The sequence below is a fragment of the Vitis riparia genome, chromosome 8, assembly GCF_004353265.1.
Source record: "Vitis riparia cultivar Riparia Gloire de Montpellier isolate 1030 chromosome 8, EGFV_Vit.rip_1.0, whole genome shotgun sequence".
NCBI classification, from domain to species: Eukaryota; Viridiplantae; Streptophyta; class Magnoliopsida; order Vitales; family Vitaceae; genus Vitis; species Vitis riparia.
Window position 1 is genome coordinate 10,974,370 of NC_048438.1, and position 71,085 is coordinate 11,045,454.

The following is a 71,085-nucleotide window of genomic DNA, read 5'->3' on the forward strand; positions in this document are numbered from 1 at the left end:
CTTTTGCGAAAAGAAAAAAACAGAGAGGCAAGAAGAAAAAAAGAGAGCATGTTTCTAGAGAGAGGGTGCTGATTTTGCAGTTAGCAGGCTGCTAAGGAATATGAGGTTTTAGCTTAGGGAATGGGAGAGAAAGGAGATTCCGGAGAGTTGCAGAGAACTGAAGGAAAGAAAATGAGGGAGATTGCTTGAGAGATGTGTGTTTTTTAGGTGACTTGAGGAAAAAGATATCTAGAAGGGAAGGATGGTGAACCAGTGGAGCAGTTCATGGATTTTTTGGAAAATGTTGGGGCAAGAACAGCTAGAGATCCAACATAGCTTGTTGGATAAGATTGTTTTCAGCGCATTGTGGCTCATCGCCCAGGTACGCATTTCTTCCCATTCTGGTCTTTCTATATGCATGCTTTGATTCTCACATGTGCATGATCACTTTGAGTATCCATTGATTTACTTATCAATTGTCATGATTGTTTCATTTTATTAGTAGAGACCCAACTTTAGGGACTTAGAGGGGTGCTACGGTCTTTACCGTACCTTCCCGATAAGGAACCTGACTCCCGAACCCGATCCGATTTTTCACAGACCGCCTTTTCCAAAATAAGGAGTCACACTTAGGGTTTTTCTTTCTTATTTTGTTTACTCTTTAAAAATAAAACAAAAATAAGTGGCGACTCCAAGTCATTTTTCAAACAATAAATAAAGTCAATTTTTTCAAATAAAAATCGAGCTCGCCATTTAGTGGAAAACGCATGAGCCGAAATGCGGGGTCCACATGGGGCTATGCATAATGCATCCCATATGGGTCCGAAATTCATTTGAATATTTTGTTCATTTAGAATACAGGTGGGTGCATCGTCCCTCATAAGACAATTTGAGGAGCGTCCATCTGGGTCCGGTTTCTATTATGTTGATTGCTTCTGAAATATCTTGAAAACCATCCAAAAATCAACTAATTAACCTTTTTTTTCATATTAATAATTTTAAAAATAAGGATGTTTGAAATGTTGCTTTTGAAAACAGTTTTAGAAATCCAAAAAAAATTGTTCTCTAAAAGAATTATTTTAAAATTTTGTATTTTTATCTTATGAAAACTTTATGAATTTATATTAGGGATGATAACAGGATGAGTTAGCCTTGTCTCAATTCATCCCCACTCCTTTCCTTCCCCACTCCTTTCCTTTAACTTTTTTTTGAAAAATTTTAATTTTTTAAAATTATACCAATATGAAATTAGATTCAATTTAAATATTAAAAACAAAAATGAGAAAAAAGTTAATCTTTAAAAGAGAAAACACCCAAGAGGGGGAGGGGGTGGTGAATTGGGGTTAAAAATAAAAATAAAACACAACAAATGTGAATAAAGTTAGAGAAATCAAACTCAAATTTTATAATGATTCGACACTTCCTTGCCTACATTCACTCTCTTTAAGCTCCTAATCAAGTAAGAGTTCCACTAACTTGAAACTTCAACCAAACTTCCAATCACCTTTACAATTGGATTTCAGCTCCAATGAGCTCTTACACAATCTCTTCAAGTTTCAACTCACTTGACGGCTTTAACACTTAATTAACAAGAATGAATCTCTCAACCTAACTCAACAATAACTCAAATACAACTTTAAGGTTATGATGAATCACAAAGGTGCACTAAAGGATATGCAAATGAAGATTTAATGAAACAAGAAATGAATGAGAGCTTTTAAGGCAAGGAACAAGTGGGTAGACAAATAAATGCAAGTGTTCTTTTGCTCATAAATGAAGTAGAACTCTCTATTTATAGGTTTCTAATATCGGGAGCCAAGAAAACCAAAAAACAGTTTCAACCGGTCGAGCTAGGGGTTGACCGATTCACTAGTCATTGGAGTATTTAATGCTTAACAAGTGACCGTTACCCTCAACCGAGAAGAGGTAACCAGTCGACCGGTACCCTGACTGGTTGAGTTAGTTTGGACAGCACCTCGACCTATTCACCATTTTTGGCCCGAAAACCTATCTTTTTTTGTTCTTTTCTCTTCTAATACTTAGGCAAGGTCTTTAGGTAAATTAATATGTCAATTTTGAAACGATTTGCCTAAGGTTTATTTGATAAAACTCAGGTTTTGATGAAAATGTAACTTTAAACCATAAATGGGGCTTTTCAAAGATGCATGAAATGATATGTAAATCTTAAGTGCACTCATGCATTCATCTTATATATGTTTCCTATGATTAAAGGTCTTCCAAAGGTTTTGATCTTGCATCCATTAGGTCTTATGATGAATTTTCAAATTAATACCTGAAATTCTTTATAATTCAAACCAATTAGTAACTTAACCATAATTTGTTATCACCAAAACATGATTAGGATAACCCTTGCACTAACAAAAAAATAATAATTTTATAATCATTATTAAATTAAAGATAAATAGATCATAATAAAATATGAACACTAATATTATACTAAAAATCATAAATTATACTTTTTGTTGAATGGAATGACATTATTTTGTAGTTACTATTAAAATACGGATATTAATATTTTAATAAAACATGATTATATTTTTAAAAAATTCAAAGAATATAATTGTGCATCTATATTTCTTTTGATATGTTATTTTACATATTTATTGAATTTACCATTTTAAATTTTAAATTATTTTTAAAAATATAACACACTCGCCAAAGAAATCAGCACATCAACTGTTGTCTGATTTAAAGTTTATTTGTCTAATAGATTTTTTTATAAGAATTAAATTATAGGTAGCAAAGAAATAACATAGTCATTTTGAATTATTTTTTATTTATAAATTTTATATGTTACTTGGACTTATTTTAAAATTTTAATTATTCTTTAAAATTAGTAGTCCTATCAACAAATCTAGTATATCAAGTTTCACTTGATTTGAATCATTTGTATAAGAAGAGCATTAGAAAATTATGATTGTATAGGGGGAGAAACCATGGAGTTAATTGGGATTAGTTTTATTTCATAAATTTCTATTATAGTTTTGTTAACGAATCTAATAAATTAAATCTTATTTGATTTGAAGTTAATTTTCGTAATGAGAAAATTTAAAAAAAAATATGATTGTGTGTAAAGGTAAAACCGAGGTTATCATTCGAGATTACTTTGGTTCATTAATTCTTGGTATTAATTGGTTGGTTTTGAATTATTTTTAAAAATGAATAAATCTAGACATTGAGTTTTACTTGATTTGAAATTCACTTATTTAATAAATAAATAAAAAGTTTAGTGGAATGTCGTCAAGCATAAATAATTTTAAAAGATATCATATACAAAAATTTTAGGTAGGATGTAGAAAGAAAGAAAAATAAAATTATATTGTTATCTTATTTACTTTTTATACTTCCTTTTATGTTTTTCCTGAAAAAAATTTTGGCTTTTCTTTCTTAAATTATTATTTTTTTCATTTTGTTTTGAAAATATTTGAAACTTCATGCAGTCGAAGTTAAAAAATATTGAGAAGAATAAAAGCATGGAAGCATGGTCTATCAGCTCAGTTGGTTTATATTTTTTATAATATAACCCAACATAAAAAAATCAAATTTTAACCCTTATTATAAATATCTTCAATTACTAAAGAGATTTTCTCCAGCATCATTTGATTATTTCACTATTAAGATCCTCTCCAGATGATCAGCTACATCAAGGCCCCCAAGCCATGGGATGTAATGTTAAATTTATTCAACTAGTGGGTGAAAGAAAAAACCTGAATGAGAAGAAGTATCCATCATCTATGGACACAAATCACGTAACAATATATACATAAAAGGAAGAAGGCATCAAAACCCAGTGCATCATAAATAATCCATTGGGAGCTCCCAATCATCCTCCATTTCTCTCACTTTTGGACGAAATTTCTTATTCCTGAAATTTCTTCTTGTGCTTTGACTGTGATCAGATCGATCACGTTTGCTTGCAAAGTCAGAATATTCTCCCGGTTCATCTATGGAAGTCCCTCCTTTCCGACCGTCCCAGAAACCCTAGCATAATAAGCAAATAGGATGTTTTGTTGTCAATAATTAGAAGAAGAGGAAAATAACATCTTTTAACTAGAAACTAGAATTCTTATTGATGATAGTTTAAAAGCAAATTGTTTCAGCAAAAAATTGAAAAAACAAACACCCTCTTTGACTTTTTCTATTCAACTAAAAGTAATCTATTGATATCAATCAACATAACTAAAATGAACTTGTTATTTATAGGTTCACTTTAGTTATATTGATTGATATCAACCAGGTACTTTTAACTTAATAAAAAAAGTCAAATATTTTTACTTTTTATATTCAATCAAAAAACAAACACCACCTAAGTCATCAACTATTCAGCTTTTGTCCCTCCATCTTTATATGCCCACACAAGTGACCACCTTATACGTATGTATTTATAAGAAAAAGGAATCATAAAATGGAAAACATCAGTAGAAACCGGGTTTATTTAACATGCAAATAACCAAGCACAAACAAAAACCAACTACAGAACATGAGTAAGGTTAAGGTTTCATCATGCCCTTGAAGTCTGGCTCAAGTGGGGAGGGTTTGTGGGAGGTTTCAGATTAAGTCTCAATGGGAATCAAAAATCACCTATAAAAAAAAGAGAGTAATTGTTTCATCATGCAAATGTACCTTAGTCAGCCTCTGTATGCGTGAGGCAGCAACTTCATGCACGACAACTTTGTCAGATACAACTTCCAGAACATCCTCAACAAACAAAGCATATGTGCTTACCTGAAATTAAAACAAGCAAAATTTGTTCAAACCATGTAGAGAGACATAGACAACATGCCAGCATAAATCTTTTTTTTTTTTTAATTTTTTTAATAGAACCAAAAAGTGAACTACATCACAATCTCTGCTTAAAGTTGCCATTTTCCAAATTAAGAGTAAAAAAACCAGTCCACCTACCAAACTTGATGGAATGAGAGAAATTCCGAATGAATCAAGCTCAAGTGATTCCACTGCCCCAGAGTTGATATTAAAAGTGTATCCTCGCACCTAAAGTATAGGATGTAATCAATAAATATAATTTTGGGATATATGGAGACATGCTTAGGGCTGAGTTGATGAAACATACCCACCTTCCCAATGTTTCTTCGACCTGGCGTTATGACATTGTATCCTACCTAACAAATATAAAAGATTGAGATCTTTAAAATCAGACACAGATCACTGCCTTATAAGATGGTTAACTACCACCTCCATAACATGCCTAAATGCTCATAATGCAGTTTTATAAGTGGCTAATCATGATCCTCATAACATGCTGAGAATGCGACAAACTGATAGGAGCAAATCTATAGCATCAAGTCGGTGGCAAAAAAGTACCCTGAATAACAAGAATCAATGGTCAACAAGATTGGGATACATGAGATGATTCGAAGTAAAAAATGATGGATTGATCTTATGCACAAACTTAAAGGATGATAACGTTTATTTTGCAAGAGAACAAGTCAAGTAGAAGGCAGAAACTTGTACCAATGTTTCTAGTCCAAGCATTTTATATTCATTATCCATCACACTCTCATCTTGGACCAGCACAACATCGCCTACCTGTGAAAAAAAACACCACAAAGTGATGAATGAGGTGCACATTCATTAACAAGACAAATACTGGGGTTGAAAGAATTATTGCTCCACAAAGTAGCATGTTCCTTGATGTACAAGCTACTAACATTCACATACAGCTTGAGAACTCAGGATGGCATTATTATGTATCTAGGGTCAAGGCAAAGCTACAAAAATCAATGCCAGAATAATGCGATGGAGGTTTTCACTTGCTTACTTGGATGAACCTGGTACAGGCAGTGAAGATCCATCATCCCAGTATGCCTTAAAGTTAGTTGGTGTCCATTATTAAGTATTAGTTGTTTGCAAAACGATGGAAATTTGCAAGGGGTTGGGACCCTACTCGAGATAATTTCCACAATCTAGGTGAAAAGCCATGCAAACAGGTGTCCAAGTTGCTGCACTCTCTTATATGGCAAGAAAAGGAACTATGACATTCAAATGGAAGCATCTGCTAATAAATGACTACAGAAGACATATCTGTAGGAATGAAAAAAAAAATGATACCTAAAAGGAAACCATATTCACTGGGTCCTGAACCGCCAGCTCGTGCTAAAGGGTTCATAACATTTATTTGGCTTTCCATTTTGTGTATACCGTACCCTTATGTGCTGGTTAGGTTAAGATCATAACCTTGTTGAATTACCATAACCTTGTCTAATTAAACTCCTTATACATCCTATAAAAATTAAGCCCCTTATATACATTTCAGGAGAGAAAGAAAGCATGAAAAACAACAGAAGACAATTTACCCGGCTAACATCCTCAAGAAGAAACCTTTCTAGCTCACCAGAAAGTAAATTTGGCCTCACTTCTATAACCAGCACCATCCACTGAAAAAGGAAAAATTCAAAATGAACAGACCAAATCACTGATAATTAACAAGAACCTGATTGGTAATAAGAGAAAATAACAAAATTTCCAAATCACATTGTTGCGGATATAGGTTCCCACAGTGGAATTGTAGACTGCATGGCTACTTGGGCATCATTTAGTCCTTAGTGCTCCACTCTATTAAGACTCAGGGTCAGAGCCCCCCAATTAGGATTTTGAATTACTTTCTCCCCTTAATTTCCAATTTTGATTAGTATATCCACAAGTCCATTGTATATCATCAGCTGGAAAGAAAAGCGGTGACAATGATGATGAGAACACAACTGCCCACAAACGTCAGCGCTACAAATTTCACTGTTTGGGACCATACACATTATCCCTGATATTTCAAGATCATCGTATATAGTAAGCATGCATTTCCTTATTCATTAATACCACTGAATGAAGAATTAAAAATCCTTCACCATACCTTCTAAGTAACAACATTGACAACTTGGAAAATTCAAATCACATAATTCAAGGGGAGATAAACGCATTATTGATTACTCACGGAGGTGGTGTCCACCCAAAGCTGCGAAACGAAGCCCAAGCTGAGAGCCGATCGAATGCTGATAACTTGCTTTGCGAGCATGTTCGATCTCCGCATCACCTGCCTTCCACTCCTCAACCCCAACCTTTCGTCCACCTTCTCCGCCCCCTCCAGCTCCGAACCACCACCAACCCGAACCAAATCCTCATCTTCAGGATTCCCTGCACTCTTTTCACCTGTCCTCCTTTCCTGTTCCTCCAATTCAAGGAAATCAAAGGCTGAAGAAGCTGATGAATCCACTCCCTTCGTCTCGAACCCAAAATCTCTCTTTCCTTCGTCCTTAAACCCTAATTCGCCGCGATTTGGGATAGCTCTTACGCAAGTCGTTGAATTCAATGCATCAATTTCAGCACTAATCAACCGTGACCCGCCATTTCTGTGAAATATGAGGTGCGAATTGCAGAAAGTAGAGAGCTTTGCATGGTTTCTTGGGTTCCAATCACGAGTAGTGAACCCTAAATTTCGAATTCTGACGGTGGAATTCAGTAGAAGAGTTGAGGGAGCGCAGTCACACATTGTGAAACCCTGGAATTGTGGCTGGATAGGAACACTGAATCCCAACATGATAAGAAGGAATTTTTGCTTAAAAACCTTTAATTACCGAATTAATTAAATGATACGTAGGATGTTTTTTTTAAGCTATTTCTTCAATCATATGGACTGTTTTAAAAATCATTTGAAATTATTTTATTTTATTTTAAAAATATTATTAATACCGATTTATTTTATTTCCGTCATGTTTAACATATTTTGTAAATTTTTATTATTAATAGCAATAAGCACTAATATAAGTTATTAATTAATCCATTATCTAAATATATTTTTTTTTCTCTAAATATGGAAAAGACATCACTAATATCGCGTAAATATCTTCATGTCATATTGTCTCTACTTTGTCCCATTTATTCAATTTGAATCCTTATACCCTGATCTTATTTGTTTGGATCATCTTTCATCCATCTAAATTTTACTATATATGTTTAACGATTCAAATTTGACATTCAGCACATATCACTTCATAGATTTATATATATATATATATATATAAATATAATTAAAATATATATAATTTTTTCTCAAATATTAAGACTATAAACTTGATATTTGATGAGTGGAGGTGGTATAATCTCGGTATTACTTAACTTGTTATTAAAAGCTTATTATTTAAGCATATTTTCTGTTTTTTATTTTTAAAGATATGAAATTTAGGAATTTAACACAAAAGAAATATAAAAATGGTAAAAAAAAACAAAAATAAAAATTAATATCTTAATGTTAAAAAGAATAAAACAAAAAAGTACCCAAAATAGCTTAGGTTTATTTGATAAAACAATTATAAAATTAACTTTTAAAAATTGTTTTTATAATGTTTTGTAGAATAAAAGTCTGTTTGGAAAACTAAAATATTTTTAACTTGTTTTTAATATTTTTAAAAATAATTTTTATGCCTATTTTTTATTTTAAATCATTTTACGTGTATAATTATTTTTTAAAAATAGTCATTGGAAAACAAATGAAAACAACATAAAATCACTAAAAAAATGTTCTCTTAAAACACATGTTTTCTATTCTTAATAACAATTTTTAATTGTCAAATGTGTTTTCCAAATACACCCTATTAAATTTGAAAGAGCTTAGGATGTGAAGCCTAAAGTTTTAGACAATGAAAATACAAAACTATTTTCAATTTAAAAATATAATATTTATTATTTATTATTTTACATTAAGTTTAACTTTAAGTAACATTATTAACTTATTTTATTAAATAAGTCTAGCATATTTAATAACATAATTTTAAGTATTTAAATATATTTATTAGCTATTTATCTATTAAAAGAACCTTAAGGTTTAAAAAATCATGGGATAGAATTAAACAAAAAGTCATTTGTTTGTATTTTTCCACTTCAATAAGACAATAAGAGTATGATTGCTTATTTTAGCTTTTTCTTATATTCTATGTGAGAATAATGCAAACATGCACTATTTATAAAACATGGATGAAAATGAAAAAAAAAAAAAAATCATTTACATGGGGAATGCATTTTGAAGAAAATAATTTTCATTTTATATACTAGAACAATACCCATCTCATATTACCTAAAAATGTCACTTATATGTGTATTTAGACCCTTATCAATCTAATTCACATGAGAATAGTATATTATTTAATTAACAAAGCTATCTTAAACTCAAAATAGTGTTACTTTAAGACCAAAACAATGTTACTTTAAGATTAGAACACATGCAACTATGAGTTCCACTTTTCGTATCCATACCCTATCACGAGCCCTCTTACTCCATCAGGTACTTTCCATTATTTCTCACATCTCTATTCACCACATATAATTTTTACAGACTCATCTTCATCTCATAAATTTTTTTCAAATTATTTAGAAGGATATTTTTAACAACTTTCCTTATTATATAAGGAAGTATAATATTACAATAATATATCAACTTAAAAATGTTATATATAATATTCTTTACAAAAAAATAAATATGTACTAATTAGGAATTTGGGACGTAACAATTTTTTCCAAAATGCGCTCATTATGAAAATGACTTTTTTAGATTTCCTCTTCATTCATGTTTTGTAAATAGTGCATGTTAACATAATTTCTCCAAAATAACAAGCAATCTCATGGATTATAAATTTTTTTTCCTCCATTTGCAATCAAATGGACATGCAAAATAAATAATATTATACAAAAAGAGGCAAGGTAATATGGAATAAATAAAATCCACAAGCAAATTTTGACGTGAAAAAACATATAGATGCGAAAGGAAAAATCAACTGCATTTACCTTTCGCACACAAGACTTGGCCTCAACCATAGAAAGAGAATTGGATTTGTTTCCTCTAATTGTCGCCAAAGGACCCTTGGTAAGCTCTCATTTTTCCTTCACAAAAGGGGTTGTGAGAGCCCTCATCATCAAATATATGAGTGGAAATCAAATGAAATCTTAGGAACATGCCTCACATTCTTAAGTAACAATTTCTACGCAATGGTATATGACAAATTTGCATTCCACATTTTTTTCCATATTTACTCTACAAAAATGGCTAGTTGTGTAGGAGGAAAAATGTCATAACGTGAAATGACACGATAAGAAGCTCCCAAACCAACAAGGTGATGAGAGTTCCTAACATGTATCAAAAGAGTACAAACATTATCATTAGTTGGACTCGTAACAATATTAATTCCATCTTTATTTTATATTTTTTTTCTATTTATTTTGCTCCTTTTTAAACAATTTGAATTGAAAATTATTTTTTAATTTGGATTTTACATTTTAGACTTATCATTGTTATAGTTTAGGGATGATAATGAGACGAGTTTTTTCGGATACCCAATATTTAGAATTAAAATAAACGAGTTAAGGATGAGTTTAAGTATTATTTTGTTCTATCCCGTCTTTATTATATAATATAATTAAAGTTAGAAACAATTTAATTTTAATTTTTTTTTCATATTTAGCACATAAAATAATATAACCAAATCTACTTTCCAACAAAATAAGTTATAAAAAATGATAATGTTTATTTATAATATATATTTATTTATAATATACTTAAAAATTTTAAAAATTAAATGCCACAATATGGGTACAAAAAATTTTCATATCCATCCCCACTTATTAAATTTGTTATTGGGATGAGGATGAAAATTAATTTATAAACATGGGATGAGATAGGATTGTGGCAATCTATCCCAAACCCACCCCTTGGCCATCCTATCATAGTTTTCTAGATTTTTACTTTTGCTTCTATTCCGCCTTTGAGAGTATCTAACTCTTTCAATATTCCTTTCTTTTATCATATTTGAATACCATGGAAAAGGGTAAGGGAAAATAATTAATAAATAAATAAAAATCCAAAGTTCATATTTAGTTAATCGAATATAACATATCACTTATCATATTTTATATTCAATCAAACACGAAATAGAATAAACAGAGATGTATTATTCCAATAATATAACAAATATTAGAATCATATATTATGATCAAGTAAACAAAAATTATTTACTAAATTGTAAATTATTAATCATTTTCTAAATTATATTTAACACGAGGGATTATATATATTAATGGCAAATATTAGAGTTTAATATGATTTTTATTTTAAATAAAGTTTAACATTGAACAATAATATGTGAAAAATAATATGTTTTAAATTAATTTTTTATTTATTTATTTTACAAATCAAATATGAACATCACATAGCATGTCCCATATAGTATCATAGGATATTAAATATAAATTTTCATTGAAAATGTTATATTAAGATATGTATATGTTATCCATTGGACATAATATTTTAAGATATATATGTCATCTCTTATTTTATCACTCAAATATAGTTTAAAACAAAGAAAAATAATATTTAAGATATACATATATTATCTAATATCATATGACATCCTTTTATATACATTTTTTTTTTATTATATTCCATTGATCAAACATAACTTTAAAAAAAAAATTGAAAGTTTTAAAAATAATATTCTCTAGCATTCGAAGTTTAGATGACGATTCTACCTGTGCAAAGGAATGTCCGGATAAGTTTTTCATGGATAAATTTTGGGCATGCCTTTCCAAAGTTTAATGGGAGACGGCATCCAATAGTCATGATATCCCAAGTTAATATATTTAATGAGATATATTATTTTATGTTAAAGTTATATTTAGTTTGCAAAGAATAAATTTTTTTTTTCAATGTTCATATTTATTTAAAATAAAAATTATATTATATTCCAATATTTGCTAAAAAATATATATAAGATTTCTCTTATTAATTTAAAATTTAGTAAGGATTTATTTATTTTTTATTAATAACATTAATGATTAAAATATTTAAAATTTATAAATAAAAATTTAATATCATATTATTCAATATATAAAAAATTATATATATATATATATATATATATTATTATATATATATATATATTATTAGTATTAGTTTACAATATATTTTGTAAATATTTTTTTAACTACAAATTAAAATTTTAGTGAAATTTTATTATTTTACAAAATAAATAATATAAAACATAAAAAAATAATTAAAAAAATTATAATACATGAGATATGTAAATCCTCTATTTCAACTTAGTAGGTGTTTGGTAAACTAACTTTAATAACTTAAAGTGACTTAATAACCTAATTTAAGTCATTTAGTAAATTGAGTATATTTAGAAAAATAATTTAATGGTATGACTTAAAGTAAAAAATAATTAACTTATTTTAAAATCTACATATTTATCTTATCTTTATTAAATTAATTTTAATTTAATATTACTCCACGACCTCTATTGATATCCTTTGCCTTATTTATAATTTATTTGAATAAATATGTCAATTTAATAATTAGATAAATTTTAAGTTAATTTCTTTAAATTAACTTAATACTTAAAATATGAATTAAGTAATAAGTTTTAAATCAATAATTTAAGTATAATTTAACTTAAAATCAACTTAAATAATAAATATTAAATTTTATCAAACATCCTCTTAATATGTTGTACAAAAATACAAAAAAGAATATAAGTAATATATTTTATTTCACATTCATCGTTGATGACTAATAGTACGTTAAGTGATTTTAGAAAACATTTTTAACTTTTCTAATACTTGAAATTTTTTATTTTTAAATATTAGAAATATTAAAAACACTTCTTAAAATTATTATAAAATTATAAATATGATATAAAATATATTATCACATCTCACCTGAATTCTAAAAGAATATAGTGAGAAAATAAATGAGATCCATTTTTCTAGTCATTTTCCGTGTTTTCACACGTTGAAACATAATATAAACATGTCCATAACTCCCGAATCAAATTGATTCCGACCGATAACTACGTTGTTTACAAATCAAACAGGCTTTCAAAGTTACTCAATGTCTACATCTTTAATGAGTATTCCTAAAATGACCCTCATCTAAATTCATTAACTTCCAAAATTTCAATAGGGCCTGTACACGGCACGTCAACTAATTCTAATTCACTGAACCTAACCTAACATAGCATATGAGCATATCCTCATCTCCCCATATGTAATTTATTTGACAGAAAACCCCATTCACCAACCCTCATAATACCCCATGGTCGGAAGGGCATTCACGTAAATGCGTCCAACCAAAAAGGAGACGAGCCCACCCGGCGCCAACCCATATCCACAGAAAACGCATATGCCAAAAATCCGACTCAAAAAACGTTTCCCTCTATTTGTAACTTAATCATATCGTCCACTAGCGTAGCGCCACGTGTTCAACTTGGCATTAGATGATCTTACCGATCATAAATAAGCGGCGACGCGACCCTTAAGGAGAACGCTCTCATTCCTCTCCGTCGCCGTCTTCAACCTCTCTCGGGTAGATGTTCAACACGTTTTCTTTTCTTTGCTTTGATTTTTTTTTCTTTTTTCTTTTTTATTATTCGTTGTTTGCTTATTTACTGTTTTTTCTCGGCAACCAAACGGTTTTGTTCTAGGTTTGTTTGATTAGATCTGGAAATATAATGGTCTGAATTTGGAATGAGTTTGGGCGCCTTTGGATCTCCTTTGTGATTTCGTTGTAATTTCTTGTTTTTCAATTGGATGATTTTATTTTATTTTTGTTCAAAGATCGGATGTTCAGTTAATGGTCTAATCTCCTCGGGGATCTGATATTTATTTATTCTTTTAATTGTGTTTGTTGTTGTTCCGTTGTAATATTTATCTTGGATCCTGTATACATATTAAGAAGTTGATTGTAATGTTTATGAAATTTTGTTCGAACACGGATAAAGCTGATTTTGACATTTGAGATCCTTACAAATTTGATGGCTTTTCCTCACCCAAAATGTTCTGCCGTTTCAATGTGTATTTTAATGGAGATCAGTTTTTATTACAATCTATTCCCTTATATGTGTTTGGATGATCAATACCTTTCCTATCCCTTATTTTCCCTCTATATGTGAATGCGGATTATATTTTAGATCACAACACCACTAATTTTTCTTTGTCTCTAAAATATACAAATACAAATACAAATTTCAAGGATAGAAGTATTTAAAAAAGAAGAGTAAAGTAGACAAGGCATGCCTCTCCAACAAGGCAAACTAGGGAGTGGTGGCGTCTAGGGAGTGCATCTTTTAAAACTATGCCAAAAATATTACTTGAATTCACTGTTAGATAAGGTTGTTTCCTAATTTTCATTCCAAGGAAACTTCCATTCATAATTTTCTGTGCTTAAATGCCAAATAAATTTTTTTTGCTCTATTGTTTAGTTAAATATCTAGGAAAAGGAAGATACTAAAATAACCATATGGCCACACATGCTTTCTGATTAAGAAAGCTGGGTAGAAAGAAACAATATATTTGTAGTACATGAAATATACTAGAGCTCAGGATGCCAAGATGGAATCTACAATTACCAGAAGAAAAGATATATAAGCAATGAAAAGAATTGAAAAAAATCAAGGATAGGGTCTCCTAAAGACATGGAATGCGGTCCAAAATGATTTGATCTAGCTGAATGCTCTATAAGACAAGGGAAAAGCCAAAAGGAACATGGGGCAAGAAGGAGAGAAGGGATATGGTGGAAAAGATTCATGTTCCAAACCCAAATAATTAACAGTGGCAACCAAAAAGGAAAGAAGCATATATAGATGGAAAATAAGGGAAAAGGGAGGTCTTTATTATCAAGAATGAGTTTGGGCGCCTTTGGATCTCCTTTGTGATTTCGTTGTAATTTCTTGTTTTTCAATTGGATGATTTTATTTTATTTTTTTCAAAGATCGGATGTTCAATTAATGGTCTAATCTCCTCGGGGATCTGATATTTATTTATTCTTGTCTTATAGAGCATTAGCTAGATCAAATCATTTTGGACCGCATTCCATGTCTTTAGGAGGCCCTATCCTTGATTTTTTTCAATTCTTTTCATTGCTTATATATCTTTTCTTCTGGTAATTGTAGATTCCATCTTGGCATCATGAGCTCTAGTATATTTCATGTACTACAAATATATTGTTTCTTTCTATCCAGCTTTCTTAATCAGAAAGCATGTGTGGCCATATGGTTATTTTAGTATCTTCCTTTTCCTAGATATTTAACTAAACAATAGAGCAAAAATTTTTTATTTGGCATTTTAGCACAGAAAATTATGAATGGAAGTTTCCTTGGAATGAAAATTAGGAAACAACCTTATCTAACAGTGAATTCAAGTAATATTTTTGGCATAGTTTTAAAAGATGCACTCCCAAGATGCCACCACTCCCTAGTTTGTCTTGTTGGAGAGGCATGCCTTGTCTACTTTACTCTTCTTTTTTAAATACTTCTATCCTTGAAATTTGTATTTGTATATTGAAATTTATATAATTTCATTGCTCCTTTTTGTTGAATGCTTCTTTTATGTATTTCAAATCTTTTTTTTTTTTTATTGATTGTGTTAGATTTTGGATCATATTTTATAAAATTGATATACATCCCTGGTCATGTTTCACTTTGCTTTGCACATGCCTTGAGTTTTTCTTTTTTCTTTTTGTATAGGTGTTTGCGTATTGTGCCTAAGTTGCAGAAGACTTTTGTGTCATAAGTGTGCCTTGCGCTTTTTAAAACTATGATTTTTGGTGCTTAGCCATCAATATATCTATTGCTTTAGTGTGGTCCTACATTTTCCTCTCAGATTTTGTCTGAAGAAGCATTGGGTAATCTCACGAATGTATTTCAGAAAAATTAGCAGTATTGATCATGTCTTGTTTATGCTATATTTATCATCATTGTTTATGATATATTTATCAGCAAGCTGCACTGATCAGGCCTTTGTGTGTGAGTGGTGATAGGTGAATGTTTTAATTTACTGGATTTATAACATTTGAATGATAGAAAATGTTAGCAAGGTTTGAAATTTGTATCCCAAGTGTGTGGTCTAGCAGTGTATGATTTATTGCAGCAATTAATGTGTAAAGGATGAAGGCTCATTAACCAGCATAGGGGCACTGAAGACGATCTCATTTTTAAAATGCATCAATATTGTGCTTTCCAAATACCTGAACATGTACTCTTACAAGAGAACCTCTTATTTGGCTTACCTTTCTAATTTGTATGTATTATGTAACTAGAATATCTATATATCTGTTTTTCTTGTGCTAGTCTGTTTCATTTTGTCACCTAGTTTATATGTACTGATAATTTTTATTAGAGAACTTTTATATTATCTTTTCTTTTTGATTTTTTTTAAATGCTATTTGTTTTTAGTGTTATTATGCATTTTGAATATCGTGCTTGATTTTGCATTAGTAACTTATTTTCTTCTTGTATCTTTACCTTGGACTACAGATTTGACAACTTAATCTTCATGAGTTCAAAAACCACTGTAGCATCCGTCGTTTCCTGTAAATCGGGAAACAAGAACGACTTCCTCTGGATTTTGGTTTGCTTGCTGCCAAACTTTTTGGGAACTGCTATTGTATACGTGAACTTTCTCTTGATCAAGGCCATTGATAGGAGTCCTTCAGCTGAACGCAACTTGGAGTTGTTGTCTTGAAATTCATCCATAGCAGCAATCAATTTGTCCATCTGAAGCACACATCTCCCTTTCAATAGTCTTGGTAACATGGTTTTCTCTGATGTACCTGGTTTGACCAAAACCAGAATGTGCAAACCAATCCAGAACCAGCTACTTTTTCCTATGAACCCCACTGATATTGTCCCCTTGGATCATGTTGAGTTAGATTTTGCTGATGTATTTGGTCCTCTACCAGTCCAGACACCCAGTGAAATGAATCCTGGGGATTCAGGAGATTCAGTATCTGCAGCAGATACAAATGATCTCATTTATGGTGATCCAGTTGTTATTTATAGCCGGTCACATTCTTTGGTTGGCCCCTCAACTTGTCTTAGTCAATCATTGAAGCTCAGCAAGCTCGCTTTACATGAGATAGAGGATTCAGAGGAACTTGTGGAGTGTCTTCATGAAGAGGCTGTCAAAGAACTTCAGAGGACTTCCAGTGGTGATGATATTTCTGAGAAATCTTTTGAAGACATTGAATCTGATTCCACCACGGTTGAGACTGTGGGCCTTGAGGATTTTGAAGTTATGAAGCTTGTTGGGCAGGGTGCATTTGGAAAAGTATTCCAGGTGAGGAAGAGAAATACATCAGAAATATATGCAATGAAGGTCATGCGGAAGGATAAGATTATGGAGAAAGATCATGCTGAATATATGAAAGCTGAAAGGGATATTTTAACAAAAGTAGATCACCCCTTCATCGTCCAGCTCCGATACTCGTTTCAGGTACTTTCTACTTCCATCAAGAATAGACTCTTTGGACTTCCATTGTTCCCATGTTTTTTTACTTTTCCTTATTTTCTAGCTTCCTTTTTAAGCGAGCTCATTATTATTTCTGGAATAAAAACTTGTTCAACTTTAACGGGAGTAGTATTTATTAAAAGATTTTTTCCAGAGCAAGAGATCTCAATCTACTTCTGCCATAAGACAATAAGTTTGGCTATTTTTAACATGCAGACCAAATATCGACTGTACCTTGTGCTGGATTTTGTAAATGGAGGTCACCTTTTCTTTCAGCTTTACAACCACGGTCTTTTCAGGTACCTTTGGTTTTAATGCTTTGTATATATTCTGAGAATGATCAAGGCATGAATAAAATTGAGACTTAGATTTTCTTTCAGAGAGGATCTGGCACGTATATATGCTGCTGAGATTGTTTCTGCAGTCTCTCATCTTCACGCAAATGGAATAATGCATAGGGATCTTAAACCTGAAAATATCTTACTGGATGCAGATGGCCATGTATGCTCTCTCTTTCTCTCTTTTTCTTTTGTGTGTATGACTGTAATATCATTTACTCTCTCAACTTAACATGTTACTCATTCCTTAATTTAGGCCATGTTGACTGATTTTGGCCTGGCAAAGGAATTTGATGAGAATACGAGATCAAATTCAATGTGTGGAACTGTAGAATATATGTCACCTGAAATTTTTCTTGGGAAAGGTCATGATAAGGCTGCAGACTGGTGGAGTGTGGGAATCCTATTATTCGAGATGCTCACTGGGAAGGTTAGCTTTCTTCACTTACAGATTCCATGTGAATTCCTTATGATGAGTGTTTATTCAATGAAATGCTTGTTTTAAACCTCTTTTTTTCATACTGGGTTGTCTGTCATTTTTTCCCCTTTTTTCTTCATAAAAGCCAACTCATCCATGTCACATTTCATTTATGGCAACTACTGAAAATTAGTTGGCACTTGAAACCAATTTCTTAATTAGTGTGCTTGAAACCAGCTAAAACAAGGAGTCATATTTCAGTTGCCACCTTCAATTTTGTATTTTGATTTGTTTATAACATTTGTTGTATTGCCCTTATACTTGGGATGGTGTAACTACTTTCTTTCATTGATGCTTGCCTCTCTACCTAGTCAATTTTAGCAATTCGTTGAGTGGATTTGCTGCAGATTCCTTGGCTTTGTTGTATTATGCATATGGTATGTGAAATATATTGTAGCAATTCCATATCAATGTGTGCATAAGATGATGGCATATGCAACATCAGAAATTCACATGTCACTGTGGTAAAAGGCTTGAAACTAAATTCTGATTTTATAACATTGGAGAAATTTGGTGAAACTGAACAAACTTAAGTCTCTCAAAACCATTCCAAATTATGTAAAGGTTGTATTCATGATCTTCCACAACTTGAAAGAGGATCATCCCATCTTTCCTGAATAGCTTCTTAACATCCCAAAACACGTCTTGGAGCTTATTTGATTTCATGGATAAGCAGTTTGTGCCTAACTATTACTTTTTCTCATTAGCTTTTCCCTTGTGCAGCCTCCATTTATTGGTGGGAATCGGCAGAAAATCCAGCAAAAGATAATAAAAGATAAGATCAAGCTTCCAGCCTTTTTGTCAAGTGATGCGCATTCTGTGTTGAAAGGGGTAATTTTAGGCACCTATGATTTAATCATTCCTATCTTGAGTCTGTATAGTAGATGCTCATGCACCAATCAGGAGTTGATGCTAATGTGGATATCATAAACTTTTGCTCATAGCCATTTTTTAAAAGTCCTCTCTGACAATTGATTACAACCTGCGGATTCCAAAGTCTTCTTACACCTGATTGCAAATTGTGAATCAGTGGAAGATCCCATAACCTTGAAATAGTTTTAATTTAATTTAATTAATTAAGTAATTTTGCCTTTTTTAGCTGCTACAAAAGGACCCAAGCAAGCGCCTGGGAAGTGGACCGTTGGGGATCGATGAAATCAAGCACCATAAGTGGTTCAAACCAATCAACTGGAGGAAGCTGGAGGCTCGTGAGATTCAGCCAAGTTTTCGTCCAGACGTTGATGGAAAACTCTGCATTGCAAACTTTGAGAAGCGATGGACCGACATGCCATTGGCTGATTCTCCTGCTGCCAGCCCAAAAGCCAACGGAAATATCTTCACGGGCTTCACCTATGTAAGGCCTGCGGCCTCTTTTCTTCGAAGGAATAGCCCCTTGAATTAAGAAAACTATTATTTTACTGTAGTGCTGTCTTTCCCATGGATAATTGTGTCATATGGGATTATTTAGGAAAGCCCAGCAAAGTCTGTATGGAGACCAGTTCGAATTATGTATTATGTGGACACGATCTGTGCCCTTACCATCTACTTCAATCTGATAATTAGTCTGCGTTGTTCAAACTGCTATAAATAACATTGACTATTTTTATTTTATTTTTGTTATTTTTAAAATTTTTAGTATCTGCCACAGTTAGTCATTAGTTATAAGTTTATAACTTATAACCATGGGGAGCATTCAAATGAATAGAATGTAAGCGAGCATTGGTAATACTGAGTTATCTGTTTTTGAGGGGCAGACTTGTCTGTTTTCTCTCCACATGTTCCCTACTCAATGGATAAACCCTGGATTGAACACGTGGGAAAAATTCAGCCTCTGCTGACGCTTCCTTGTAAAAACAAACACCAGCACTCGGCACCATGAGACTCCTCTCCGAGGAGAGTCCATGGCTTCTCTTCTCTCCCCAGCTGCAACCACTTTCCAACAACAACCCAAACGAATTTGGTTCTCTTTTTCAAAACCCATTTCCCAAATCCATCTCTCTTCATTCTCGAACCGCTTCAAGACTAACCCAGCAAGGTGCAATGCATTCTTCGACAACATTTCTGAGAATGTGGTTGAGCTCGACCAGTCTTTGTCTTCTTTTCCATTTTATAGGTCTGGGTATGCCCAATTTCAGAGAATTACAGAGGAATTGCCTGAGATGGAGAAGTGGGGGATTCTTGTTTTTGCTGGGCTCACTTGGATTTACCTAACTTCAAGGCCGGGTGTTCTCATGGGTGCTATAGATTCATATCTTCTAGCTCCTCTGCAGCTGGGTTTGGACAGTTTGACAGGGAGGAGGAACTTGAAGAGGACTAATTTTGTGGTTGGGAATAGATTGGGCGAAGGGTCCTTTGGTGTTGTTTATTCTGGTGTTTTGGTTCCAAAGAATGTGAGTGTCGAAGAAAGGCCACTGAAGAGAGGAACAGGTCAAGCGTTGCAGTTGGATGGCAGGTTCAAGGAGAAGGTTATTCTCAAGAAGGTAATTGATATGATCGAAAAATACTTCTAAAACTAATTTTTATTTCTTCTTCTTCTTCTTTCTTCCACAAAAACAAAAAAAAAAAAAAAAAAAAAAAAAAGAGAAAAAAGAAAAAAAGAAAAGAAAAAACAGAGCTTTTGATTGGGCATACTTATGGTTCAGAATGAATTCATAAATTCCCATTATCCTTTCTTTAAGTTAAGTGCTGAACCTGCAATAATTCAAATGTCTATTCCATTGATTTAATTTGTCTGCCCTCTTGGATCCTGCAATAATTCATAAATTCCTTTTATCCCTCTATGCATTTAGCTTCTTCACTTCTCCCTCCTCTTTTCCTGTTTGTTTTTCTTTCTCTGGGAATTATAACAGTCCATTTTGTCTTTTGGCTATTACTAATGTGTTTCTTGTTTGGATCCTTCTAAGCAAAATTGTAGTACCAGAGTTTTTAATTATAACTTTGATTGCAATGTGGCACTGCAGGTGAAGGTTGGAGTCCAAGGGGCTAAAGAATGTGGTGATTTTGAGGAGTGGTTTAATTACAGGCTGTCTAGAGCAGCTCCTGAAACATGTGCTGAGTTCCTTGGAAGTTTCATTGCTGATCAAACAAATTCACAATTTACGAAGGGTGGAAAATGGCTTGTCTGGAAATTCGAGGTACTCTAGCTGTTTGTATTTTTGTGTGACTGAATGCATTATGCCTATATGTTGTTTCTTCCTTTGAATGCCTAAAATGAATATCAGGGTACAATGATCCAAGCTCAGGATGGCCATAGTTAGTGCTCAAGTTCCTTTCTTCATAATTTGGATTAAGAAAACTAGAGACAGAGCTACATTATATATCTTCGGTCTTTACTAGGGGAATCCTTACAAGGGAATTGGGCCTTAAGAGTCTTGAAAAACTTTAAATAACAACATTGAATATGTTGAGTCGTCCCTATAATTAAATGGAAGTTTTCAATAAACGTGATATCCTTTTTTCACAAGAGGGCAGAAGCCTTTTTGTGGAGCTTCAAGTGTAAAGGATGGTACAGAATCATCATGAGCACTTCTCCTGATGTGGATTGGATTCTGTTACACGACAGAAATGGTCATGTATTTACTCTGTTTGGGTATTTATCATGGCCCTTGAGTAACTGTCCAAGATGGTAGCAAGCGCTATTGCTTATCCATTCAAAAGACTAAGTAGATTTATGGTCGTAATATTGCTTATAGGTTTATGCATTTAATGTGTGCCTTTGTTAAGTTGACTTGTTTGTGTGATATGCAAGAAGATTGGTGTACAGTTATAGATGCATAAAAGCCAGCATCAACTGCTTTCTCTCTGTGTGACAGGGAGATAGAGACCTCGCAGACTACATGAAAGATCGTAACTTCCCTTTAAACTTGGAGTCTACTATGTTTGGACGTGTCTTGCAAGGACTAGGTTCAATTGAACGAAATGCATTAATCATAAAGCAAATAATGCGCCAGATTATTACTTCACTCAAGAAAATCCATGACACGGGTATTGTTCACCGAGATGTAAAGCCCTCAAACTTAGTGGTGACAAAGAGAGGACAGATCAAGCTCATCGATTTTGGAGCAGCCACAGACCTCCGAATTGGCAAAAACTATGTACCCAACCGCGGGTTGCTTGATCCTGACTATTGCCCACCTGAACTATATGTGCTCCCAGAGGAAACACCAACCCCCCCTCCAGAGCCGATTGCTGCCCTTCTTTCTCCAATTTTATGGCAGGTATTGCAGTTTCTGTTTCTCCCCCTCCCCCCAACCCCCATGTGCTAAAATGGAACTGATGGTTTTTTGAACAAAGAATCCTCAGTCTTTGTGGAGTAGAACATATCAATTGTATGTTATAGTGCTAAAGTGGGGTTTATAATTGTATTTGCAGCTCAATAGTCCTGATCTATTTGATATGTATTCTGCTGGCATTGTACTGATGCAAATGGCAGTACCAAGTTTGAGGTCTACAGCAGGCTTAAAGAATTTCAATTTAGAATTAAAAACAGTGGGGTATGACTTGAAAAGATGGAGGGAGTACACTCGGTTCAGGCCTGACTTGACTATTCTTGATCTAGACTCAGGCAGAGGGTGGGATCTGGCCACTAAACTTATTTCAGAGAGGGGTTCCCTCAGAAGGGGCCGTTTATCAGCTGCTGCAGCTCTTAGACATCCTTATTTCTTGCTGGGTGGTGACCAGGCTGCTGCTGTTCTTTCAAAACTAAGCCTGAGCAAGTAGTGGGCCACTTGCTGATGTGAGTACATCTTTTGCCTTCTCTAACTCTTTGATTCTCTTTTTTTTTTTTTAATAAATATTTTGGTTGAGATGGATAAATTTCATGTAATGATGTGGTAAGATCCAGCTCATTATATGTGAAAATGGTACCATGCTTGATCGATCATTTATACTTGGGGAAATGAAAATTCTTCCAGTGCCTAAAAGAGCTTGGATGGTTGATGGTTGAGCATCTATTTCTGCCAATGTTGAGAAATGGATATCCTTATGGATACATATCAAACCAATCAGGTTATGCTATGTGTGCATTTGTGGCTCATTGCTTTGTATCAAGTTTGATCCCGTGCTATCTTGTAGCTTGGTTTTATTATTTGTATCTCAATCAATGACCTAGATTTTATCATACACTTCCAATGACCCAGAATTCGGTACCCTACAATTCTCCTTATTTTGGGCTTGAAACCATGTTTTTCTCATCCTATGTTGGCTCATTAGAAATTCATAAGTAGAACTAATGCATTGTTTTTGATGCAATAACAGAGGGAAGGACAAGACTCACTGGTATCAACAGCTTGCTTGCCGTATTAGTCCATAAACTCTTGCCCCTCCTCCACTGGGTGACTTAAAAGGTACTTGGCTATCCTTTTCAAAAAAAGGAAAATAAAAAAATAAAAATTAATACAGTTTATCTGGGTACCATTCCTAGAGAAAAAAACACAGATTTTCTGGTTTTTCTGATTACTGAAAGCATATTGGAGGTCATTTGCTCTCCAAAAGAAAAAAAAAAAAAAAAACAAGAAAAAAGAGAAATAATGGCAAAGGTTGGTCATGTCTTCTTTGTAAGATGAAAATCTGATTCTCATATTGCAATGAGATTAATTTTTCCCCCTTCTGCTAATTATCTTCTCTTGTATAAACTTGTGATTTGTGAGCTTCCTCCACAAATGCCAGCATTCGTTTACTATCTTTGAATGAAATTTTTTAATGCCTAGTAGTATTTTTCTGATAATTAAAGTATGAAGAAAAAGGGTTTTGGATATATTTGAAGTATGAGGAATGACTATAATATATTAAAAAAAAATTGGAAATTTGAAGAAAATATTGAAAAATGAAAACAAAAATATAATATTATGGTTGGATATTCAAACATCTCATATGGGCTCTTCAAACATCTGTAGGGACCATTCAAACATTCTCTTGTTAGAAGCTCAAACATCCACAGAGAGTTCAAATGCCTCTTTGTGGGATGTTGGAATGTTGACTCTTTTGTTTAGTTTTTGAAGCCCTATTTTTATATTTTCAATGGAATTTTGGTAAATTCACTTTATAAAAACCTACTTTTAATACCCATTTAGAGTTTTGATATAAAAGTCAAAATCGTTGGACTAAAATACATGTAGCCATTACTCTGCTCTAAGTGCTTTAACTCTCAAAAATCTTTCCAGATCCTTAAGTCCTTCAATGGAAAGACAAAGTTGCATCAATTCACAAACTTTATTGTGGTGTTGAGGTGATACACTAAGTACAAGGTGTTGCCTCAAAGGACATAAAAGGAGTAACCACCTTCATTGGAAAATTGGAATGAAATTTCCTTTAAAAATGCAAGAGCATGGGTGATTACCTCTTGTAACTCTAGAAAAGATCAAACACAACCCTAACAAGAATGGGAGAAGATCAACAATAAAGGCCGTGAAGCCAATACAAAGGCCTTTTATTGTAGTTTTAATGGTGTTAGTCCTCGTGAATTTAAAAGCATGGTAACATGTAAATATACTAAAAAGAAATATGAGTGATATTAGCTATAACTCATAAGGGCACTTCTAATAAGAAGTTATTCAAACCGTAAATATTGCTTACCTAATTTGAAAGCATTAAAATGATATGAAGATGAAACATTTTAACTTGGGTGAAAAAAACTCCAAATTCGAAGATAATTAGTAAATGTTTAAGATTTCTTCCTAAGAGATTTAGGCCTAAAGTAATTTTCATACATAAAAGAAAAACAAATGTGGATGCATTAAGAGTGGATGAGTTAGGAGTTCTTTGCCAACCTATGAGATAACTTTTCCCTCGTAAAGAGATCTAAATGATCAACCTCGAAAGCATCTTTAAAAGAAAAAATTGAGTTTAAAGTTGAAAGTGAACTAAGTCTTACTCAATTTGAAATCTTTATTTTTGCTAAGACACGTCAAACACATGAAACTTTGGGATAAAAAAAATTAATAATAAAGAAGGCTTAAAGAAAGGTAAAAAGAATGGACTCGAGAATAAAAACAAAAAGGGGCTCATTTGAATAAAATCAAATTGAGTGTTTTAGTCATGGTGGATGTGCAATTGCTTTGATAGTTCTAGCTTCAAAGAGAACGAAAAGGCCATGCAAGTGAGTTATATTGATTCTTATTTTGATAAGAATGAATAAGATGATTATAATGAAATTAATAATAACCTTTATTTTGTTGTATCAACTAAAATATGATTTGGAAATAAAGTTAATTTCGAGGATAAAGAGGAAAGGGAATTTAATAATTTATACACCCTTAAAATAAAAGTAATTCCAATGAATGCACAGGATGAAAGTTCCATGTTTGGGAAAACTTCATCTACACACCATCAAAGTAGGTGTTATGGTAAACTCTTCAAAAAGTTTAAATCTCGTGTTAAGAGGCTTGTGACCTTAAAAATCAGATTTTTAAGATAAAAAAAGGTAACATCTTTAAAAATATATTTGAATGGCCTCCAAGTTTAATACATTTAGGCTTTTTTTTTTTTTTAAAGAAAAAAAAAAAAAAGAAGCTAAGATTTTTTTTATTTCACGTAAAATATTAAGTAAATTGGAAAAATCTCCCAGGCAATGTGGCATATTTTCCATTAGAAAAAAGCCAAGCAAGTTTTTAGGAGTTCCTACCTCTTCATTTTTTATTGGCTTAGTTTGATCAAATGTAATATCAAACTGGGCAATAAACTCTTTCTCAATCACAAATCAAACTCAACTGCAAACATCAATCTGCAATTGGGTATAACCCATTTTTATGTTCATAAACAGACCAACATGCATAATTACACAGAAATACACACATGTATTATGATCATAGATACAGATCAATCTTCATTTCCATGAAATTGGACTTGTGTTTCTTATATTTGGGCTCTAGAGATCATCATGGAAGAGAAATGCATCCAAAGGGTGCTTCTTATGGCAGCTCCAGCGGCAGTTCCGGGCACACTTGGAGTTGAACATCATCAGCCTAGTGGACTGAAGAGCGATGATATTTGAAGTTGAAGGAGACTTAGAGAGAACAATGGCATACCCGTCGTCCATGTAGTCTGTCCCATCAGGGAACAGCTGCCACAAGAGGCTCCCAGCTCCGCTCCCTCCCTTCCTGGTGGAATTCAGGAGGACCTTGTACACTGTGCTGATGAGGGTGTCGCGGAATGATGAGTTGTAGCCATCGTCTTCTGAAGATACACCAAACTCAGCAAACACAACAGGCATTCCCAGGTACTTCTCACTGTCCTCTATGTGGGCTTGCATCCATGATCTGGTGAAGTCGAGATGGGCATCAGTGATCGATTGAGAAATCCTCCATCAACAAATGAAACCGTTAGTGATGCCAGAAGAAAAAGGGCATACCTATGATTAATGTAAATAGGCATGAAGCTGGATTTGTTTTAAGTTCATGCCAGATATTGCTCAAGTATAAATGCATAGGTGTCTAGCACTCACCAAGAGTCTGGATAAATGTGAACTGAAGCAAAATCGACACCAAGAACCAGATGGTTTCTGATAAAGTCAGTTCCAACTTGTTGAGCATACGTATTCGGGTTGACTTGAACTTTATCTGGTGTTGAAGGACCATAAAATCCTTCCAATCCTATCTCCAGTAAGTGCTTTGGATCCATACTCTTCACGTAGACCGCCATCTCTTGTATCCATGACTAGAAACAATAGCAATCAATCGCTTCAGAAAAAAAAAAATGCCCGTTGCAAAATCCAGTTCTCACACACTTCCAAGTAAAAGCATAATATTTGGAATTACAGAAAATAGTTTGATGCATCTGATGGTTCTTAGCCTTCATAGAACAAACCTGCAGTTTATCCCCTGTAGGATCTGAAGTACATCGTGGCTCATTCATCAGTTCCCAAGCGAAAATTGTTGGGTCCTCCTTGTAAGTGATATTTGTGAATGTATTGACTCTATTGAGAACCGTCTGTGTAGACAAAATACTGAAGAGAATTATAAATCAGACTTCAAATTGCGAAAGAGAGCACATGAATTTTTAAAGCAAAAGATGGCCAGGCGGTTGTGAAGAACTTGCCTTAACATTGGCTTTGTAGTAGCTTCTGAGAGTAGGATGAGAGAAGAAGTCATCATCAGAGGTTAAATTCAGGCCAGCCTCTTTTCCCCATTTGACATACTGTGCTTTCCCACCATATCCTTCCCAATTGTTGACTAATGACAATATGAGCCTGATTTTGTACTTCCTTGCTTCACTCACAACAAAATCCAGGGCCTGCAACAATGAATGCTAAATGGTTTGATCATTCTATTAGGATACAAAATACTCATATAAGTATCTAGATCGTGTTTAACAAATTGAAGTGAACCCCTGGAGATGGAGCCTTGAAAACCGGCTATCAAGTGGGGGGGTGGCGGCGGTGCCCAAATGCTTATAACTCCAACCACTAAGCCTTAGCTTATCTCAGCAATGTGGGACTCAACTGGGTTGATACAACAAAGGATGAATCCAATGCCACTTGCTTTTTCCTATAAATAGAATTCACCTTCATATACACAAATCGGAATTCATCCTTTCTTCTATAAACTCAACATCAAATAGAGCAGCAGAAGATGGAATTGCCTGATATGTGTATTGGCTATGGTGATGGGCGCAAAGAGCAATAAAATCCACAAGCAAGAAAACTGAGATTTGTACAGTGAAGAGTACCTTGAACACCTCTTCATCATAAACAGAGGGAGACTTCTGAAGAGCTCTCCACTGGCCATCATTGAAAGCCAAGGTCCTGCACACAGTTAAGCCCACAGAGGCTGCTTGTTGAAACACCTCACTGACCTTCCCCCTTGTGGATTGATCCACAGCAAATACCATCAACCAGTAAGTGTTGAACCCGTTCACATAAAAAGGCTTATCATTAACCACAAATTGGTTCCCTTTCTTCTGCACCATTGTCCATGGCTCATCTCCAAGGTCACCCATCTCATAAACCCTATACCCATGTCAAAAAAAAAATCAAACCAAAATGTAAAAAAAGAAAAAAAAAGAACAAAAACAGAAGCAGAAACATGAATTCAAATTGTGGGTACCCATAATTAGAGCTAGAATATGAAAGGTGATCAGCTACATTCTCCACCAATGTCTCCAGATCCTCATCCCCACTGACCCCAACGGCGGTGGAGCTTGAACTTTGAAAAAGAATCATAAAAATGGCAACTGAAAAAAACATTTTAGACCCAGGTTTTCCCACATAGGTATCCATGTTTTTTGAGTCAGTGGGCTACATTTTGCAGTTTTCTGGACTCCATATTTATATGTATGGATGTCTAAGCTTTCCCCATTGTGGGTGACAGAACTGTGACACATAAGAAGAGTGTTGAAGAGGGGATGACCTCTCTATCTTTGAAGCAAAGAAAATTTTCTTTCATTGCTTGGCCATTGGCTTCTCTTAGAGGAATGGGTACACAAAATGAAGAAGAGTTGGTGTGAAGGGTTAATTAATGCTGCAAACATCACTCTCATTGGCTTCTCTCTAATTTTATGGCAGGTTTTGCGGTTTTTTGGCACGACTCAAAACCACTTTGAGGGCATGACGGTCATTTTACACCTTAAACCTAAAAGGTTCAAAGTGGAAACAATATAATATTCATCTTATAATTGAAAATTACCAATTATCAATTTATTGTTTAGAGGAGTAAAATAAATAAATTCTATGATCCCTAATTCTCAGCTTTAAAAACTAACACATCAACCAGAATGTTATTGTTCAAATAACTCCAAATTCAAATAATTTAAATAGGAATTAAATTTTAACATCTAAACAATGTTCAAAATAAAGTTTGAATCAAAATCCTAACAAAGAAAAATTTCTCAACCTAGTCATCACTCCTCGCCCGAATTGAGAGTATCTGAAAAATTATCAATGAAGGGGCATGAACTTAAAACTCAATAAAGAACATCAATATAGTTTCATGGATCAAACATTTTCAATCATGTTTGCAAATAGGAGATATAACATATACTTATTTTTATAAAAACTTTTGAGTTTAAAATACTAATATATTCAAACTTTTCAACAAAACTTTTTCATATCCATTTCAAAACAATTTCTCATCAAAACCGAATTGAATATATTCAAAATATCTTTACTCTGGTTATCATATGACAAATGGTTTCCAATTAGGTGGGACTTTACAATTGAGTAACTAGTTTAAAATTTGTTCAATTTAAGGTGAACAAAACCAAATGTCAACAATTATAACCCGTTGATTAGGGTTATAAGTTCAACTATTATAACTCGTTGATTAAGGCCATATAATTCAGAGTCAAATACTTTATTTCATTAATTCAAACTTATAAAACAAAATATCATATCTCCTCAATTTTTCACTTTTCATAAACAAAGAAAATTCTCAAATACACTTTCCATACAAAACACATATTTGATCCATGAGAAAAGATAAAAATAATATTTTTACACATTTCAAAATACAATATAAAAAGAAAATTATTTTTCTTTTATAAAAATTTGCATTAATTTCCCTTACCTTAAAAAAGCGCTAAAAAACTTGAAGTATTTAGCTTGACGAATTTATTCCCCACCTAACATAATATCATACACAATTATCCAAATGTAAAAATTTAATAATCCTAAAAATATTTTATTTAGTATTCGGATCTTAATTAATTTCTCATACTAATATTATTAGTACTCAATATTATTTTCAACTTCTTAAACAATAATAATATAATTTAATGAATTTCCAAATTTTTTTATAAACTCATATCTCTTCCAAATCTTATTCTAACTATTTATTTCTTTTGTATACTTAAACTAAATTAAAACTTTTATTAAAAACAATTACTATTATTATTACTATATTTTTCGATACCCCGCAACATTATTACTATTGTTATTATTATTATTATTAATATCATTATTCTTATTAATCTCAACTATTATTATTATTATTATTATTATTATTATTCTTACATCACTTACAAACATCCAAATCACATAATTTTTTATTATTATTATTAATATCATTATTATCATTATTCTTATTAATCTCAATGTCCCCTCTTACTTAACAAAATAGCGCATGTGCTTTTAACAATTCCAACAACCCTACCAACTCTACTCATTATTATTATTTTAATTTATTCCACTACCACCCTTGGCCACTCACGGTTACATATTAATTTTTTTTTTTGTCACCCCAATACAATTCCTTAAATCCAAAATCCAGAAACATGCAATTCTTCTTCTTTAGTTTTCCAATTCCTTAAGCCACGTATAATCATATATTTATTTACTCATTTAATTTTTGAAATTTCATTGTTTAGATCTATTCATCTAAAAAAAATTCAAATTTCCCTATTTTCATCCATGTGTTACTTATATTTATAATTTTATTTTTTTGATCTTAAAATAAATTAGCTAAATTAACCCTAATCTAAATTAAAATTTTCTAAAAAATATCTAATATGTTCAAAACTAACTAATGAATATAATATATTAATCTAAAATTAGAATCTTATATAGAAAAATTTAAACTTCAAACTCTAAACATTCAAACATTTAGCACATGTTATTCAATTATCTGATTTTTAGTTAATAAATTTTTTTAAATAAAGAAAACACTGGGAAAATTTAACTTATATAAAAGATTATTAATTATAAAAGGACTTTTTTACTTTTAATGAATTTAATTAATTAATTAATTAATTTATAATTTACTATTTTGCCGCTGAAGTTTATTTTGGGGTGTTAAAGTTTCTGTTTCTCCCCTCGCCCCAACCAACCGCCATATGCTAAAATGGAACTGATGGTTTTCTGAACAAAGAATCCTCAGTCTTTGGAGTAGAACACATCGATTGTATGTTACGGTGCTAAAGTGGGGTTTATAATTGTATTTGCAGCTCAATTGTCCTGTCCTGATCCGTTTGATATGTATTCTGCTGGCATTGTACTGATGCAAATGGCAGTACCAAGTTTGAGGTCTACAGCAGGCTTAAAGAATTTCAATTTAGAATTAAAAACAGTGGGGTATGACTTGAAAAGATGGAGGGAGTACACTTGGTTCAAGCCTGACTTGACTATTCTTGATCTAGACTCGGGCAGGGGGTGGGATCTGGCTACTAAACTTATTTCAGAGAGGGGTTCCCTCAGAAGTGGTCGTTTATCAGCTGCTTTAGCTCTTAGGCATCCTTATTTCTTGCTGGGTGGTGACCAGGCTGCTGCTGTTCTTTCAAAACTAAACCTGACCCTACAAATGCTAGCATCCGTTTAATATCTTTGAATGAATTTTTTTATGCCTAAAAACATTTTTCTGATAATTAAAGTATGAAGAAAAGGGGTTTTGGATATATTTAAAGTATGAGAAATGACTATAATATATTTAAAAAATGGAAAATTGAAGAACATATTGAAAAATGAAAGCAAAAATGTAATATTATGGGTGGATATTCAAACATCCACACTCAGTTCAAATGCGTCCTTGTGGGATGTTGGAATGTTGACTCTTTTGTTTAGTTTTTTAAGCCCTATTTTTATATTTTCCATGGACATTTTGGTAGATTCACTTTATAAAAACCTACTTTGAATATCCCTTTAGAGTATTGACATAAAAATCTAATTTTTTGGACTAAAATCTCTGATGGTGCTCTAAGTACTCTTTTAACTCTCAAAAAACTTTGAAGGCCCTTCTTAGAAGTCCTTTGAGTGGAGAGACAAGTTGCATCAAGGTGATTACCTCCTGTAGCTCTAGACAAGAAGAGACAAATGTCAAGCAAGAATGATATAAGATTGACAAAGAAGGCAATGAGGCCTTGATCTTGATGAATTTAGAAGCATAGCAACATGTAGATATGCTAAAAAAATATGAGATATATTAGTTATAACCGATAAGAACACTTGCTATAAAGTTATCTAAATGGTAGGTATTGCTCGTCTAATTTGGAAGCATTAGAATGAATGAAGTATTTTAAAAAAAATTCCAAATTTGAAGGTAATTAGGAAAATTTGGTCTGACATACAAAAAAAAAAATTGTCGATGCATTGAGAGTGAATGAGTTTGCAGTTCCTTGTCAACCTATAATATAACTTGAGTTTAAAGAGGAAAGAGAACTAACTTTTACTTAATTTAAAATCTTTATTTTTGCCAAGACATTTAAGAAACATGAAACTCCGGGAAAATAAATAAATAATAAAGAAGGTTCAAAAAAAGGTAAAAAGAATGGACTCGAGAATAAAAATAAAGAAAGAGCTCGTATGAGTCAAATCAAATTGAGTGTTTTAGTTATGATAGTCCTAACTTCAAAGAGAATAAAAAAAACCATGCAAGTGATTTATAATAATTCTTATTTTCATAAAAATGAACAAGATGATTCTAATGAAATTGATGATAACCCCCATTTTGTTGTATCACCTAAAATAGGGTTTGAAAATAAAGTTGATTTTGATGATAAAGAGGAAAGAGAATTTAATAATTTATATGCCCTTTAAATAAAAGTAATTGGGGATGCATATATTAAATGATGAAAATTCCATGTTTGGGAAAACTTCATCTTGACACCATCGAAGTAGTAAATGTCATGGGTAACTCTTCAAAAAGTTTCAATCTCATGCTAATAGGCTAGTGACCTTAAAAATCAGATTTTTAAAATTAAAATAAAGTAGCATCTTTAAAAAATTTGAATGGCCATCAAGTTTCATACCTTTAGTTTTGAAAATAAAAATAAAAATAAATAAAATCTTTTTTATTTCACGTAGAATATGTATAAAAAAATGACATTCTCGACAAACAAGTTTTTGAGAGTTCTACCTCTTTGTCATGCCCCTTATACTCATTCCAAGGGCATGATGGTCAGTTCATGCTTCAAATCCGAAGCTTTTAAAGTATGAATTGACTCAAAAATTGGACCTGGGGCAGCTTAGTTTGATCCAATGTAGCATCAAACTGGGCAATAGACTCTTTCTCAATCACAAACCAAACTCTTTAACTGTAAACATCAATCTGCAATTGGGTATAACCCATTTTTATATTCGTAGACAGACCAACATGCATAATTATACAGAGATACACACAAGTATTATGATCATAGATATTGATCGATCTTCATTTCCATGAAATTGGACTTGTCTTTCTTATATATGGGCTCTAGAGATCATCATGGAAGAGAAATGCATCCAAAGGGTGCTTCTTATGGCAACTCCAGCGGCAGTTCCAGGCACACATAGAGTTGAACATCATCAGCCTTGTGGACTGAAGAGCGATGACATTTGAAGTTGAAGGAGACTTGGAGAGAACAATGGCATACCCGTCGTCCATGTAGTCTGCTCCATCAGGGAACAGCTGCCACAAGAGGCTCCCAGCTCCGCTCCCTCCCTTCTTGGTAGAATTCAGGAGGATCTTGTACACTGTGCTGATGAAGGTGTCGCGGAATGATGAGTTGTAGCCATTGTCTTTTGAAGATACACCAAACTCACCAAACACAACGGGCATTCCCAGGTACTTCTCACTGTCCTCTATGTGGGCTTGCATCCATGATTTGGTGAAGTCGAGATGGGCATCAGTGATCGATTGAGAAATCCTCCATCAACAAATGAAACCGTTAGTGATGCCAGAAGAAAAATGGCATGCCTATGATTAATGTAAATAGGCATGAAGCTGGATTTGTTTTAAATTCATGCCAGATATCGCTCAAAAATTTGCATAGGTGTTGAACACTCACCAAGAGTCTGCATAAATGTGAACTGAAGCAAAATCGACACCAAGAACCTGATGGTTTCTGATAAAGTCAGTTCCAACTTGTTGAGCATATGTATTCGGGTTGAATTGAACTTTATCTGGTGTTGAAGGACCATAAAATCCTTCCAATCCTATCTCCAGCAAGTGCTTTGGATCCATACTCTTCACATAGATCGCCATCTCTTGTATCCATGACTAGAAACAATAGCAATCAGTTACTTCAGGAAAAAAAAAATGCCCATTGGAAAATCCAATTTTCAAACACTGGCAAGTAAAAGCATAATTTTGGAATTACAGAGCTATAACTAAAGCTAATTTTATTTGTCACAGAAAAAGGTTTGATGCATCTGATTGATCGGTTCTTAGCCTTCATAGAACAAACCTGCAGTTTATCCCCTGTAGGATCTGAAGTACATCGTGGCTCATTCATCAGTTCCCAAGCAAATATTGTTGGGTCCTCCTTGTAAGTGATATTTGTGAGTGTATTGACTCTATTGAGAACCGTCTGCATAGACAAAATATTGAAGAGAAATAGAAATCATACTTCAAATTGGGAAAGAGAGCACATCTATGGCGTGATTATTTTTCAAGTTGGATATCCAAGTTTTAAAGCAAAAGATGGCCGAGCGGTTGTGAAGAACTTGCCTTAACATTGGCTTTGTAGTAGCTTCTGAGAGTAGGATGAGAGAAGAAGTCGTCATCAGAGGTTAAATTCAGGCCAGCCTCTTTTCCCCATTTGACATACTGTGCTTTGCCACCATATCCTTCCCAATTGTTGCTTAATGACAATATAAGCCTGATTTTGTACTTCCTTGCTTCACTCACAACAAAATCCAGGGCCTGCAACAAAGAATATTTGCAGGGGAAAAAAATGAACAAAAATCTTGGCTACACAGTGAATGCTGAATGGTTTGATCATTCTTCTAGGATGCAAAATGCTTATATAAGTTTCTAGATCATGCTTAACAAATTGATGTGAACATGGAGATGGATGAAGCCTTGAAAACCGTCTATCACGGGGAGGGTGCCCAAGTGCTCATAAGTTCAACTGCTAAGCCTTAGCTTAGCAATGTGGGACTCAACTGGGTTGATACAAAGGATGAAACCCAATGCCACTTGCTTTTTCCTATAAAGAGAATTCTCCTTCACATATACAACTTGGAATTCATCCTTGCTTGAGGTTGTTGCTTCTATAAGCTCAACATCAAACAGAGAAGCAGAAAATGGAATAGCATGATATGTGCAGTGTCCATGGTGATGGGCACAAAGAGCTATAAAATCCACAAGCATGAAAATTGAGATTTGTTCAGTGAAGAGTACCTTGAACACCTCTTCATCATAAACAGAGGGAGACTTCTGAAGAGCTCTCCACTGGCCATCATTGAAAGCCCAGGTCCTGCACACAGTTAAGCCCACAGAGGCTGCTTGTTGAAACAGCTCACTGACCTTCCCCTTTGTGGATTGATCCACAGCAAATACCATCAACCAGTAAGTGTTGAACCCGTTCACATAAAAAGGCTTATCATTAACCACAAATTGGTTCCCCTTTTTCTGCACCATTGTCCATGGCTCATCTCCAAAGTCACCCATCTCATAAACCCTATACCCATGCCAAAAGATAAATCAAACCAAAATGAAAAAAAAAAACAAAAACAAAAACAGAAGCAGAAACATGAATTCAAATTGTGGGCACCCATAATTAGAGCTAGAATATGAAAGGTGATCAGCTACATCCTCCACCAATGTCTCCAAATTCTCATCCCCACTGACCTCAACAGCAGTGGAACTTGAATTTTGAACAAGAATCATAAAAATGGCAACTGAAAAAAATATTTTAGACCCAAGTTTTCCCACACAGGTATCCATGTTTTCTGAGTCAGTGAGCCACATCTTGTAGCTTTCTGGACTCCATATTTATATATATGGATGTCCAAGGTTTCCCTATTGTGGGTGACAGAATTATGACACATAAGAAGAGTGTTGAAGAGGGGATGACCTCTCTATCTTTGAAGCGAAGAAAATTTTCTTTCATTGCTTGGCCATTGGCTTCTCTTAGAGGAATGGATACACACAAGATGAAGCAGAGTAGGTGTGAAGGCTTAATGCTGCAAACATCACTGCTAAGACAAGTTTTAATGGGGGTTTTGGTTTAAGAGAATTGGCCCTATGAGAATGGGGGATCTTGTTGGTGGGGGAGTGATGATGATTCATCAAGTTTAGGGTATGGATTAGATTTTTCATTCATTGGATATACCAATTAGGATCCATGGGACCCATAGATGGGAAATGGGGTATTGTCATATATGATCAGCTCAGCACTCAACATGGAGTGAGAAGCAAGGAGGGACGAATTATTTGAGCAATAGAAGGTAGGGCTAGTTGAGGGTGAAGTAATTGTTGTCTGAAGAACACTTTTCTATTGTTCAAGATAAAATAAAATAAATAAATAAAACTAAAAATAAAAATTTGACAATTAAAACTTATTTTCTATCCTAGGAATTTTTGATGAAGGTGTCGATGATCATTATTATTTCGACACAAGAAAGGGATGTGGAAAATTCCTTTCTTGTGTGGAAGACTAGGAACCTTTCCTAGAATCATTTGTTTTCCTCATTTCATTTATCCTTTGCTCTATATTCTACGCTTACTCATGTCTAGTATCTAGTCGAATTGGATTCTATTATTCTAATAGATTTAAATCCGGCAATAGTGACATAGTCACACCACTCCAATTTAGATTGAAAAAAACAAAGAAGAGAAGGGGTAAAGTCAAATAATTTTCATCACAATGTACATACTAGCCAACACTTAGATCCGACTCTATCCAAACTTTTCTGGTTCACCCCAACATTTCCCACATGTCCGACTGTTACTGAGCAGTTTTTGGATATCAAATGGACTTCCCCGGAAGGTAATTTTAATGTGGTAGATTTCCCTTCTTTTGCAATTAGTTTCGCTACAGCACCAGTGTTTTTAGAAAACATTTTTAATTGTTTTTTAAGGGTTATTTTAAAAAATAATTAAACAAACATCTAAAATGATAAAAAATAAAACATTAAATATAAAAATTATTTTTAAACGATATTTTAAAATATTAGAAATAATTTAAAAACAAGTTAAAAACATTTTAGGTTTTTAAACAAGTTTTTGTTTTTTCTTTAGCAAAAGTTCAGGTTTAAATAAATTTTTTTATCATATTAAAAACACAATGAAAAATCAACTCATAAAACAAAATTACCAAATAACCTAAATGAAAAATTATATTAGAAAGAAAAGTCAACTTACAAAACAAAATTACTATAAATAATGGATGATATTAAATGGACTCACATTTGGCATCCATTTCATTACAAACTTTCATAAGTCAATCTATATTTAATAATTCAAAAAATTATAATAAAATTCATTTAAGCTAGAATTTGTAAATTTATAGCATTAATACCATCAATTTAAAACACTAAATAAAAACAAAATTAAAAATCATCATTGGATACTTCTAAGCAAATTTCAACATAACTATGAAAGAGTTTGAAATATTAAATTAATGTAATAATAAGGTTGGCATGGGTTGCACACCACCAACCCAGGCCCAACCCAAATTTAAATCTAAATTACCATTTAAGTCAGATTAGGATTGGGTTTGTGTCAGGTTGAACAGGCCCAAATTGTAACTCTACTCAATGGCAGAATAAAAGTCTTCAGCAATGGATGGCTTAGCTTGAAGAGGAAGATCAAAAAGGATGAATAAGAAGACAAAACCCATTCAAACTAAAGTCGGAAACAAATTTAAAAATCAACAATTTCCAATTTAAAAATGAATGAAAAATAGAACGTTGACAAAGTCTAAGCCTCAGCAATTATGAACTTTAAGATAAGAAAAACAAACCAAATAAAATGCTTGAGAGAGAGAGAAGAGAAGAGAAGAGAATAAGAGAATAAAAAAAAGGGAAGGAGCAGCATACCTCAAAGTCTGAATGACTTGAATGAAAATGGAAGTCGGTCCAGGCTGTGCCCATTGAAGCTTCTTGTAGGCTCTGGAAGCCAACAGGTGTACATCATGATTCATGAGAGGCCAAGTGGCATGCACCGTTGACAATAACCCCTTATATAAAACGACGCCGTGCAGGTGTGAAACGGTGTCGGTTTCATGTGCTACATCACTACAATCGACCAGCCACTTCAGATGCTAAAGAAAGATGAAAGTGGGGCTCGCTAGATGGTAGAGGGTTGCACATGGGAAGTTCATAGTCCAAGGTCATCCATGGGACTCACGCGCCACTGAGAACCAAATATGAGTATTCCCTGTTTGGTTAGAGTGTTTTTCTGTTTCCATTTTCAAGAAAAACAGAAATAAGGGGGTCTATTTTTTTTTTTTTTTTACAACAGTATTTAAAAATAAATTTTATATGCATTACTTGATTTTTCATTATTCTATATATTTATTCCATTATTTTTTAAACATGAAAATAAGTAAAACAATTATAAGTAATTAAATGTGCATCTGAAAGTGTTTTTTTAGGAGAATTACCTATAAGTGATTTTTTATAGGTGATTTTTCAATATTATGGGTGATTTTTTTATATTTTTAAAAGTGTTTTCTAAAAATTTTCAAACATCTAATTTTTTTTTTCAAAAACAATTTTTAAATTAAAAGTGCTTTATAAAATTTCTGTCAAACAGACCCTAAAATATGTTATTAGAAAACAATATTTTTTTTTTCTTAACAAACAATTAATAGGTTCAGTATTTCGATTTATTGACTTGATGTGATATAATAACTTAATTTATGTTATTAAATAAAATAAATATATTTGATAAAATAACTTAAAATTAAAAATAATTTTATAGGACCTTAAACACTACCAATTCTCCCAAAAACAATTATTGTAACGGCGTATAAAGTAAGTGCATTCATGTTCACGATATTTGAACAGAAAGGGAATTGATGGACGTGACATATCTCCAATTTGCCAACAATTTTAAATATTAAGTTACAATAATTAATTTATTGTGAATCCTAAATATTTTCTCTCTATTTTTTTTATCTAGTGAGAATTATTATTATTATTATTATTATTTAACATCTATAAGTCAATAACTCCACATCTGTGACTTATTTTTAATTTTGTAATTATTTCATCTGAATAACTAAGTTTATTATTTAGGATTAATGAATATAATTATTAGTTAAAATTGATGGGATAAATATTAGTTAGTATTAATAAAGGTAAATATGTTAATTTTATAATTTTTTTAAAAAATTAAGTTATATTTGGTTCCCAGAAAATACTAAGGAAAGAAAAAAAATATATAAAGGAAAATAATTTTTTCATATTTGGTTGTCCTATGAAAAATATCAAAGAAAATAAAATATAATTAAAACTAATTAAAAACTTATATATTTTAAAATTATTTAATCTTTATATTGATGAGTTAAAATAAATAAAATGAGTTTGAAGTAACAAAAAAAATAATTTATCGAGTTTTAATCTATTTTTTATTTGTCTTTACTTTTTCTTTCCTTCTACTTTTCTTTTATATTTTATTTCCCTTACATTTTCCCTCAAATTTTCTAGGAACCAAACATAAGCTAAATTAATTTTATTGTAGAATCTTAATACTTAAAATAAAAATCAAATAATAAGTTTCAAATCGTGATTTAATTTAAATTAAGTTACCAGCTAATAAATATTTACCAAACATTCTTTTAGGATAAAGATAGGAATGAAATATGCTATTTTTTCTTTTTCATTTTTGAAGAATAGACATTGTTTAATTTTTTTCCATTTTTGATGATGAATTGTTGGAATAAATGACGACATGATTTTCAATACATTCTTTTAAGTGAGAATGGAATTTTAGTACATTTGAGTAAAGTTTTAATGAAATAGATTTTGAAAACAATTTTTAAAAATAGTTTTTAATTGTTCACAAAAATAACTTTTTTTAATTTACATTTCATGAAATTACTTTGTATTTATGTATGATATAAAAATTCTTAAAATAACTTTAACATTTACAATTATTTACAAAATACTCTACAAAAAGTATCTTAAATTTGTTTTGAAAAATAACTTATTTTCAAAATAAATTCTTAAAAAAAAATCAATTAAAAATTTACTAAAGTATTTTTTAAATGAGAAAATTATTTTGTATTCTAAAAACTAAAAAAAAAAAAAAAAAAAAGGTAGATTTAAGAATAGTTTGCAACCATGCCTTTAACCTTTCTACCTTTACCTATAAATTGTAATTAGGAGCCTCCGGGACAAAGAGTCAACTCAATGTCACGGATCAATGCAATAATGAATTTATATTTCGGTAGTTTTCATTATGCTTTTATGTATTCAAATTAACATTTTAAATTGATTTAAGGTAATTTATCTTACCATGAAACAACAAAATAGTATCAATATGAGCAAGGTTTAAAATATCTTAATATATCATCAATATATCTATGTCATCAATATATCCTTATGTAGACCCCCATATGGGGCTTGTTTTTTTCATTTACTGCAGGTCACACTTCTTGCCAAGTGGAAGGCTCTTAAAGAGCTAGATGCTGCTTCCTGGTTGAGTGGTCAGTGAATCAGGTAGTGGGTTGGAAATGCAATGGGGTGGAGACACCTGTTGGAGGATATTCAGAAGAATTTTTTGGCTGTTAGAGTGGAGTTTGGTCATTCTTTTGGAAGTGTGAGGGGGACCCCCCCTCTCTTACCATGAATCCCGGCCAGATGGGACAGGCAACCCATGCTTGCTGACCGGTGAATAGGAGGGCAGAAGAGTGGCTGGAAAAAAAAGGGAGACCAAGAAAGAAAGAAAGGGGGGAAACGACTGGAGAGGAAGACAGAAGGAGTAAAAGGGAAATCATTTTTTTTAGAGAGGTAGGAGAAAAATCAGTCAGGTTTGATTATTTTTTACTTTATCTTATCTTATTTTTGAGGATCACCTTACGTTTCTTGCTGATATTTAGATGATTGCTTTGATTACCTAAGGAGGCAAATCTGTTTCTGACTTTTGTTTATTTGATCTTTGTTTTCTCCCGTATGAGCTGCATGTTGGATATATTTTGTATTTGTGTGTTAAGTTCATTGAGATCCTCCCACCAAACTCTTTTGAAAGCTTTTTTGGTCCTCGTGACGCAGAGCTTGGCTTTAGTGGTATTATTTCCCCTTATACATTGCTCTGTTCTTTTTTTTTTTTTTTGTTCTTTTTCTTTTTCTTCGCTTTTCCCCTCTATTCTTGGCATTTTCTGGAGAGGAGGTTCGTTAGCTTGAAGGTGAAGCAAAGTAGCAAACTGCCTGGGTATATTTTGCAGAGTGAGAGGAAGAGAGCATTCCAGTTTTCCTGGTGTTTGGCTAGAGATATTTGAAAGGAGGAGATTTTTTCTTGGACGGAAATGCTACAGAGAAAATGGTGGAGACATTAGAGGTTTGAAGAAGCAAGCTGAAGCTGTGAGGAGAGGCCCATGCAGAGTCGCGAAGAGTAGGGAAAGAGCTTGTTAGTTCGATCCAGTTTAACTTGTCCAAGTAAAGGCTTCATGTTCTCATGATGAATAACACGGTTACCACATGCCTATGCCTTATTCACTGTTCGCTTCAGCCATACCCATCTCCTCACTCAAGCTTGCAGGAATCAAGCATCCTCCACCACACCCATTTTCCTCTCATTCATACTCCATCCCACTCCCTCACTTACATGGAGTCTCACGGGTGCATGCTATCCTTCACTCCTTCACATACCCATTAAAACCACTCACCCAAGCCTCCATATCCATACAACCCACCAAACCCGCTTCTCTCTCTAAACTTTCACCTACCTGTAGGATCCTCCCTAAAAAAATGCCACGTGGCTCTCTCTCCCTTGCACACGCAGACGGTCCCCCTTGCGACGCGCGGCATAGCTCATTCCATCCGGGAAGGAATTCTGTCCGGCCGATGTTCACCTTCTCCGGATATCTCACATTCGGAATTCTGTCTGGCCGACGTTCCACCTTCTCCGGATATCTCACATCCGGAATTCTGTCCAACCGACGTTCCACCTTCTCTGGATATCTCACATCCGAAATTATGTCCTACCGACGTTCCACCTTCTCCGGATATCTCACGTTCGGAATTCTGTCCGGATGACGTTCCACCTTCTCCGGATATTTCACATCCGGCGCCTGACGCCGGACGGGAGAGGAGGGCGATTCAACTTCCCCGGTCAAACACGTCCGGATCCTCTGACAGCGCTTACCCGGAGAGCATCCGTGGCCGACAATTCAGATTCCCCGGACAGTTTGGCTCGTCAGACACTCGCGATTCACCGTATCCATTTCCGCCCACAATCTTCTGCTCCTCTTGATTTTAATAGGCATGAATGTTTTTTTTTCATAATTCCGGAATAATGGAATCTGTGATATTAATTCATGCAAAATAAATGAGTTTTGGTGGGAGCCCGACATATGTGACTTTATGATTGATTGATTGATTGTTTGCTTTGATTATCATACATGATTGATTTACCCTACTATCTAACATACATGCGATTATTCCTAAATTGTGCACTAACCCTCTCTATTGATAGCGCATGGTGGCTCGTTGCCCAGGTATGTACCCATTTTCCTCTAATCGTTGTCTATGCATGTCTCGACTTTTATGTGTATGATCATTTAGGATATTCATTGATTTACTTGTCAATTGTCATGTCAGCTTCATTTTATTAGTAGAGACCCGACTTTAGGGACTTAAAGGGGTGCTACGGTCTTTACCGTACCTTCCCAATGAGTATCTTGACCCCCGAACCCGATCCGGTTTTTTGCAGACCGCCTTTTCCAAAATAAGGAGTCACACTTAGGGTTTTTCTTTCTTATTTTGTTTACTCTTTTAAAAATAAAACAAAAATAAGTGGCGACTCCGAGTTATTTTTCTTAATCAATAAAATCAATTTTTCAAAATAAAAATCGAGCTAGCCGTCGAGTGGGAAACGCATGAGCCGAAATGCGGAGTCCACACCTTAATATATCTATTATCCGTGGATTTAGGAAAATATATCTATCAATCGATATTTTACTGATATTTCATAGATTTTTTTAAAAAAAAAAATCGTATTTCAACCGATATTTTTGGATATTTTATTGATATTTCATCAATTTTTTTTGGATTTTTATTATTAAATAAATTAAGTCTAATTATTTTATTTTTACATTTTATTTAATTTATTATAAAAAATATAAAAACATAATTTTCCTAATAACTCTTTTTTATATAATCTATATATTTATTGAATATAAAAATAAAAATATTAAAAAAAATTATACTTATATTATTATTTATTTGATATCATGGAACACATTTTAATTCAAATGAATATAATTTTAATATTAAATATATTTTAGAATCAGATTTGTTATCGTAATATTATTGTAAAATAATCTATAATCCAACTTATAAGAAATGTACATTTATAAAATTTATATTTTTTATCAAACGTAAAGGATATATCTATATACATATATCAATTTTTTTAAAAGAATAATAATTTTAAAATATCTATTTTTAGCTAATGAATTCTTAATATCTATCACCTATAAATATATAATTTTGCAACCATGATGAATTTTTAACCATTTTCTTTAAATTTTTTCACCTTAAAATATTTTCTCAATGAAGTAAAAAAAAAAACTAAAAAATAGCAAGTAAAGGTGGTGAATTGACATCTTATTGCCGCCATCTTAGCATGCAATCCTATTTATAATTAAATATTAAAGAGATTATTTTCAATCCTCGTCCCATATGGAACCTACCCCACTACCGTTGGGACTTTCTGACTTTTTCTTTCTATCATTAGCAATTTGGTTGAAGGCGTACCCGCAAGAAAATGACTTAACACTTACTCATACCAAAAAAATACATTTGTTTCAACATGTTTCCTCCATAGAAAATGTCAACATAAGGTATGATTTAGGTGGTGTTAGTTTTTTGATTGAATAAAAAAATTAAAATATTTAACTTTTTTTATTTAATTAAAAGTAATCAATATAATTAAAATGAGCTATAGATTTAGTTTAATTATATTAATGGATATCAATATGTCTCTTTTAGCTTAATAGAAAAAACTAAATATTTTGGTTTTTTTACTCAATCAAAAAACAAAAACTACCTTAATCTGACCCAACCTCGTTTACATATAATATTAAATTAAAAATTATTTTTATTGGTTTTTTCCTCATTTATCAACCTTTTAATATATATAAAATATTTATTTTCATAAAAATAAATTTTAAATATTTATAATATTTATTTATTTATAAATTATATTCATTTTTAATAAAAAATAATTTTAAGATTGAAAAAAATTAAAAAACTAAAACAAATTAGGGCAAAGCAGGAATGAGAATTTTTTACACCCATCTCACCCTGCTTATTTAATTATTTATTGGCCAAAATGAGAATATATGACATTTGTAATTAGGGTGACAAAGTCTAATGTGATTTTTCAATAATATTTGAAACTCACAAGTTTTTTTAAATAAAAATAAATAAAATTGGGTTGAGTATGATTGTGCTTGGATCAAATTTGTACTGTCCTATACAATTCATTTAATAAACATATTGTTTTGTTAACCTATATAACATGAATTTGACCCGATTATTAAATAATTCATATATGTGTGTCATTATCTAAAGATCCATGTAAATATGTAGCAATAACATCCATGAGACGCAAATTTAGTCCTTCTAAGACTATTAAACAAATTAGATATCTAAATATGGTTGCATCCATCATAAGAGAATATATTTTCTCGCAGTCAATATGAGGTTTTTGTGGGAAACCTTGAGTTATGAGTCATGTTTTATATATCATGATTTCATTTATATCCAACAAGTTTGACAACTTCAGACATTTGGACTACAAGTCTGAATACTTCTTTTTAATTAGTCTAATTTTTTCGGGATGTATTTTTTCCATTTTGGCCAATCTTTTCTATGATGACATTCATTCATAGTTTCTACTTTGGGATTCTCATAATTTCTTATGATATTAATAGTTATTTGGAAAGAAAATATATTGTTAATGACAAGAGTATTTCAATCTCATTTTTCTCCATATATAAGTAAATTATTAAGATCTTATCAGTATCAGGTATTTGTACATTTCCACATCTATATGAAAAAAATCTACTAATAACAGTATAACTTATAATAATATAGTTCATAAAAACTATAAAACACTTACCTATTTGTATAACTTAACATACAAAATATTAATCTTTTGATAATATATAAATATTATCTATATGTTTGTTATCATAGCTTTATGCTATAATATATTTCATTATAACTTTTAGTTATATAAATTTCATAAAGTTGTACAAATTTGTTAGTTGACAATTTTGTTCTCTATAGCTTTTAGTTATAAGAAAGTACATATTAACAACTTTGACATAACCTTTGATTAGCACAAAGAATATTAATTTTCTTATTTTTATAACTTTAGGTTATGAATAATAATATTTATATAACTTCTAGTTGTATAATATAAATTAAAAGAAATTATGTATCTTCTAGGTACATAGTTGATCATTGACAATTTTGTTTTGTATAACTTTTGGTTATACAAGACAAGAGAATTAGAAATTGTATGCATAACTTCTGGTTATAAAACAATTGTTAATAAAAATGATTTTCCATAATCTCTTTTATAAAAAATACGTGAATACAAAATAAAAATTAAAAGTCAATATTTTTCATAACTTTGAGTTATGATTATTTTATCAAAACAAGAAAATATGCAAATTTGTATATAGTTTCAGGCTATAAACTATTTTTTTTAATGTAAATTTGTACATAACTTCATACTATGAACTATTTATGTATAACTTCCAATTATATAATATAATTAAAATAAATTAAAAGTTAATATCTTTCATAGTTTCAAGGTATGATTATTTTATCAAAACAAGAAAATATTTAAATTTATACATAGTTTCAGACTATGAACTGTTATTTTATATAAATTTGTGTAAAACTTCAAGTTGTAAGCTATTTATTGTGTAGATTTGTGCATAGTTTCAAGCTATGAATTATTCATTTTATAGCTTCCGACTATATAATATTATTTTGTATAACTTTTAGTTTACTGCATAGTTAAAAACAAATAATTAATATACATAACTCCTGGTCATATATTTGTAATTTTCCCCATAATTTATGGTTACAAGGATTGCACATATATTTTTCATAACTTCTGGTTATGAATTTACCCCATAATTTATAATTTATCTCATAACTTTTGGTTATAGGGATTGTATATATTTATGCATTCAAATAAAATAAGTGAAAATAGAGAGTCAAAGGATAATAGAGTAGAAAATCATTTATTACATACCTTTTTGTGAGAAAGAAGAGATAATAGTTTTTCTATTTCTTTGAAGAGTAGAACGTCTTTCTATTTCTCTGAATAGAAAAAAATAACTAATAATTTTAAAATAAAAAAAAATAAGGAGAAGAAAAATGAATAAACAAATATATTCAAAGAAAAGTATAATAGAATATAGGAAGAGAACGTAATGAATTTTCATTAAATATATCTCTCTTTTTATAGGGAGTTAAACAAGTATACATTAATATGAATGATCATTTATAAGTTCCCATAATCCGAAAAGTTCTCATATTTTATAACAATTATAAACATATTAGTGCTATATTATTATTTAAATTTTAATTTATTTGGAAATTTTGTTTATTTTATATTTTGTTAATTAATGTATTTTATTTTGAAGAATAATGATAAGATATAAGAAAATAAGGTATTTTTAATATAAAAAAATGTTACATTATTAAAATATTAAGAGGTGGTTTTACATTGAGTTTATAAAACACTTTTAGAGTTTGTTTGATAATAATTTTTCTAAAACACTCTGAAAACAAAATATTTTAACCTTACAATACATTAAGAAAATCTATTTAAAAGTGATACTAGGAAGTGCTTTTAATTAAAAAAAAATTAAATATTTAATAAAATTTAGAAAACATTTATAAAAATCTAAAACAAATTTAAAAAAAATCACTTTAATATTTTATGAAAACATTTATTTTACTGAAAACACATGGAAACACAAGCAAACGCGCTCTTAAGTGATAAAATATTATGAAATAATAACCGCAATGCAACCAGCGATATCCTGGACATACTCTTCTGAAAAAGACCATTATATCCTTGGAGTGAGTTGTCGTTGGAGTGGCGGGCACCAAAGAAACGAGTCGTGGACGAGTAGTAAGTGGGCCATGTCGGAACAACTCATCAGCCTAATAACTAAAGGACAATCAAGAAATTAATAAAGGCCACCACCATTTTATAAAATTTTTAATAAAACAAAATCAAAAGAAAACGCGTCCAGCCTCAGCTTTTACGCGTGGCAGCGTCACGCAGCTATAAATGGAATATATTTGAGGAGGGTAGATTGGTCCTTTTCGTTTTTTTAAAGCCGTAGCTGGAATCCAACTGACCGTCAATCACGTGGTGACGGAAGGCTCACATATTTTAGGCTTTCGGTCAACCAATCGGATTCACACTGTTATAAATTTATACCTAACCAGTAAGTAGTAATAAGTAGTAACTACCGCATTCAAGTTTAGAATTTTGGACAATAGTAGACAGAATATTGAAGATTTTATGGGGATTTTCATTTTTTGAATAAATAAAGTATTTTTTGAAAACATTTTGAAATTTCAGAAAATAAAACTACTGTGCCACGTCACTCGGAATTGACTCACTGCTACAGAAATGGAAATAATTGTACATGGGTGAGGAGTCGCGGCACAGCAGCTTTTTTCTCACAGCAGAGGTGACTGATGAGGGGTGAAATAGTAATTTACACTTAGACAGCTAATCAGAGTATGAGAAAATACACACCTTTCTCGGCGGTTTCTCGTCGCTTTTGGTTTGGTTTTTCTAGCTCTTCTTCAATTTCTTTCAGCCCTAACCTCTCGCACTCTGTCCGATCTCTTCCACGACCTATACTCTCCTTTTTCTCTGCAATTCCTTCCTCACATTCATCTCATTTCTTCAAATATAGTGGCTTTCATCTCTGTTTTCCAGGTATTATCCGTGTTTTTTCTCTGCTAGATCTGAATTTTTCTACGGTGTGTTTTTAGGCTTGTTTGTTTGCTTCATCTGTGTTATGAGATAAATTTGAGGTCTTTGAGCTGTTCTTTTTCTGTTTTGAGCTTGATTTGAGTTTTAAAGACCTCAGATCTTGTGTTGGGGGTCGTGGTTTGAGTTGATTTTGGATGTGTCCAGGGCTTGTGTGGTCTTAGGGGTGTGTACGTCTGCGGCATTTTAGGTGTTTGGAGATTTGTTGAGGTTGGGGGCTTTGTTTTCATGAGGAATTGTTTAAGTACCGTTGTTGCTTCGTTTTTTTCTGTTTGGCTTTCCAAGTCTGGGCAAGTTTAGCTGCCAATTATGTGGCAACCGATAAAATTCTGCTAAACTGTGGGGCGTCTCCTAGTACTACCGATACCGATGGTCTAGTATGGACCACAGATATTGGGTCCAAGTTCATGGTGGCCGCTGAGAACTCGCTCACCTCTGAGGCTGATACTCAAGACCCTTCAGTCCCTACAGTCCCTTACATGACTGCTCGGATCTCTAAATCGGAGTTCAGTTATCGTTTTCCTCTGGCCATGGGCCGGAAATTTGTGCGATTGTACTTTTATCCCGCATCTTATTCCAACTTAAGTGCGTCGGATGCTTTGTTTTCTGTTACGGCCGGGTCATATACTTTGCTCAAGAACTTCAGTGTTGCGCAAACCACTGAAGCTCTAAATTATGCATTTATTATGAAGGAGTATTCTATCAATGTGGACAGTGAAGCATTGAATATAACCTTCAGTCCGTCTCCGAGTGGTAAGAATTTTTATGCGTTTGTGAATGGGATTGAGATTGTGTCAATGCCTGACATTTACAATACCGAGGATGGAAGTTCTATGATAGTCGGGGCAGATATTCCGTACACCATCGGCAATGATACTGCCCTCGAATGCGCTTATCGGTTGAATGTGGGTGGAAGTGACATTTCACCTTCCCAGGATACTGGTATGTTTAGGTCATGGTCTATTGATACAGCGTATCTCTTTGGGGCTGCGTCGGGAGTGACTGAGACTGCTAGTCCAAACATGACAAATAAAATATCTTCAAAGGTTCCTGATTTTGCTGCACCAGTTGATGTTTATGCCACTGCTAGATCAATGGGGCCAAATGCTTATATCAACCTGAATTACAACCTCACATGGGTTTTTGCGGTCGACTCAGGGTTCTCTTACTTGGTTAGGCTCCATATGTGCGAGGTTTTTGATAATTTCACCAAGATTAATCAAAGGGTTTTTGATATCTTCCTCAATAATCAAACTGCATTTGGAGGTGCAGATGTGTTTGCCTGGGCAGGTTCAAATGGAATTCCCATATACAAGGATTTCGTGGTTGTTGTTCCAGTGGGAAGTGGACAGCAGGACCTGTGGCTTGCGCTTCATCCAAACACGACTTCGGATTCCAATTATTATGATGCATTCTTAAATGGGGTGGAGATATTGAAATTAAGTAATTCAGATTATAATCTTGCTGGTCCTAATCCAGTTCCTCCTCCTAAACAGAAAGTTATTGATCCAGAACGGGTTAGACCGTCATCAAAATCTGGCAATTCAAAGAACCAGACAGCAATCATTGGTGGGGGTGTTGGCGGTGGGATCTTTATTTTAGCCCTTCTAGTTGGTCTCTTTGTTTGTGTTGCTTCCCGTCGCCGTAGGCAAGGAAAGGAATCAAGTGCAAGTGATGGACCATCTGGTTGGCTTCCTCTTTCTTTGTATGGAAATTCACATTCTGCAGGTTCTGCGAAAACAAACACTACTGGAAGTTATGCATCCTCCCTTCCTTCAAATCTTTGCCGCCACTTCTCATTTGCTGAGATCAAATCTGCAACCAAGAACTTTGACGAGGCTCTACTCCTTGGGGTTGGAGGTTTTGGCAAAGTTTACAAGGGAGAAATCGATGGCGGAGCAACTATGGTTGCAATCAAGCGTGGGAACCCTCTCTCCGAGCAAGGTGTGCATGAGTTCCAAAATGAGATTGAAATGCTCTCAAAACTTCGACACCGCCACCTTGTTTCACTGATTGGGTATTGTGAAGAGAACTGTGAAATGATCCTTGTTTATGACTACATGGCTCATGGTACCCTCAGGGAGCATCTATACAAAACACAAAAGCCACCTCTACCATGGAAACAAAGGCTTGAGATAGGCATTGGAGCTGCCCGTGGTTTACATTATCTGCATACTGGTGCAAAACACACTATTATCCATCGAGATGTGAAGACAACTAACATTCTCTTGGATGAGAAGTGGGTTGCGAAGGTTTCTGATTTTGGGTTGTCTAAGACTGGCCCTGCATTGGATCACACACATGTTAGCACTGTTGTGAAGGGCAGTTTTGGGTACTTGGACCCAGAGTATTTCAGGCGGCAACAACTGACAGAAAAATCTGATGTATATTCATTTGGGGTTGTCCTTTTCGAGATCCTGTGTGCTCGGCCAGCTTTGAATCCAACACTTCCAAAGGAGCAAGTGAGCTTGGCAGAGTGGGCGTTGCATTGCCAAAAGAAGGGCATTCTGGATCAGATTATCGACCCATATCTGAAGGGGAAAATTGCACCAGAATGTTTTAAGAAGATTGCTGAAACTGCAGTGAAGTGTGTGTCAGATCAGGGTATTGACAGGCCATCAATGGGTGATGTGCTGTGGAACCTTGAGTTTGCTCTTCAGCTGCAAGAGAGTGCAGAGGAGGCTGGCACAGCCATGGGTGGAATGGAGATTGAAGATGGTTCATTTGACATAGCCTGTGGAGGAAAGAAGGATCCAAATTCATCCCCTGGATTTGACGGCAATGTTACTGATTCAAGGAGTAGTGGGATGACCATGAGCATAGGCGGGCGGAGCCTTGCTAGCGAGGATTCCGATGGGTTGACACCAAGTGCAGTGTTCTCACAGATCATGAACCCAAAAGGACGTTGAGATCTGAAGTAATTGTTTTTGCCACAGCCTTCCAGAACCCAGCAATCAGATAAGCTTTTCGCTATTACTAATCAGGTAATCAAATTTAAATGTTCTTTACATTATTCATTTATTTACCACTATTTTCTTTCTTCCCCTTTTTTTGAGTTGTGTTATGTTTTCGATCAAAGTAAGTTGTAATTTGTATCTACAATCTCAAGAAACAGTGTAAAATAATGTGTTTGTACTTGTATTTGCTCCCAGATGAGAAGTATTGATTTGGCTTTCCTTAATGCTTCATGCTACAGTTCATACAACCCTTGTTTATCTATCACAGATGGATTGGATGAAACAGTGGTCAATATCCTTATATGCTTTCAATAACCAAAAACAATAATACTACTGTATGCATTACTATGAAATTTGGTCTGCGACACTTGTGGGTGGTGTCTAACTTGATTGTTCAAATTATTTGCATATCCTAGAAAATGGGCAACACATAGGAAAGACTTAAAAGTGCGTTTGATAGTGATTTTCAGAAGTGTTTTTAGTATTTCTAATACTTAAAAAATAAAAAATTTCAAATGTTAGAAGATCAAAAACACTTTTCAGAATTATTGTCAAATGCATTCTAAGTGAATGGAGCTGTTTGCTACTTCATTTATGCAGCTCCTTAGGCTCTTTAATGATTGACCCCAGAGAGATACAGATAGGGAATATGTACAAGATGACAACATAGATTAAGAAGTTTCAATTTTTCACCTAACATGTATTATTCTTGTCATTGTATGTATGTCCCAGTTAAGTCATTGACGTGCGATCCTCAAATGGGTTGCTGGTTGGTCCGGGTCTCACTCAATAACGTCGAAAGTGACCAATAATAGATTTTAAAATTGGCAAGCATATGTTGTGCTGGTTCTCAGTAGAGAGCGAAAATTTCATGAGATCTAAAGGCCATATCAAGTAATGACAAGTTCTTGCAACTCCCTTGGCTACTAACTTTGTGCCCCAAAAAAATGATAGAGATTGGACAACTGTTGTGCTTTATCTTGGTGGTAGGGCTCTTCTATGATCTTCTGTGAAAGATGAGGAATGAGAAATTGGTGAAGCTCCTTCCATCATTTGACCATGGATATGAAAGCTGTTCCGCGGAATCTTTTGGGAATACATGGGGAACCATGATCTGGAATAAATAGACTTTGGCCAGGTCTATTTCGTGGAATAATGCTTCCGTTGCCTAAATTCATACGGTACATGATCTTCCTTTCCAGCCCATGAATGATATTAATTGTGGCACCAGCTAAGAGGAAAGCAAGGGTCCACACGGATTCACAATGGAGGGTTGCACAAGGACCATTTAAACAGAGCCAAAAGGGAATAGGCAACATGGCCTCCCACCGATCTGTGCTTTGTCCCTTCAACTCTAGTCGGGCAAAAGGCCCACGAAAACATAAATAAAAGGAAAAAAATAAACATAGAAAGATACGGAAAAAATAAAAGGAAAAAAAATAAACATAGAAAGATATGGAAAAAAGTGCAGACAGCAGCACATGTTGGTTAACTAGGATGGGCCAGTCCATCAAGTGGTGGTGGGGGGGACCATGTGATATTTCCTTTTCCATTCTGGTGCACCAACCCTGCCATCCTATCCTATCTCCTATGGTGTTTCTACTCCTTTCTTATATATACTCTTTGATAGAACTTTGGGCTAACTCATGTGAGCCAGTGCTGTGGACGACTCATCAACAATTAGAAGATGGTCTTAACCACTCCAGGGGCATTTGCCTCATTACCATCCATCCCTATACTATGAAACCTAGCCATGAGCCATGCACAAGGGCTCTCATGGTTTATTTACTTTTGCGGATGTAACGGTGGATGATAATTCAACTCAAGTGTAATCTCGAGTACCAAAGATAAAGAGAAAATGGAGAACAGGTCATGCTCTTATTTGATGGAGTAAATGGCCAACAATCAGGGGGAAAATAATTGATGCCGACACACATCGTGCACTACTGAACCTGCCTACTAGGTTGGGTAAAAATTGGTTGAGTTGTCTATATATATATTATATATATATATATAAAAGATTCAATCACATTGCTTTGCACATCCTGTTTGTTTTTTACTTAATTCTAAATAAAACTTAATGCTTAATAGTATTAAATATTAGGTTATTTGTTTTTGTAATATTTTATTTCTATTAAGTATTAAAAAGTAAAAAACCAATATACTATTTTTCTATTTAGAAAAAGCTACATATTTGACTTTTTCTATTTAATAAAAAGTTTATAATAAGTCATGAAAAATAGAAAAACAACAACCTAAATTCTAAAACTAAATTGCTTTCAGTAAAAAGCCAAAAAAACAAACACCACCTAAGTCTCATTATTTATACCTTAATACAACTTAAATTTTATCATGCATTTTCAATGATTCAGATTCCACGTTCCATGTTATATAGGTATCACCCTAGAATTTTCCATCGTTTATTTGGTGATAATAAGCCAAGTAGGCTACCTTGGCTTCTGTTGTACGTCCATAATCAGCCTAAACATACGTTCAGAAGCAGGAAGAATTGGGAGAGCTACATATTGAGACCAGCATGATAGAAAGAATGCCTAACATTTCTGAATCTACAATTTTTTTTTTTTTTTCAAACAAGAGAGTTGCTGTCATTTCCCAGGCTTTAGATCTCAAGATTTTCAAAACAGAACACTCATGTCCTCAGTCAAATTTTTACATGCCAACGCAAAATATACACTCAAAAGCTCTAAATACAGCAACTGGAATACTCACAACGAAAGACTTTTCAGTGCCCTCTCAACCAACATGGATCATCGTAGCAGTCATTTATTACACTGGGTCATGGAATCTAAAATAGCAGTTATCTTCTTCTGTAGCTCAGGTTTGTTCGCCCCCACAAGCTTGTCTACCTGTTGCCCATCTCTGAGGAAGAAAAAGGTTGGAGTGGCTTTGATATCCCATGAAGAACTGAATTCCTGCATTATACCATAAATCATTTCAATATTTTTTCTAGATATTTGGTTGATATTTTTCATTTTTTTTTTTTATCTTTTCCGGGTTATGTTGATTATGCTGCTGGAACCTATGAGTTGCAGGCCGGATCAAACCATTAACATCCATTGGGCATTGCCCAAGATAATGAGACTCAGCAGAAAGCCATGTAGCTAAATTTTATTGAACTCAGGCAAATGGTCAGAGCCAAGGTTTTTGCCAAAGAGCTAGCTTAATGTGTCTGAGATGAAACCTTTTGTTCTTCAATTCAAAGCTCCAATATGATTTATTACTTACACTTAGTTCATCAACATCAACAGTTAGAACATCAGAGAAGGGTGTGCCTCAGATAGTTCGCAGTAGAATGGTGCAATCATTTTACAAGGACCACACCATGTTGCACTAAAATTTGCAATCACCTGTCGAATATGCAGCTCCAATTAGTGAAAATTGGAAAAAGATTGTACAACTGAACTCACCAAATAAATCAAAATTGCAATGAAGAATCATCAATTCCTCAAGCAAACAAGTATGTTATAGGCTAATAGCTGGACTGCCTGATTCCCATTTGTGCATATGTGTGCATGCAAGTGCATGCGTGAAGAGAGAATGGGAGTGATACCATATGACATGGCCACTTCTTCCACCAGAACAAAACAGGATTGAAGAACTTACAATCTTTCCATCTTTGCTTGCTTCTGCCAACTTCTCCTCCCAATTTTCTTTGGTAGTGATAAGGTGTACATTTCCACTAGCAAATGCAGCATTGTGATCGGAATCATCATCATCATTGTGATGCTGCACCATGCATGTTATACCTTCTCGTCAAATGCCTTAGCAAGTTAAGAATATAAAACTGACGCCATAGTACACTCAAAGAGTTTTGAAATCATCATGTCAAGGCAATATCATAGTTGACAAAACTGATTAATTGATGTGGACAAGAGTATTCTCTTTTCCCGCTATGTGGATAAATATAAAGGGTTACAAAATAAAATGTATCATTATAGTTTTAGGCCATGGTTTGACTTCCATGGAAAACTGGATAGGTGTTTATAGCTAGTAAAAAACCAGTCACTAAAATGGGTCCCTTCCCAGAAAGAGAATGAATTGAAGGGAATCTCCATAACATATGACATGGAAATGAATGGGGAAAAATAGGAGAAGAAAAAGAAAAGGACACTCTTTTAAAGGAAACATTCATTTTTCTTAGATATCATATGATCAAAATAACTGCCTCACTGTTGGTGGATTCCTGCTATCAATAAATAAAGAAAGAAAGAAAGAATACAACTGATTTTGGAAGAAAAACATCATAAAAAGGGAAATACTGGTGTTTCTTAGAAATTATATGAAAGAATACAAAGGATTTGTCATAAATTTTCCTCAAAATCATATCTCTCTCTTTCTCATCAACTTCCAATATGAGTCAATGTAATAGAGCAAAAGACAACATCTATATCATGGGCTGTTTGTCTTCTATTTTGGAAAAAATAAATAAATTATTTTAGTAGCCAGTGATTCACAATGCACACATTTCTAGCCGTGTTATGTAAAGTACAGGCACAACATGTTTCAAGTTTTACGAGTAAAAAAAAAAACAAATTGAAACCCCTGCAGCGATCCAGTTTAGGAAGATACATGGTAAGGATCAAGGGGAAACCTTTTGCAAATTTTCTTTTCTGCCTTTCCATTTTTCCCTTTTATAAGAGGGAATCCACCTGATAGAGAGCCAAGACTCAAACTTGGGACTTCTGGTTTGTTGCCAGAAGGCACTACCTTGGAGCTACATCCTAGAGGTCTTCATTGCAATATTGCTATTCATCCTAAAACTGGAAGTGGAGCTTTCTTTGACAGAGTTCTCCACCTCCTGGCACCCAATCTCTGTCAATAAATAAATTCCCTAATCTAAGTTTATGCTTGCTATAAGTATATACTCAGTATAAACACACAGTAGCACAGATCTAATTGAGTAACGTATTCAATCTACTTGGAATTAGTTAAATAAATTTTTCACTGTTTCCCTCTAAATATGCCCACACAATAGTGGGTGGGAGATGGTGTGTAAGTGACCATGTTCTGGGATTATAATTCCGGAGGGTTCGAAGGTGGTGCATTCAGGGAGGGCAATGAAGAGGGGCTATGGCAGTTTTCCCAAGGGTTAGCTATGCCTGGGGCTTTTTGTTTAGTTAGGTTGTAGGGTGAAGCTTTTAATTAGGGAGGTGGTTTGTTGTTTCTCTTCTTTTTCGCTTGTATTCAACTACTTCTTGTATACCCCACGTGTACTCTTAGGGCCTGTTCCAAGTGCTTTTAATATATTTGCTTTATTTACCTATCAAAAAAGAAAAAAAAAAAAAAAGTCCACACAATAGTCAAAAGATGAGGCACCATAATTTCTTTCACAGACTTGACCAATGTTGCTTTTGGTTTACCTTGTCTTGATTCTTCATAGCACCTTCAACTTGAACACATACATATATGATATGTGGAAATACAGAGAGTCCAGAGAAATTTAGTTTCAGGCACTTAGTCCTCATTTTGATCATTTATGACATAAAAGGAAAATTTAGAATTGGGAAATGGAAAAAGACAACACAACCATGGCAGAACTATTCTTCAAGAAAATAAAATGAAAAAAAAAATAAAAAATATATGTCTATCTGAAAACACTTGCCTTCATAAAGCACTGTCCCATTTGACGTTTAGTCTTTGAACAGCAATATGAATACAGATGTACCCTGAAATTTCAAAACCCATCCCATTAACCAGATAATTTACATAATGCATGCCAAGTATTCATCCCAACAGAAGAAAGATCCAATAAATTCTGGTTTGGAGAACCAATAAAACTTTCCATACAACCAATTATTCATTCAAAACCTCAATTGGCAAATTTAAACAGTAAATCAATTACTTTAACTTTGTTTGATAATACAAACTAGTAAATGTGATCAATGCACATGCAGGTAAAAATACATATTCCCCCAGATGAAAACAAATGAGAAATAAAACAGCATCGCTACAGCCAACATGTAATTGAAAGTGACCGTAATATCAATACTTAGAACAAGTACCCTTGAGAGTAAAATCAACAAAAAAAAAAAGAAAAAGAAAAAGAAAACACCATAAATTGCACTTTAAGGAACACAAGAAAATAAACAACAGATTCCATGATGTCTATTGTCTAATTGAATTATAGTCCCATATGGGTCTTTCCATCAATTTCCCCCAAATGGGCATTTGGTATTATTACCTCAAACAGAATCCTAGAAAGGAAGCATATACAAATTGATTCATAACCTTTAATTTTTTTCTTTTGATAGGAAATTCATAACCTTTAATGTACTCCCAAGACTTCATAAAAATGGTTATACCAATCTTCCATTTGGTTTCGATTGTTCACCTTAACAGAATCCTAAACAGGAAGCACGTACTCATTGATTCATAACCATTAATTTACTTCCAGAGCTTCAATAAACAAAATTATACAATTGTTCCATCCGGTTGCCATTGTTCACCTCAATAAAGCCAAATAGCTGTACGAAACTCAATTAAACTGAGGGTTTGTTTTCTCCCAACCCAAACAACTAAAAAAATCTAAAACCCAAAATTCCAATTTCTTCTCTTTCCCCACATTTTCTTACTAGAGAACACCAAATTCCCCACAACATCAGCTCAGAAGTCATACCCGAACAAACTACTCTAAATTAGAGAAATTCTCCGCAGAAATTCAAAACAAATTTCAGAAATTAAGCAACAAAACTAAAACCAAAAGAACAGCAGAGCCATAAAAGTAGAAAAAGAGGAGCAAAATTACCTTTGGTGGGGACGGATTTGATCAATCCGAAGGTGAATGCACCACCACAAGACCCAAGACCAGAACGATCGCCGGAAGGAGAAACCCTAGAAACGGAACGTTGCCGCTTTGAGGAGATCGAAGACGAAGACAAAGTGGCCGATTTCCTATGTGGGAATTGATATATAATAATAAAATAATAATTAAAGGAGGCAAAAGAAGACTAATACGAAGTATGAACCACCCAAAATCCTGATTCAATCTTGATTCTTCCTCTCAGCGATAGTGTTTTCCTGTTCTCTCACGTGTCGGATTATTAAAATACCCCTGCTATACTCCCCAAATTCCCTCGGCGTTTCGTCCATTTAAAGGAAAAAGCGTAGGGCTATTTTGGGGAACGAGAGTGGTAAAGGTGGAAGAAACAGCCCTCGAGTACATTTTTCTGGAAGTCCGACCTGGACACCCATTCAAGAGAAGCGAATTTCGTTTTATTTTCCTTTTATTTTAATAATTATATTATAATTTAATTAATTTTCTTTTTTTAAATAGAAATTATAGTTGCCACGTTTCGGTACAATTTATTTCTTTAGTTGTCTGTAAAATGATTATTGCGAGTACAAGGTTGTTTTCTGGTTGGCTCAATGCGAACTAAAATAATATAAATATGGTAATTTAAGAGAAAATAGTTGGCAATCCAAGCCATAGTGAAAGTCTCCATTGTGTTAAAGTTAATTATAATAATTCAAATATGACATGGCCTCTACTTTTCTACTTTTCTTTTCTTTGCTGGTCAAATTTGGATTTGTTTTTTTTAATGTTTTATTTTTCTAATGGATAAAAAAATATTTTTAAATTTCAAAAAATTTATTCCTTTATATTTAGTCAAAACCTTTAAAAATATATGAATAAAATTAACCTTATTATTTACACGTGAAGAAAGAAATATTAAAAGAAAAAATGGACTGGACTTTCAATGGATAAAATCCTTTAAAAAATAAGAGAAAAAAGAAAATTGGACTTTTAATGGATAAAATCCTTTACAAAAATTATATTTTTTGTTAACCAAACTTTTATAAGCTTTATGAGAAAATAATTATTTTAAAAAATAATTTTGAATGTATAAAACAAAATAAATATAAGTACTAAAATAATGATCATATTCTTATTTTGATTTATGATACCAATAATATTTTTGAAGTGAGATTGTGTTACCTTGTGAATTTGATTGTCAAGGTTTTCAACTCACTACTCTCATATAGTGGACGGGTCACTTGTGTGGTATATGTTGTTAAAATTAAAACAACAAAAAGACATAAGAATGAGAGTGTGTTTTGGGATCTTAACTTATAAAAAAAAACCTATTATATACAAATTAATGGGTAATAGTGGGCTATGAATTTGAATGCATCTCTATAATTACATAAGTTATACTTTTTCATTTTCTTCCATTACTCATAAATATAATTTACCAAATAAATTTCATAATGATGGGGTTACAAAAATTGTAACACCGTATTCATATGAGTTAAATTTTATAACTCTCCATTTATAATTTGAGTTTTTCATAATTCACCTGATTAAACTATATTATAACTTAATATAAATAGCGTACTACACTCAAATATAGTATTATATAATGTCTGTATTGTATCGATTTGCACACCCCACTTTTGGAGACAATCGATCCCACTTGATGGTAAGGTGTTACCATATTCAAAAGTAAAGTGGCGAAGGGAAATGCCCACGAAATCAAACATAAAAAGCATTGGAGGCAACTCACCATTGGGACAATGGTTTTAACGTATAACTAAAATTTATGGTTATTTATCCTTAATTTCCCGAAGACACAGAAAAATAAAAGAACTCACTTTATAAATATAATTACGAGGTGATCTTAGAATTTTTAAGGGTGCCCGTTTGATAGTAATTTTAGGAAATAATTATAATATTTTTAATATTTAAAAAATAAAAATTTCAAATGTTAAAAGGATTATAAATACTTCATAAAATCATTACCAAATACACTTTTAAATGTATTTATAAGTAGTAAAGTTTCTCGGTTACTTTTTTTTCTTGTATTTTTAATTATTAGATTAAAAATGTTAACTTTTTTCCTATAATGTGTGATTGTATATAATTATATTTGTATGGATATAAAGTGAATTTCTGAAAATTAAGAATCAAACTGATTTGGAAAGAATGTTAAATTGGAATTTTAAAAAGAAAAAATTTTCAAAATCTTACAAGGGGAAATCTTTTAATGAATTATAACTTTGCGATCTCTAACTCACGATTTTTATATCTGTAAAGTTTTAAGGAGGCTGTGTATGGTTTTTTGCATATATCGCATATCTCTATGCAATTAAAATTATTATTTTAATTAACAATCTCAATCTAATTAAAGAATTCATAAAAAATTAAAAATTAAAAAACTTTGAACTAGATTGAATATGACTACATGTCCATACCCTTTTACATAATTCCGTGAAACAAGATCATACTTACTATATATACTCGTACTAATTTCTATATAATAGTATTCTTGAATGTGCAGAAAGTAAAAATACAAAAATGATGTAAAAAAAATAGAAGATATGTTTGTCTACAACAAATTAACATTATTAATTCGTAACAAAAAATAGAAAATAGGTGCAAGTCACGCATTCTTTTATGGCAAGAGTTGTCACAAGGCCATAAAGTATTGAGCCATTCTCTACTAATTCGTAAGAATTAAGAAACCAACTTATGACGATTAATATTGTTAACACGTTTAAAACAAATTCTAGTATTAATAGTATATGTTTGATTTTGGTTCAATGACAACATTGTTTAGTATCAATTAATGAAAATATTAACACTAAATGTAGGTTAAAGCAGGAAAAACATTTCTATCGATTACATAGTATAAAACAAAATACAATTTTTTTTTCATTTCTATATTTATTTATTTATATTTATGTATGATTTATGTATGCAAACAAATATAAATAAAATTATTTTCTAATAAATTAAGATCAAAATAATTAAGATATGTTTAATTTTTAAGAAAAAAAAAATGATTTTTTTTTTTATTTCATAACGTGGTATAGAAAATTTTAAAAAAATAAAAATAATGAAATGTATGTACTAAGTAATTCAAATCATGATTTATAAATTTATTTAAAAACTCTCTTGACAAATATGATTCTCCATTGAAAAAACTTTAAGGAAAAATAAGAAAAGTTTAAAATAAAATCAGAATAATATTTCGAGGAAAAAAATACACAAAAACTAATCATACTTTTCATCATAATGTAATGACTAATGATCATCTTCCAAGAAAAGAAAAATATTAAAAATACAAAAAAGTAAATTGGAAATATAATTTTTAATTAAATATTTGAAAAGGAAAAATAGAAAGAGAAAGAACAATTAAAATTGAAAGTAGCTTGGGCATGGAAGTTAGGGTTATAATTTGGGTCGATAGGTTGATTTGATAGCTAATCAAATCCAATCAAATTAAGAAACAATCATTTGTCTTAATCCAATCTGAATTTTAATTTGAGGTATTTAACTTAAATCCAACTCAACTTCATTTTCTAAACTCGGATTAGATTTGAGTTGGCTCCGTTAATTTCTAGTTGATTGAGTTGCATAATTCAAAATTCATTTGTAGTATTTTTTTAAAAAGCTTTTTTAATGTATTTATATGAAAAATTAAATAGTAAATAGAAAAAAAATTCAAGATAAAAAGAAAAAAAAAACAAACATAAATTCATATATATTTTTAAATGAAAAGCATATGATATAATATAATTTGCTTTTTCCCTTAAAAAAAATGAAGATTATTATAATAATATAGATTATAAACATAATAAAAACATTAAATTAAATAATTAGGTTAGGTTAGGCTAAAAAAAACCTCACTCAAACCCAACCCGGGTAGTTAAAATGATTGCTTAGACCCATCCACAGGTCGTGTTAGGTCAGGTCGAATCAGGTCAACTTCCACACCTAATAGAAGTAGTCTACTCCTTTCAATAAAAATTTTAGAACCTCAAATAAGAACTTTTTAAATTTCCACTTCCTACAATTAAAGGAAAGACCCATTCAATAATGGGTTGGATAATTAAAACTAATACTTCAAGATTTCCTAAATTTAAATCTTAAGACCTCACATGAACGATTTGGAAAAAATTCAAATAATTAAAGTTCATTTTAAAATAATAAAAAAATTATCATGATATAAATAATAATAAAAATATGACTGCAAAATTATTGTTATTTTGTGGACGGAATTAACCCTTTATCCACTGTAAACTTATAAATGACATAGTTAGGTAATTTTAATAGATCAAACATCTATGAATGAGGATCTTTCCAACAATTTAATGAATTGTATAGGCTAATAGGTATAATATAAATTATTCAACTTATATAGTAATACAATATAGCAATTTTTATTTTATTTTAAATATGAAATTATTATTAAAAATAAATTTAAAAAATCATTTTTTTAAATATCAAAACAAAATTAGATATAAGATAGTTTTTTCAAAAGAAATGTCAAATATGAGAACAAGATATACCCTCACTTATTTAATATCACATTCCATTAAATGAAACTAATAACTAATATCATTTAGAATGCGTTTTTAACATTTCCAATACTTGAAAGTATTTACATTTTCGACCTAATGAAAATAATGACTAATATAATTTAAAATGTGCTTAACAATGATTATAAAAAACATTTCTATTATTTTTAATAATTTCTAACATTTCTAATACTTAAAAGTGCTTCTAATATTTCTAACAACGTTTCCTAAAATTACTATCAAACACATTCTTACACATTTTTCATTTAAAAACTAAAACTAAACAAATACCGAGATGTTTCAACATCATCTAAAAATTTTATGAATTATGAAACATGAAGAGAACTTTTATTGGACCTACCGGGTCACACAAAAAAAAACCTTCACCATGAAATAACAATACATGATACCAAAGTAATAATATCCCTAACATCTTTCTTCCTTTTCAAACCCCAAAATATAGTTTCACAAAGCAGGCAAGATGGTTCATTACAGAACCCATACATATATATATAAATTTTCCTACCGCAAGTCTGTAATAGACCAACAAACCCATGGTTTAACACATCATCATACGGCAACATAATATATATTCACAAAGGAGCTTGTACATTATCCCATCGCATACTTCTGTGTCCAGCTCCGAGCAGTTGTTTCATACTTGGCTCGGTCGGTCTTGTACATGTGGGCAATCTCTGGTACGAGAGGGTCGTCAGGATTTGGATCGGTCAGCAATGAGCAGATGGAGAGCAGCACCTGATTTGCATGCAAGTACAGTTAATTATCCAATAATAATTGGCCATGTTAAATTTTCTTTTCTTTTATAAGAAAGGATGAAATGTGAGCATCAGCAGCAAACGAATTTTGAATGGAGTTCACAAACGTTGGATGAGAACTTCCAAGCTCAAATATAAGTTTTAAAGCATCATGTGTACCAGCAGCAAAGCACATGCAAACCCAACTCAACCATATCACTGACCTGGTGAGCTCAATCTGATGCTTGAGAGTGGGTGGCTTGGGCCGACTTGACCAAGTTGAACCCTACATACATACTAAAGATGATACTGAAGTTCTAAAAGTTACGAGGTAAAGAGGAAGAGGAGGGGGAGAGTGGATCGCCCAGTGTGTCTACTGAAGCACCAAGCCTTACCCCAATACTTGGGGTCAGCTTTACAGATTGAAGTATGATCCATCAAGGTTTGAGATTATGACTGATGTCTTACTTCCGACTGGACATCAACACTTTAAAAGTTGATGCCAAATCCCAAAGAGGCCTGTTGGTGGTGCGGGGGGCTGGGGGCTGGGGGTTGTTCCTAAAAAGCAGTTGATCGGGTGGGGGAATCAACCTTACTGATTATGCATTTTAAATTCAAGCAACCCTCCCTTATTTCCCTAGACTAGGAAAGGGTGCCTAGATTTCAATCAAGAGAACTAATTATTAAGCCAACATGATAATTTACGGTCCTATATGCGCAGGTGATAACCAATTATGGAAACATGGAAGTGTTCTAGAAATTGAATATCAAGGCAAAACTGTGGCACGATATATTGCTAGAGACAAGTCATGGAATTGGCGACATAACAGTTTATGATATGTATTCCTAGCACAAATATTGAAGAAGTTTGGATCAAATTATGTGCCAGGATGAACGATTGTAATCAGGGAGCTATCTTTTGAAATCATTATTGTGTCATTAACCTGCAGATTGTTGATCAGGATAAACATGCATCCAAGCACATGGTAGCTTGAGACCTTCCACCAGACCATATATCAAGTAAACCACATACCAAGGTAATGTGGTAGTCTCAAGTCCTACCAGAGCTCACATTTGGGCAACATTCAATAGATGACAGTGTTGAGAATAGCTTATTGTTCTATAGATTGATACATTATAATAGTTTCAATTGCCACCAGGCCACATCTTTGGGCACCCATCAATAGATGAGTATGACGTTGAGAATAATGGACCTATAGAACAATGCATCAGGGAAGTTTACAGCTTATCCAACCATACAAAGTTGAGGGCCCAGACAACCATGTATTGAAGCAATTCAATAATTTTAGGCACTACATGACCACGATAATGAGGTAACATTGTAGTCCTAAATCCTACACAATCATGTGCTAGTAAATGTATTACTCACACGCATATACATACATAAATACATAGATAACTATGCCATTGTGAGATGAAATAACAAGAATCAGGAACATACACCATGTAATAACAAAAATTTAAGGGGAGCAATAGATTGATACATTATAATAGTTTCAATTGCCACCAGGCCACATCTTTGGGCAACCATCAATAGATGAGTATGGCGTTGAGAATAATGGACCTACAGACCAATGAATCAGGGAAGTTTACAGCTTATCCAACCATACATAGTTGAGGGCCCAGACAACCATGTATTGAAGCAATTCAATAATTTTACGTACTACATGACCATGATACTGAGGTAACATTATGGTCCTAAATCCTACACAATCACTGGTGCAGCATGGTAAACGTATTACTCACACACATATACATACATAAACACATAGATAACTATGCCATTGTGAGATGAAATAACAAAGAATCAGGAACATACACCATGTAATAACAAAAATTTAAGGGGAGCAAAGGCAAACCTTAGAGATGGTAAGTGCAGGGCTCCACTGTTCTTTAAGAATATCAAGACAAATACTTCCATTGCTGTTGATATTTGGGTGGAAGACCTTGGTCCTAAAAGCAACCTGCAAAATGAAATACCATTAGCATTGTCCAACATATAAAACATCGAGCCAAAAAATTAGACTGAAATTTTTTACATTTAATTGCATATCTTAAGCATCATCTACAAAATTCCATCCCATGCACGTACTACCACATATTAATTGACATGGTGCAATAGCTTATAATGTTGCTTTATCTTTTCTTTATCACATGCATTAAATGTGTCAATTCCACATTGGAAATTAAACCATAAGGAGCCTTCATGAGGCTTGTGGAACTAGATGCTTACTAAAAAGCCGAGATACTCAAAGTTGGAGCCAGTTAATTATTTCAAGGACTGGCTTCATAGTGTGAACCTCAGGGTTACAGCTGATTACCTAACAGTGCGAAGCTTGGAGACTAAACATTGTTTCATGGTCAAATCAATCCTCAAAGAGCTGTCTCAAGGAGGAGGGGATTTTCTGAAAAAGGAGATATCAAGCACTTTAGGCCCTCAAAGGCAACCCCTTCCAAGTTGACAACAGGGCGGTAAAGGCTTTGAAAAAATGATTATTTATTATTATTATTTTAGAAGAGGGAATGTGTGGCAAATTGGTATACTATTTTTTTCCTGTTAAAAGAAAAATAAATTGGTGAATTATTTTTTAGAGGCAAATAAAGAAACAATAAATTGGTGTATAGGTAGAAAAGGAGAAGGAATCTGCAAATCATCTTCTGCTGCATTGCTCAGTGGCCTGGGAACTAGGGGCCTTAGTTTAGTTGTTGCTTTATTTGAGGTCTTTTGAGTTCTCCATTAGTCTATAAAAGTTTAATAACAAGTTGGGAAAGGAATTTCCCCGTGAAGTGGAAGACAGGGAGAATATGGAAGATTGCTCCCTTTGTGTAGCACGGTGCACCAGGAGAGCATGCAATACAAGAACTTTAAAAAAAGCTTTAGTCTCATTCTTTAAACTCAAGAAATCTGCCCTAGGTCCCCAATGGCTCAATCTGTCTAGGAGGGCAAAATTTTCCTGTTCTTCCTTACGGAGTTTTTAGATTGTGTTGTTATGGTGGTGAGGTTGACTGTTGAGGCATCAACCTTTTTTTGTCCTTGTACCCTCCTTGTATAATTAGCAAGTTTCGCCTCTTTTGCGATTTTATACTCATAAAAAGCTGTCATATTGGTATATCACTTTGGACATACGTTCAAATGAATAAGAAAAACTTACTAAAATTAATGAAAAAGATTTGAGGCACCAGTCAACTATTTACATACAAATATCAAAATTATCATGTTGGATGAACTAATATACCTTGTATCCTGTATTATCTTCTTGCCCCATAATTATTTTTAGCTATTATATCCCTCTCATAGTTTTAAGAATAAAATGCACTTGAAATCAGAACCAACAACTTACTTTAGGGGGCTTGAAAGGATAATCAGGAGGAAAATGAATAGTAACTAGGAATACACCTCCTGCATATGGGCTATCAGGGGGTCCCATAATTGTTGCTTGCCAGTGGAACATGTCTTCAGCTACAGGTCCTATTACATTCAAACCAAGCTTCAAAAGGTTACATATGCTTGTGGGATTTGAGCTCAATTATACGCATGTTAGCACATATCAAGTAATTGTCATGCCATGAGAACAAGAACAAATACAATTTCATCATCAATTCATTGTGTCAGATTTTAATTTAACCAGAGGGTTTTTTTTGACAAGTAGAAAAAAAAATTTGAAAAAATGTCTCAAAGGGAAGTGTTACTTTGGCATAGAGAATCTACACAAAGTAACACTTGACACATGAAAGAAAAGAAAATAAGAGGCAAGGGCCAATAAAATGACCAAAATAAAGCCTTAGACTACCCCTAAGGGTTAAAGAACAAATTTTCCACAGTCAGCCAAATCTCTGAAAATTTCACAAATCCACTCCTTCCATACACATAAAAGTAAATTCAATTGAGCTTTTCTCCATAGTTACCCTCCTCTTTTTTTCCCTACACAAATTAAATAAATATCCTTCATTGTTTAAGATGCTGCCCCAGAGGCACCAAAGGTGGAAAACATCAAAGACCATAGGCTACAGACCATCACAATGGATAATAAGGGGATTAGGTTATCCTCATTATTTTGCACAAACTATACTAAAACAAACTCATCTTAGAGAGTTTCCAAGATAATTTATCTTCTGTCCCATCTCTGACTCAAATGGCATAGCAGGTAGATATTGAAGTCTCCACAACTGCAACATGCAGTAATGGAACCTCCTAATGAATATGGGATTACCATATTCCGATAAGCACTTCCTCCCTCCAAGCACCACTCAGCAACCAAACCTTCTTTATCTTCTGTGAAGGGAAACAGTCCTTTGGAGGGACTTCTGCACATATTCTCCATATCCAAACCAACGGCATCCCCTACCCACACTAGAGCACCAACACCAACCCAACCCACCACCCACTCCTACCTCACACAAACAAACCCAACAACTCCTCTATGAATTTACCTGCTCCTGTTTTATAACTTCAGGAGAAACCACACCACTATAATTTTCAAGGAGATGTCTCGCAACATCTAAATGCGGCAAATTGTAAAGTAAAAGGACAATTCAATACCGGGTATCAAAAACCCAGATATTCAGGTCAAACACAATCACCAATATAAACACCATTTTCACATCCAACATCAATATGATATCAATACATGAAGAACCCGATCAAAGAAAATAAACAAGAAGAAAAAAAACCCACACACCAGCACTGCATGAAGTAGGAGGATCTTTCTGCAAATCCTTCAGTTCCTTCAAAATACGCTTCGAAGCCATTGACGCTCCAACAAGTCAAGGAGTTGAAGCCCGTACCTGCAGAACCCCATTCCCCCATACAAACAAAATTTAGCACAAGAGACCCAAGCATCACACAATCCCAGAAATTCACACACAAAACAAAACATCAACCCTAAGTTTGAGTTTGATTGCCGAGAAAACATGGAAAAAAAACACAAACGTATCAAACGCATGTAATCTATTGTTCTATTTGACCAAAAAAAAGTAAAAATTTGGAGCTTCATAAACAAATTAATTTCTTTTCTTTTCCCCACCTTTTCTCGGCAACCAAACAAGCAAAAATAAGAAAATTAGAGAGAAAATTACAAGTAGAGATTGAAGAAATGGAGAAATTTAGGGTATAGCGGAAAAAGGAGACGGCTTTTAAGGCGATCCACAGCCGCCCCCCAAAACCGCCTTTTTTATCCCTCTCGCTTTGCCTTTCCTCTTCCGGCTTTCCCCTGTAGACTTTTATGCCGACTGAGAATGAGATTTCCCCTACTTTTTTTATTCCGCTTTTGACCTCTCCGTCTTTTTCTTATTCTCATTTTTGTCCCCTCTCACGCCGTTAAATTTAAAACTGTTTAGTATTATAGAATTCTCATTTTTGTTCCTTCTCACGCCGTTAAATTTAAAACTCTAAAGTATTGTATAGGGATTTTTTTAAAAAGTACGACACTTTTAAAAAATAATTTATAAACTATCCTAGCGAGAAAAATAATTATAAATCTATCATAATTTTTACTATAAAAAATCATCTTTTTAAGACACAATTTCTAAAATTCCCTTTTTTATCAATAAGAAATCAACTCTTAAATATACGATTTTGGTAAAACAAAAAAAAAAAAAAAAAGTGAGAATTGTCTCTTGAAGATACGATTTTCACAAAAACAAAAACAAAAAAAATCAAAAATTCATTTTGTCATTCCATACTATACTTATACAATAATACAATTATTATAAATATATATTATAAAATTAATTAATTTTATTTGCTAAATTTAATATATAAATAATATACTAAATTTAATATAAGGTAAATAATATTTACCTATTATTTTTTGGGAAAATCATGCACCAATTATAAAAAATATGAGATTTTGAAACTTTACTTTTTTCTTTTTAATTTTGGTGTATAATGAAAAAAAATATTATCTATTCATACACTCCAATAGTGTTTTCAAATTTGTTTCACAATTACCCTCAAAAGTAAATGACAAAAGTACACACCAATTTAATGTTATCTGTTAACAACAAAAGTACACACCAATTTAATGCTATCTGTTAACAAGTACATGAGTCATTTAATTTTATTATTTTTTTCATATCAATATAACTCTCTTACCACTGGTCACATTTCCACTTTTTTGTTTCCACTTTTTTCTTTTTTCTTTTTTTTCCTCTCCTACCACCATAATCCATTGTTACCTATTATAGTTTTTATTATTATTTTTCTTTTTTATCTTTATATTCTTTTTAATATGCTCGTGCATTTTTTTAATAAAACTTATTTAATTTTAATTTATTTTTACTCTCTAATTTGTCTATATTTATTGATTTTAATTATTTTTTGACATATTAAACTTAAAATGATAATATATAATAAATAATTAATCTAACAAATTAAATAAATAAATATATATATATATATATATATATATATATATATATATATAATGTACAAAAATGAAAATATTATCGCACAAATAATAATGATTTTAAATATTAATTATAATAATACATTGTATAAATTAAGATTTAAATTTAAAAACTTCATTTTATTATTTAGAAGTTTATGATATAAGATTTTTTATATTAAAACTAAACAAAAATTTATTTATTTTGTAAATTATATCACATGTAAAAGTAAAAATATCATCGTAATACTATTTTATTATTTACATTATTTTTCTTTTAATTTTTATTTTAAGTTTATCATATCAAAATCACAATAAGTGACGGTGCTTTTATCATTTTTCTTATGATTTTAAATTGATTGTGGATCTAACTTTTTTTTTTTTGTTAAAATCTTTAATTTTTAATTAAAAAAAATATATTTTTCATAAAAATATATATTTTCATAAAAATTGTATTTAACCTTTTATATTAATTTAATAAAAAATAGGTACATCCTTAAAAAAAATAGGTAAATTAATGCTTAAAAAAACCGAAAACACTATCATACTTATCATGGTGTATATTCCTTTAAGACCCTTGATAAGTAATTGGAAGTCTTTGCCCACCCCAAAAAGAACTTTGGGATCCTAGATATATCCATTCTTAAAGGAACCAAGACCCCTATTTTCATTTTCATGGTTCATATATTCCTTTGGGGACCCTTGAGAAGGAATTAGAGCTTATTCCCCACCTTAAAACGGATATTGGAACCCAAGGTACATCCTAAAGACAATTGGTGCATCATTTATAAAATTTGGTACATATTTCATAAAATTTGGCACATCCTTAAAACAATTTTGTATATCCAATCCATGAGCTACCAAGACCTCTATATTATTACCCATGGTTTGTTTATTTCTTTAAGGATCTTTAAGAAGTAATTAAAGGTCGTTCCCTACTCAGAAATGAACTTTGGAACCCTAGGTACATCCTTAAGGAAATTTGGTACATCGTTAAGAAATTTTGGTACATCCAATTCTCCGGCTATTGAGACCCCTATCTATCTTCCCATGGTCCATATTATCCTTTGAGGACCTTTAGGTAGTGATTGAAGGTCATTCCCCACATCGAAACGAACTTTGGCACTCTTGTACATCCTTTACAAAATTTGATACATCCTTAAAAATATTTGGTACATACTTGAGCTATTGAAACCTCTATCTTTTTACCCATGGTCCGACTATTCCTTTAGGGATCTTTGGGAAGTGATTGGAGATCGTTCCCTACTCCGAAATGGAATTTGAAACCCTAGGTACATCATTGAGAAAATTTGATACATCCAATCTTTGAGCTAATGGAACACTTATCTTCATTTTCATAGTCCATTTCTTCATTTGGAGACCCTCAAGAAGTTATTGAAGGTCGTTCCCCATCTCATAACGAACTTTGGCAACATTGGTACATCCTTTACAAAATTTGGTATATCCTTTAAAAAATTTGATACATCCTTGACAAAATTTGGTACCTTCTTCACAAAATTTGGTACATTATGAATGATATACCAAATTTTGTGAAGGATGTACCAAGGGTTCCAAAGTGCATTCTGAGGTGAAGATTGACCCTCAATCACTTCCTTATGGGTTCCAAAATGAAATCATGTATCATCCATGTTCAGATGGGGGACCCGAAAACAATAGGATTTGATGTACCAAATTTAATGAATGA

At 32.7% G+C, this 71,085-nt stretch overlaps 7 protein-coding genes and 1 pseudogene across 9 annotated transcripts; 3 read left to right on the top strand and 5 right to left on the bottom strand.

Moving 5' to 3' along the window:
- Positions 1 to 3,566: 3,566 nt before the first annotated feature.
- Positions 3,567 to 7,540, bottom strand: LOC117919635. Its single transcript, XM_034836843.1, has 7 exons — positions 6,947 to 7,540; positions 6,315 to 6,395; positions 5,473 to 5,547; positions 5,076 to 5,120; positions 4,903 to 4,992; positions 4,624 to 4,725; positions 3,567 to 3,981 (listed from the first exon to the last, which is right to left on the bottom strand). Exons 1-7 carry the CDS (start codon positions 7,499 to 7,501, stop codon positions 3,796 to 3,798), a joined length of 1,134 nt encoding a protein of 377 aa, XP_034692734.1. The 5' UTR covers positions 7,502 to 7,540; the 3' UTR covers positions 3,567 to 3,795.
- A 5,716-nt stretch (positions 7,541 to 13,256) lies between these two features.
- LOC117919704 (serine/threonine-protein kinase AtPK2/AtPK19-like) lies at positions 13,257 to 19,710 on the top strand. Of its 2 annotated transcripts, none has more exons than XM_034836940.1 (7): positions 13,257 to 13,363; positions 16,311 to 17,268; positions 17,500 to 17,582; positions 17,652 to 17,784; positions 17,878 to 18,051; positions 18,823 to 18,930; positions 19,199 to 19,710. In XM_034836940.1, the coding sequence occupies exons 2-7, from the start codon at positions 16,588 to 16,590 to the stop codon at positions 19,499 to 19,501; spliced, it is 1,482 nt and encodes a 493-aa protein (XP_034692831.1). In that variant the 5' UTR covers positions 13,257 to 13,363; positions 16,311 to 16,587; the 3' UTR covers positions 19,502 to 19,710. The 2 variants fall into 2 exon arrangements, with proteins under 2 accessions (XP_034692831.1, XP_034692832.1); XM_034836941.1 differs by having other exon boundaries at positions 17,664 to 17,784.
- Positions 19,711 to 19,863: 153 nt separating this feature from the next.
- LOC117919703 (serine/threonine-protein kinase STN8, chloroplastic) lies at positions 19,864 to 23,806 on the top strand. Its single transcript, XM_034836938.1, has 5 exons — positions 19,864 to 20,579; positions 21,060 to 21,233; positions 21,912 to 22,316; positions 22,471 to 22,834; positions 23,356 to 23,806. Exons 1-4 carry the CDS (start codon positions 20,001 to 20,003, stop codon positions 22,816 to 22,818), a joined length of 1,506 nt encoding a protein of 501 aa, XP_034692829.1. The 5' UTR covers positions 19,864 to 20,000; the 3' UTR covers positions 22,819 to 22,834; positions 23,356 to 23,806.
- A 1,982-nt stretch (positions 23,807 to 25,788) lies between these two features.
- Positions 25,789 to 28,411, bottom strand: LOC117919705 (mannan endo-1,4-beta-mannosidase 6-like). Its single transcript, XM_034836942.1, has 6 exons — positions 28,140 to 28,411; positions 27,763 to 28,042; positions 27,133 to 27,327; positions 26,902 to 27,024; positions 26,540 to 26,751; positions 25,789 to 26,396 (listed from the first exon to the last, which is right to left on the bottom strand). Exons 1-6 carry the CDS (start codon positions 28,310 to 28,312, stop codon positions 25,964 to 25,966), a joined length of 1,416 nt encoding a protein of 471 aa, XP_034692833.1. The 5' UTR covers positions 28,313 to 28,411; the 3' UTR covers positions 25,789 to 25,963.
- A 4,590-nt stretch (positions 28,412 to 33,001) lies between these two features.
- On the bottom strand, positions 33,002 to 37,884 carry LOC117919550 (mannan endo-1,4-beta-mannosidase 6-like). Of its 2 annotated transcripts, none has more exons than XM_034836709.1 (6): positions 37,766 to 37,884; positions 35,124 to 35,403; positions 34,449 to 34,643; positions 34,186 to 34,308; positions 33,787 to 33,998; positions 33,002 to 33,645 (listed from the first exon to the last, which is right to left on the bottom strand). In XM_034836709.1, exons 1-6 carry the CDS (start codon positions 37,867 to 37,869, stop codon positions 33,213 to 33,215), a joined length of 1,347 nt encoding a protein of 448 aa, XP_034692600.1. In that variant the 5' UTR covers positions 37,870 to 37,884; the 3' UTR covers positions 33,002 to 33,212. The 2 variants fall into 2 exon arrangements, with proteins under 2 accessions (XP_034692600.1, XP_034692599.1); XM_034836708.1 differs by lacking the exon at positions 37,766 to 37,884 and adding an exon at positions 35,497 to 35,701.
- A 9,702-nt stretch (positions 37,885 to 47,586) lies between these two features.
- Positions 47,587 to 51,144, top strand: LOC117920617 (receptor-like protein kinase FERONIA). The gene is made up of 2 exons (XM_034838222.1): positions 47,587 to 47,590; positions 48,150 to 51,144. Exons 1-2 carry the CDS (start codon positions 47,587 to 47,589, stop codon positions 50,846 to 50,848), a joined length of 2,703 nt encoding a protein of 900 aa, XP_034694113.1. The 3' UTR covers positions 50,849 to 51,144.
- A 2,352-nt stretch (positions 51,145 to 53,496) lies between these two features.
- Positions 53,497 to 57,832, bottom strand: LOC117919795 (annotated as a pseudogene).
- Positions 57,833 to 62,583: 4,751 nt separating this feature from the next.
- LOC117919970 (ubiquitin-conjugating enzyme E2-17 kDa) lies at positions 62,584 to 68,180 on the bottom strand. The gene is made up of 5 exons (XM_034837296.1): positions 68,071 to 68,180; positions 67,674 to 67,779; positions 66,336 to 66,463; positions 64,854 to 64,958; positions 62,584 to 62,974 (listed from the first exon to the last, which is right to left on the bottom strand). The coding sequence occupies exons 2-5, from the start codon at positions 67,741 to 67,743 to the stop codon at positions 62,831 to 62,833; spliced, it is 447 nt and encodes a 148-aa protein (XP_034693187.1). The 5' UTR covers positions 67,744 to 67,779; positions 68,071 to 68,180; the 3' UTR covers positions 62,584 to 62,830.
- Positions 68,181 to 71,085: the final 2,905 nt, after the last annotated feature.

Excerpts from the sequence above, each read along its gene's own strand:
- LOC117919635 (XM_034836843.1), bottom strand. The coding sequence starts at position 7,501 with ATGTGTGACTGCGCTCCCTCAACTCTTCTACTGAATTCCACCGTCAGA. Across the intron at positions 5,548-6,314 it reads TTCTTGAGGATGTTAGCCGG|GTAGGCGATGTTGTGCTGGT; the intron begins GTAAATTGTCTT and ends TTTTTTTCACAG. Across the intron at positions 5,121-5,472 it reads TGCTTGGACTAGAAACATTG|GTAGGATACAATGTCATAAC; the intron begins GTACAAGTTTCT and ends TATATTTGTTAG.
- LOC117919704 (XM_034836940.1), top strand. The coding sequence starts at position 16,588 with ATGGTTTTCTCTGATGTACCTGGTTTGACCAAAACCAGAATGTGCAAA. Across the intron at positions 17,583-17,651 it reads TACAACCACGGTCTTTTCAG|ATTTTCTTTCAGAGAGGATC; the intron begins GTACCTTTGGTT and ends ATTGAGACTTAG. Across the intron at positions 18,931-19,198 it reads CGCATTCTGTGTTGAAAGGG|CTGCTACAAAAGGACCCAAG; the intron begins GTAATTTTAGGC and ends TGCCTTTTTTAG.
- LOC117919703 (XM_034836938.1), top strand. The coding sequence starts at position 20,001 with ATGGCTTCTCTTCTCTCCCCAGCTGCAACCACTTTCCAACAACAACCC. Across the intron at positions 21,234-21,911 it reads GGCTTGTCTGGAAATTCGAG|GGAGATAGAGACCTCGCAGA; the intron begins GTACTCTAGCTG and ends TCTGTGTGACAG. Across the intron at positions 22,317-22,470 it reads TTTCTCCAATTTTATGGCAG|CTCAATAGTCCTGATCTATT; the intron begins GTATTGCAGTTT and ends TTGTATTTGCAG.
- LOC117919705 (XM_034836942.1), bottom strand. The coding sequence starts at position 28,312 with ATGGATACCTATGTGGGAAAACCTGGGTCTAAAATGTTTTTTTCAGTT. Across the intron at positions 27,025-27,132 it reads ACTACAAAGCCAATGTTAAG|ACGGTTCTCAATAGAGTCAA; the intron begins GCAAGTTCTTCA and ends TTGTCTACACAG. Across the intron at positions 26,397-26,539 it reads CACATTTATCCAGACTCTTG|GATTTCTCAATCGATCACTG; the intron begins GTGAGTGCTAGA and ends TTGTTGATGGAG.
- LOC117919550 (XM_034836708.1), bottom strand. The coding sequence starts at position 35,693 with ATGTGGCTCACTGACTCAGAAAACATGGATACCTGTGTGGGAAAACTT. Across the intron at positions 34,644-35,123 it reads ATGATGAAGAGGTGTTCAAG|GCCCTGGATTTTGTTGTGAG; the intron begins GTACTCTTCACT and ends TCTTTGTTGCAG. Across the intron at positions 34,309-34,448 it reads ACTACAAAGCCAATGTTAAG|ACGGTTCTCAATAGAGTCAA; the intron begins GCAAGTTCTTCA and ends TTGTCTATGCAG.
- LOC117919970 (XM_034837296.1), bottom strand. The coding sequence starts at position 67,743 with ATGGCTTCGAAGCGTATTTTGAAGGAACTGAAGGATTTGCAGAAAGAT. Across the intron at positions 66,464-67,673 it reads TCCTACTTCATGCAGTGCTG|GACCTGTAGCTGAAGACATG; the intron begins GTGTGTGGGTTT and ends TGAATGTAATAG. Across the intron at positions 62,975-64,853 it reads CTGCACTTACCATCTCTAAG|GTGCTGCTCTCCATCTGCTC; the intron begins GTTTGCCTTTGC and ends CATGCAAATCAG.